We start from the raw sequence: 71,196 nt of genomic DNA on the forward strand, positions 1-71,196 counted from the left end.
TAAATATTAACTTTTTTCATTACAATACCATTTTTTAGCGTTGCCAACTAGATTTTATAGAGTCAATATGACAATAGCAATTTAGCAAACATGTTAAACTGTTTTCTAGCAAACTAGCAATTTTTAAAACATACGGAATAAGTTTTAATGTAGTTAATAACTACCATTATACTTCATATTCAGTTAAACAACTTTAAACCTATTATTTTTATCATACTTCTAGAAATTTTACTTCTTTTTTAATAATACAACAAATTTCTTAGAAATCTGACCTAAAGATTAAGAGTAACACATTCACAAACTTTGATTTTAAGCAATGTTGCCAAACTTTGTTTATAAAGCAAATTAATAATTAAACATAGTGGCAACTTTAGAAGCAATTTTTAGCTCCACCCCACTAGAAAAACAAACGGGCAAATGAAATCATTAAAGTACCATAAATGAACCCTTAACTAAACAAACATTAAAACGAAAAAGTTAAAACTCATTACAAAAGGGTGGAGTAAATTAATACTCCTTTTAAGAATACAAAAAAAAACTCACTTTATGCCAAGGAGATGATGGTAACCAAGAAACTTCTTTTTTCCAACAATATAACAAACAACAACAATAACATTTTAATAAATTTAATTACAATTAGCTATAATTAAAAGCCTAATTAGCTATAAAAACTGTTGCTACTTTGCAACACCCTCTAAAAAGACAAAAGAAAAAGTTTCGAAAAAAAAAATAAATTCAAGAAATAAAAATTCTTTTTACAATTTCTTTAACAAGAATTGTTAAGTAAATACGCGATAAAAGAAATAACAAAAAAAAAAAAACAAATGGCGTTATTAGGTTTAACCTTTGGTAAGCAGCAAATCTGAAAAGACTACAAGCTATAATATATATACAACCGAATGGCTTGTCTTATAAGAAGGAAATCGTGGTTCTCTAGGCAACCATTTAGAGATTGAAAAAAATTTCTTTTTTCATATTATAAGGAAAAAAAGATAAAAAAATAAACGCGAAACCTTATATATGTTCTACAAAGAAAATGTATATATATTAACTTAACCACCATTAGGAAACATAACCTCAAATTGAAAAAATACTTACAAAACGCAGATACGACATGTTATACAAAAGAAGAAAGAAATATTACGAAAGTAAAATAGTAGTAAGAGTATGAAAGTTAAATATAAATATGTTATAACAAGTAGTTTTATGGAAATTTTTTAATTTGAAAAACCGATGAAAGTGTTTTTGAAGCCATATTTATAAGGTTTTTGTTATAACAAGCTCAAATACTAGAAATATTTAGAAAAAAAAATAACATAATAATGCTTTGTTAATGTTTAAAGAAAAATTACGCAAAACTCTCTTAACAATAATAGTAAAAACTTATTAACGATATTTCTTAAAGAAAAAAAAAAACATCCACCTCAACATAATATAAATTTAAATATTAAAAAAAACAAATACACTTTAAAATCTCATAACCTAAACTAATTAAAAACTAATTGACAAACAACAAAATTGTATTGTTACTTTCACACTTCAACTGCGGACAGTGTTGCCTAATTATATCTAATTAAATGCGTGAAAGTAACAAGCCATATTATAAACAACATAACTTCTCTGTCAAAGCTCTTTAAGCAATTTTTTTCTTATTATTTCTTTTTAGTTTTATAAACAATTAGCTTTTTTTCTTTTTATTTCTTTAAACTTTAACTAATCAAGTTTGTTTTTTTTTCTTTTTATTTCTTGTTTTACTTTTAGGTTTGGTTTAAAAATCGTCGTGCCAAATGGCGTAAACAGAAACGTGAAGAACAGGAACGTTTACGTAAACTGCAAGAGGAACAATGTGGCGGCGGCAGCGGCGGTAGTGTAAATCCCAATAGTAATGTCAACAATAATACGGGTATAGTCAATCTTAAATGTACGCCCGAGGATTTTGTTACACAACTGCAAATTAAATCGGATCCCAATTATAGTGAGGGTGATGAATCTGATTTGGAAGTAGCATAAGATTATTTTGCTTAAAAAAAAACACAAATAAATTTTAGTTAAATTTCTTATATTTTAATTAAAAATTTTGTAAATATTTTTCAAATTGTAAATTTATTTAAAATTCCAACTGTCATTTTTAAGTCACCTAAAAAAATGTAATTATAAATTCTTAAAAAAAACACTTCCTCTGCCTAATCATAAGTTTTTTTTTTCTTTTTATACTAATAAGTATTTGTAAATATTTATTTTTGTTGTTTTTTTATATATAAAAATAATAATATATTAATTTAATTGTAATTTTTTGTTATATATTTGCCTAACTTATCTTAATTTAAAATTTATATTTAGTATTAGTAAATTACAATAAACATTTAACTTTCAATTTTAATAAATATTTTTTTCTTTAAATTTCTTTATTTTCCTTTTAAAATGGATAAAATCCTTTATAGTCCTTTTTTATCAAAAAAAAAAAAAACAATTTAAAATATTTATTTTTTATAATTGCAAGTTAAATGTTTGTTAAATTAAAAAACAAAGTCAGTGTGAGTTTTTAATGTAAGTTTAAATTAAATAATGAAAAAATAACAAAAAAAACAACAAATAAAAATTAAATAATTATAACAAATTAAAAAGAAAATGGTGTGAAAAATTTTACTGATCTAAATTTGATTTTGTATGTTTCGAAGTCAGTAGTTGAAATATCATAGAGCTCCTGGCCTCGTGCTCCTCCTTTAACCCTTTCACGCACAAAACTATACCGCTGAACTTTTTATGTATATCTCTTCGCCACACACTTTATTTTGACTTATAATGCTCACTTATACTATACGTATATCACATCCGAAAAAATACAACTAAGCCTGAACAGTCGGGAAATATAACATCACTCCTTAGATATTCGAATCAGATAAAGATAAAGTGTTCCTCCTCGCATGATCAATATTTGTCAGAAACCGCTAGTCCGGTAAACCTCCATGTCCTTGAACAATCATTCTAAACTCAGTTTCCTGGAAGTAGTTTCTTAGAATCTTTCTCAGAGCTGTAGTACAATATAAATTCTATATTATTCAAATCTACCCACGACCAAGTCCTCACTATGTCAGAGAAAGATATTCTAAAGAATGCGAAGTATATTCGTTAGAATCATTTGTGTCGAAATGAATACGACTGATGTACGAAGAGAGACGTACTTGAGGCACCAAGGTATACTTTTCTGATGAGATCTCCGATACAAGAAAATTCCATGTTAATTTGTCCTTACTCAAGGTACTTATTTCATCGATTCTTCTAAGGTTCCATTCTAACCCATTTTTTGGTAACATTTACAGAGGAACTTTGTAGAACCTCCATTCTACTATTCCAAGTAGTCGTGTTATTTGCTCTAGGTACATTGAACAGTTTTGACTTAGTCAAGTTCCATACTCTTGACTGCAAGTACATTTGCTCCTTCACAGACGATTATCCAATATGGGTATTTAAATGTCGGAAGAATCTGGTCTATTTTGAAATGAGTACGTAATATAGTATAGACCTTGTACGAGTCACTTTCGGTTTGACAAGATATTCACCGCTATTAACCGTCCATTCTCATGGTTTCTTTATAAGTTTTTCATCGTAAAAGACGTACATATGTACTTGAGGCACCAAGTATATTTCTCTTATCAGATTGTTAACTTATCTCTAAACAAATAAACCCAATCTTATGTAACCTGAGATCATTGTCCGCAGTTTCTTACAATGGCTGGCAACACTCTCGCATGACGGGTATGGCAAGCAAACATTACCAGTTTCTTTATATAACTCCCATTTTACTAAATTTAACTCTGTTTTTCTTTCATAATGCGTTACACTCGGGACCATAGCGTCGCTACCACACGTTCCATTTTCGTCAGGCTACTTTTATCGATATAGATTCTCCTAAGGTTTAAATTTAAACCCATTATTTTGAAGTAGGAATTTTCAGGTTGTGGGACGCCGGTATATGCTGGGGAATTGCCAGGTTAGTATTCAATGGTTGCCTGTCATCCCGTAGAGTGATCTTTATGATCATGGGAATAGAACTGATGCAAGAAATTGGTGAACGATCGCGAAAGTCTCCATATATTGGAGATTAGTACTGATTTAATATGCCTTTTTACGCTTCAGGGAAGTTCTTCGGTGCTGTTGCTATCTCAACCGGATATATTGATACATGCTACGCGACTATTTGTCGGGGCAATTATTGGAATTAAACCTTCGGTATAACCGGAAGATCGATTAAACCTGATGTTGGGACTTGTCACCCCCTTCTATTGACTTTAGACCAGTGATTGCTTTTTCCTTGTCAGGGTGTGCATTAGGCTTGAGCCTATGCAGCCTGTCAGTCCGCAACGGGGCTACTATGGCAAGAGATTAGATTGATAACTGGGTGTTATTTAAACTTTATATACATTTGTATCTAAATGTTGTCTATATGTTAAACAACGCATTGTATCAATTTCGATACTTTACTATCCTTTTTTCCCTCTATGTAGCGGTTCATTTTTCTCTTTACTCACGCGTATTATTAATAGTTGTAATTCCTTAATGCTATTTGCACACGATCATTTTAGCTGATGTAAAAATTGTCCTAATTGGACAGTTTGCCTATGTTAAAGCCTACTCACACAACAATTACTTGAATATTATTGATGCAAAAGACTGATTTAAAATATTTACTCCATCGCCTATTTAATTTTTTAGGTTGGTAAGTAGGCTACTGTATATATCTTTATGATGGAGTTTCATATTCTCTTTACTCAGGCGTCACATGTTATTTGCATAAGTTTTATCGGACTCATTCTTAGCTGATGTAGGAATTGTTCAGATTGGACCCTCAGGACTACTCACGCAAAAATCTTTCAAAAGATTGATGCGTCAATGTCTTGTATAACAATTACTGATACTATTATAATAGACCGTACCATTTAAAAGTTCATATCTTTAGATATTTGATAAAAATAACTAAAACTTTCGTAAACATTTAACAGTACTCAAACATTCTATTTTTAGTAACATTTCTTTATCCAGACAACTTGTCCATCTACTAAGGATAAAAGTAACATAATTGGATGCATTGAACACAATACAAATGACAATTACTTAGACAACTACTACAGCAATTGTACTATGTAAATCGATCCTATTGTTAGTTTTTAACAAGCATAAAATATTGATGATGTTGTTGTTTTTGTGGTCAAACCTTAAATTCAACATTCTACATATTTGTTGTTTGAGCTTTTTCTATGAAATTGTTTTGTATTATGAGGATTTTTTATTTTATTTACATGTTTTGGAATAAAAGATGAAAATGCAAACCAGACAGGGATGAGTACAAAAAAAAAAACAACTTTTTATATATTTGCCCTACACCAATATAGTGGGAAGGATATATAGCTTTTGTGCTGATGTTTATAAGACTTAAAATTGTTGGTCTAACATTTGTCCTATTCGTAAACTAAATGGCTCAGAATCACTTTTTGAGCCGATTAACATAGCTATGCCTGTCCGTACATCCTTCTGTGTGCGCATGTAAACCTTGTGCGTATGCTACAGGTCGAAATTTTCAGGATAATTGGATGAAATTTGGCACATACTCTTCGTTTGACCCAAAGAGGAAGACTGTTTAGCTGCTTATAAACATGTTAAATGAACATGAATTATCCAAATGTCGGCCTAAAAGATACTTCCAATTCTCGAAATGATCGGGATTCATTTGACCCTAGCCTCCACGTTGACCTGAAGGTCAAAATGTCCGGTATTAAACAATAACTTTTCATTTTGCTTAAAGTACCAAACACAACTGTCGCAACTGCATTACTTCGCATTCCTTGAACAAGCAGTTTCAGATTGTCCTTTTAACACTTTCTACTCCTTCTTGTTTATGTACATTTTTTGCCTGGAATTTTTATTTGATACCGTAGTATAGTGTAGCCATACCTACAATTGTAAGAGTGTGCGTATGTAAATGTCCAATTATTCCATTTATGCAATTTCCTTTGTAAGGCAGTTACATTTATTTTTCTATAGGATTCGATTATCGGGGAAAGTTTTTTTATAGTTTCATATTTGTAATAGAATTGATGAGGAAAAAAGTAACAAATTAGTTTTTTATATTGCGGGACATTTTTACTTTGTAGATTAATCGATAGATAGATTGATAGATAGAAAGATAGATAGATAGATAGATAGATAGATAGATAGATAGATAGATAGATAGATAGATAGATAGATAGATAGATAGATAGATAGATAGATAGATAGATAGATAGATAGATAGATAGATAGATAGATAGATAGATAGATAGATAGATAGATAGATAGATAGATAGATAGATAGATAGATAGATAGATAGATAGATAGATAGATAGATAGATAGATAGATAGATAGATAGATAGACATTCCCTACTGCACAAACACTACATATCATATTACCTAAAGATCCAAATAAACATATACAAACACACAAACGAGAACACGACAAATCGCTACCGTAAAAATTAAATCGAAATAAATTTATTTGTTTGTTTAAACTTCTCTGTTCCTGTTTGAACATACGAATTGTTTTATTTTTAATGACAAACTAGAATACTAGTACAAAAATTTTATGCTTGACAAATATTTGTAAATTTTTACACGAACTATTAACAACGATAAAATGCCACAATCACAAGATAAATATAGACTCAAAACATTGAAAGCCTCATTTCCTAGAGTACATGTGGCCCGTTCTCATTTTCGTTCTTATACATACATCGTTGGTTAAATAGTTATGGTGGTAGTAGTAATTTATGAAATTTAATATCTATGAATTTGCACTCATCCATCCATCCATCCATCCATCCAATGATTCCAACAACAAAAAACATTTCCAAAAACAAATATTTAAAATGCAAAACTCTGTTAGCAAACAAACAATTACTACAATGACAACAAATTTCGAATGAAAGAACAAACGGCTGACTGACTACTACAACAAGGGATGAGTACAAACAACTTTGGATTGGCTGCCAAATGAATGCTTGTTGTAGATTTAAATACCAAACCAACTTTGTTTGCAGCCTTTCCAGACAATTATCTATCTCCATTAAATTAGTAAATTTATTTTGTAAATAAAGTCTGTAGTTTTATGGCATTTAGGGCGAGTTATTTTATTTAAATTGTCATTTACAAAGAATGACTTACATTGCATTTATATCAATATTCCCTTAAAGACATTAAAGGAGAGATTCTTTTGAAAACAGGCTTGGACAATTTTCACCACAGTGGAATGAACTAATACAAAAATCTAAAAAAAATAGTGCGGAAAACTGTGTTATTATTAAAAATGCAATTCAACTTATGGAAGGGATTGCATTCGTTAACACCAAAAAACCATACAATATTTTTACTACATTTTATTTAATTTAAATACACTTCCTTTAGAAAAATCAATACCTATTTATATTTGACCCATTTAGATAAAATACATTAAACAAAATCTTTATAAATATTTTATATAATAAATATATGTTTGATATAGAAAAATGTGCTGCAATGATGTTTGTTTAAGTAAAGGTATATAACATATAAATATGTATGTATTAAAATATGTATCGATTATAAAATTAATTTAATTTTTTAATCTTAAACTCCAGGCTATTTTGATATTAATCTCTTGTAAAATCCACACGTACATACATACATACATACATACATACATACATACATACATACATATGTAGATTTATTATATAGCTGATGTGTAGATGAACAATTTATTTTAAAATGAATATTCTACAATTTCATTATTTTATTTTTATTATATTTTGTGTATATGTATGTATGCGGTTCATTATATTGATTATCTTTGCATTTTTGTGTATGAAAATCAATTTATAGTTACAAGAGAAATTGAACGTTCAGTCAACTTTTCAGTTCTAGTTCAATTCTAGTTCAGTTCTAGTTCAGTTCTAGTTCAGTTCTAGTTCAGTTCTAGTTCTAGTTCAGTTCTAGTTCAGTTCTAGTTCTAGTTCAGTTCTAGTTCAGTTCTAGTTCAGTTCTAGTTCAGTTCTAGTTCTAGTTCAGTTCTAGTTCAGTTCTAGTTCAGTTCTAGTTCAGTTCTAGTTCAGTTCTAGTTCAGTTCTAGTTCAGTTCTAGTTCAGTTCTAGTTCAGTTCTAGTTCAGTTCTAGTTCAGTTCTAGTTCAGTTCTAGTTCAGTTCTAGTTCAGTTCTAGTTCAGTTCTAGTTCAGTTCTTGTTCAGTTCTAGTTCAGTTCTAGTTCAGTTCTAGTTCAGTTCTAGTTCAGTTCTAGTTCAGTTCTAGTTCAGTTCTAGTTCAGTTCTAGTTCAGTTCAGTTCTAGTTCAGTTCTAGTTCAGTTCTAGTTCAGTTCTAGTTCAGTTCTGGTTCAGTTCTGGTTCAGTTCTGGTTCAGTTCTAGTTCAGTTCTAGTTCAGTTCTAGTTCAGTTCTAGTTCAGTTCTAGTTCAGTTCTAGTTCAGTTCTAGTTCAGTTCTAGTTCAGTTCTAGTTCAGTTCTAGTTCAGTTCTAGTTCAGTTCTAGTTCAGTTCTAGTTCAGTTCTAGTCCAGTTCTAGTTCAGTTCTAGTTCAGTTCTAGTTCAGTTCTAGTTCAGTTCTAGTTCAATTCAGTTCTAGTTCAGTTCTAGTTCAGTTCTGGTTCAGTTCTGGTTCAGTTCTAGTTCAGTTCTAGTTCAGTTCTACTTCAGTTCTAGTTCAGTTCTAGTTCAGTTCTAGTTCAGTTCTAGTTCAGTTCTAGTTCAGTTCTAGTTCAGGTCTAGTTCAGTTCTAGTTCAGTTCTAGTTCAGTTCTAGTTCAGTTCTAGTTCAGTTTTAGTTCAGTTCTAGTTCAGTTCTAGTTCTAGTTCAGATCTAATGCAGATATAGTTCGAATCAGCAACATTTTGGCAGAGGTATAGATTTCATTTTACAATTCGATACTTCTTTATCAAAGACCCAAAATTTTATTATTACGTTTGTTATTGATACCGCATTAAAAGAAGTTATGTCAAGGACGAATAAAACAATTTCGGATATATATTAAACAAGACAAATAATAATCGGACGAAGCAAACTTTGAACTTTTTAACAGGCCTTGCAACATATGACCAATAGTTGTATTAATTTTTTTGGGTTTACAAACTTGTTGTCAAATTTCTATATATAACTGTTTGAATGCCAAAAGAAATCTGTTTGAGTTTTTACAACATTTGCACATACATAATTTATTATGTATTCTTCAATTATAATGTTTCTATGTACACAAAACAGCATATATTTTATATATAGAATAAGTACATAACATATTCTCATACACATGTGTATGTGTGTCAGTAAATGTTTATGTAAGTATGTAGTTTTTTGTATACACAATCTTTATATTTTAATACAAAAATGCCTGAAGATTTTTATTGTAGCGACAGAAGTCCATAAAGTAATTGAAGGATTAAAAGCACCTTTCGTAATCTGTATTATAAATTGTGATTATAAAAGTGCAAAGAGATGATAATGAAGTATATTTTATTAAAATGACTTAAACTATGGGAATCAAAGAATAATGAAAGAGAAAGCAAGTAAAAGAATTGTTAGATTAACTATTAACTAGACTCCATTTTAAACAGATATTTAGAATAGAGTTTGTTAATGTAAAGTTTGGAGAATAATGTTTAGATATTAAAAGTTTCTTCTAAAATTTTTTTTTAATAAAATCTTGTATAAATGATTTAAACAAAATTTAATTTTTCCATATTTCTATGGTTTTCTTATGCCCCCAAAAAATAGTATGTAATTTCTGTTACATTTTTAATTTTCAATTAATACTTTCACACCTCAAACATATATTTCTTTTATATTCCGATTTTTTCTCTTGCATTTTTTTTTGTAAATTTACTTTAGTTAATGAAGCGAATTCGTAATGAATGTATTATTCGTATTTATATTTATATGATGAGTGTATGTATGATACATTTTTTCACTTATGGTAAAAATACCAAATTTCCTATAGTCTTACATTGTAAGGACTATAGAAACGGGAAAGACCGAAAAAATTGCATAAATAATATAAAATATACGAGTGTATATGAAAAGCCATTATTCCATTGTTGCATTGATATTTGCAATTGTAAAACAGAAGAAGTTGGGCTATTCTTAGGCTACTCGATTTTTTCGTGTTAATTTTAAACTCCGTTCTGCTTCTTTGAAGAGATTGGAAACTGTTAACAATAATATCTGTTTGTCCTTATTCACCTCCGCCGGAGCATGTTACCTTGGTGATGCCACTCCCGGGAAATAAATACCAATGACCAATATCTCTAGTCTGGCAGGGACTAATAAAATTGGTTACAATCTACTGGCATAGTCCTTGTATAAATTGAAAAGAGGTCAAACCAGAGCACCGCATAATCTGGTACTACGGGTGGCCAGTTGCCCCCAGGACTATATCCTGGCTGGTCAGTTGTTTGAGGTTCCTTCGGGATCCACGTAGTGGTTTAAACCCAAAATCGCTGGAAGAGTAAGTGGCAGTTAAAAGACTGATGTAAGGTAAAGTCAATATTTTGGGATAAGTTCGGTGCTGTTTCCAAAACAGATACCTCACAGAGGAGTGACTGTGGGACTATGCGTTGGAAATGAGCTGGTATTGAAAGGTATCATTTACAAATGATACCATTGAATTTTCTTTCTTTGTCCAGATATGTTCAGAGTATACTCTGTTCATATCAGAATTTCCACAGTGTGTCCCTTTGTGTAAGAACAAAGTCCGCGGCTTATTTGATGGATTCGTACTTCGGTCCACCGGTTAAGTCTCTAGGTGCTTTTACCGAATCAACAGAGGCCATCCAATGGTCAGAGATTAGAAGGCTCAAGTATTTCAGCGAAGTGCTCACGTAAAGCCTCGACATGTATGTCCACATTCACCTCCGCCCAGGCGCATGTAACCTTAGTGAAATCTCCATATTGGTGTTATTGCAATATCCCGGGGAAAAGATGTGCAAGAGGTTGGAGAATTTTTAGGTTGATACTTGGTACTTGGCTGATACTTATTTGCTTGTCATCCCGTAGATCGTTCTTAATGATCTGAGAAGGGAACTGATGTAAGTTAGTGAACAATCAGGTAAGTCTCTTCTGCCCGAAGGCACGAGACTATTACTGATGTAGTATACCTCTTACTTCAAGGAAGTTCTTTGGTGCTGTTGCCTTTGCCAACAGGATGTATAATTGTTTCATGCTACGCAACTTATGGTTGAGGCCCGTTTCCTCAACTTGAAGGGACAATATATGGGTTCGAATTAACTTTGGAATTCCCTACTACATCCTTTGGTGCATTATCTTACATACAAAAGGATTCTAAGTGATTAGCTTGGTTTTCGGACTACCAAATACGTCTCTAGTCGCTGTTGCCGAAACAATAGAGTCATCTAAGAAGTGTGGTTGCGCGGTCTTTAAGAGGTTAAGTAACCCACTAAAATGTGTCATTAGTTGATGTCTGTTGCTTTCTTAGGAATGGAATCTCTCATGGCATCAAACGGATGGTTATCGTTTGGTATATCCGGAAGGTCGATTTCACCTGATGTTTTTGTCGTCCACACTATTGCCTTTGTGGGGTATGAATTGTGAATGATCCTATGCTGACTGTTATCCTGCTACGGGACTACTATGACAAGAGATTTGATAGCTGGAGTAACTTAGCAAAGTGATTGTTCCTCATAGAAGGATTCAGGGGCACGTGGTAGACCGTTCTCAAGTCTACCCTGTTAATGAGAAAAGCCACCGTAAAATATGGCCGCCAAAACAAGTTTTGACTTTAAGCACTTATACATTCATTGTCCTTATTCACCACCTTTTCCCATAAAAGCCTAATACGTCTGATTGTACGGCATCTCTTCATTTGCAAACATCAGTTGTTGAAGTTGTAACAGTTCGACAGTGACTGATAGTTGTTTCCTGGTGAAATAAATTTTGGTTGATACAGCTGTTGCTGAACGATAATCGTTGACTGGGTAAGACACGAATACCGTACCGATGTCGCTCACACGACAATTTAAGAATATCAGTAGTGGTTGGTGTTAAACATCGGAAAAAACTTTAGTTATCGTTTAAATTTCACAACTTTGTCCATCTCTGAAAACGATTTATCGCGACTTCGAATCTTTCTCTTGTTTGAAGCTCAACATCGATCGGATATAGTAAAGTTATTGTTTAAAAGAATGGCCCAATCTTTTGTTTCTGCATTTTCAGTTCAAAACTTAAATTTGCGGGAGCATCTTTAAATGTATGAATGTCGACAGTTTTACCGTGAGCACCTGTCTTAACGGCCTCATCTCACGGTGGCATTTTTCATCCACTGGGTAGACTTGAGAACGGTCTACCATTGCCCTTTGTTCTTCAATGAAGAACTCAGGTGGCAATTTTTGTACATTGGCTTTGACCGGTCCATGCACAAGTACTTTCCTGGAGTACTCGAGCTATTTAACCATTGGATGGCCTCTATGGATTCGGCAACAGCACCGAACTTTTCCCGAAATATTGACTTTATCATACTCAGTCTTTTAACCGCCACTTACTCTCTCCACGAATTTGGATTTAAACCACAGCCACTACGTGGATCCCGAAGGAACCTCAACCAACTGACCAGGTAGGACATAGTCCTGCGGGCAACTAGCCACCCGTAGTACCAGATTTTACGGTGCTGTGGTTTGACCTCTGTCAATCTATGCAAGGACTAAGCCAAGCAGTAGACTTTAACCAATTTTTGCAGTCCCGGCCACCTCTTTAAACCCCGGGATTGCACTTAATAGCAACCCTCGAACTGAACCTACCAATTTGCCAACTTCCCAACTAGAACTATTAGAAGTTATGGATGGTATGATAACTAGAGAAACCACCGAAGTTGATTGATCAGAATAGCATGCTTCGTATAAAAACTAGCATGAATCGTATAACTGTTTAAGTCCTTAAAGTCATCTAAATGTGATTGAGAAACCCTCGACATTGGATATGATAAAGTCTTCTTTGAATCAGAGATCATATCGTTAAAATTCTTTAAACATCGAAGAAGGTGATTGATTGTCAGAACTAATAATGACCTCAAACCAAGGGAGGTTTGAGATTAATTTTCTCAACTTAGGTACTTAAGAAGCAGACCTATTTTTGATTCCCTATGGATCATAAAATGCTAAATAAATCTAGTCAATTCTAAAGTTTCAATTCTTATATAAAATCGTTTAAAGTCCCTAACAATAACACTCAACAGCTGATTACATATTTCAAATAAAACTGAATGATAAAGAGATAAGTTTTCGAAAACTGTGAATATTCATACTTTAGGAAGGCAATGCATAAATGTTTGTTATATTTTTTAACAATTATAATACAAAAAACACCTACCTTCATATTAATGGTTAAAAAAAAGGACTTCATAAATATTTCATATATGCGAACATTCACCATTCAGTCACATTTGTAGCGGCCTATAAAAGATTATTAAAAAAAAAAAAAATCATTTAGTATTTGCATGTGTGTATATATTTTATATTGTATTTAAGAGGTGTTCATGTGAAAAATGCAATTAACAAATTTTGTATTATATTTAAATTTTTAATAACACAAACTGCCCAATAACGTTATGTTGTTTTTTTTTTTTCTACATATATTTTTTTAATATTAAAAACAAATTAACATATTCAAGTATTTCAACAATATTTAAACTGGTATCATTGTTTAACATATACAATATGATTAATTGGTTTTTAAGTTTGTGTATATTCAGTTAAACTTATAGGCATATATGTCTATAGTATATCATTCAGTTTACATAAATATATTAATATTATGCTTACATTTTGTTATAATTATTAACTTTACATATTCATTTCCTTCGCTTGTATGGCTATTAATTAATTGTTGTTATTTACTTATAATTTTAAAGAGTTAAATGGTATTTTTTAGGTAAAATCTGAGTCGGTTTAATGTAATGGATTATTCTAAAATTTTGTAGTTTTCTCGTACTGATATACAGAGTTAAAACAGAAGGAAACTCTGTACTTATTTGAACCTGTGAGCATTTGTTTCTAATTTCTATAAAAACTGAGGATTTTGAATGATGATTATAAGAATTGCTAACATACAGTCCTATTCTCTGGACCCTATAGTAAATTAATCAGATTTACATCAATAAAGATGTTCCATAAATATTTTGTCAAAAACATAATTTGAAAAGAAGTAAGAGTCGAAAAGATGTTCAGAAATTTACATGTAAGCAAGAATTGCGGTATCTTAATGGAGAGATTTAGATTTCTGATAGGGAGGTGTGTTAGGGTAGGTTGATAGTTAAATATCACCTAAACCACTAGTGTGCCTGTTGTGCGCTACTTTTCATGAACAACTTTTAATATTTTTGATTGTTCAGAAACTCAGTTTCCCAAACGTAATTCCTAAAAATCAGTGTTAGTGAAAAATGTTATTTCCGGAATAACATCACTTCCACGAATGCCTGACAGTGGCAAAGAAAGTGCTCCGGAGTTTCACTGTCCTCTCCACATGCTCTATATTCATCTGAATCCTCACGCCAAATTTGTGTATAGATGTGTTTTTAATACTGAGTGCCCATTCAGAATACATACTATTATAGTAACCTCAGACTTTCACATTTTAAGAAGATTCCTTATCTTGCTTTCATCAGGGTTAAACCTTAGGACCATTGTGGTTCTACTCACCGTTTCATTATTTTAAGAGGCCTTATGCGATTCTCTCACTTATATTTTAAATTCAGCTTTAGTTACGTCGAATGATTTTGCATTCGCTAGGTTAAATACCTCCAGCTCACTTCCCCTTAAAGCTCCTATTTAATCATACTTTACTCAGCGATGTCTCTCCAATGATAGCTGTTATATTTTCTTCCTGGACTGAATTTGTGCCTAGCTTTTCTCTAAATATAAGAGAAACTCTCAGTGTCACATGATCATGACGGTCAAAATGTGAGATTAATTGCTTACCAAACTCCTACTCCCAGAAGATTTATGGTATCGTGAATTGGTCTAAACGATTATGAGTAGCTGAGAAACATTTATGTCCTATCCTGTTTTAAAGATTGTCATTTTTTATTATTGGGGTCAAATCATATGATATTGGAGGTCAGAATATGAGATTTATTGCTCACCAAACTCCTACTCCCAGAAGATTTTTGGTACCTTGAATTGATCTAAAAGATTATGAGTAGCTGAGAAACATTTTTGTCCTATCCTATCCTGTTTTAAAGATTCCCATTTTCCATTAGTTGGGTCAAATCACATGATATTGACGGTGGGATATTAAATGCTCACCAAACTCCTGCTCTAAGAAGATTCATGGTATCGCGAATTGGTCTAAATGATGATGAGTAGCTGAGAAACATTTATGTCCTTTAGAGCTATAAAGCTCTCCCTTAGAGCTAACAAGCCCTTCTACAATCTGATTAGTACCAATATTGCAACATTGTATAAAGAATTTACTCTATATAGTCTTAATGTACATAACGTAGGGGCAAAAAACATTGTCTAAACATCGACAAGATAAAAAAAAATTAAAAATTAAATGTGGTAATTATTTCTATGATTATTGAACACTTAGTATTTGTAAGGAACCCACGCTTCTTCTCAGCTTAATACGTAGCACAATTTCGTATTCTTTTTGTTCTTTCTTTCCTTTTTTTCTTTATTTTCTCAAATGAATCTACACTTTGTTGAAAGAAAACAATGAGCCAGCAAATAGAACATTTAAAAAATATCACTTTGATGTCCATACAACAGCACAAACATTGTTACAATTCTTTTACACATATCCCTTTTGGCATGAATTGGTTAGATGGGAGCACAAAAAGGCTACAACACAATCAAAAAGGCCTTTTGTTTTCTAAACAACTTAAATATGTTGTAAGTAACATATATTATTAAATTGGCAACATAAAGAGGCCAATTTGTATTCTCACCTTAGACTAAATGGAACGCCTCGACAGCAGATGATGAAGAAAATAATAGTAATAATACATGGTATTAACCCTAAAATCCTTAAAAAAAGGCGTACGTCTTTGATACAGGGATTTAACTTGTTTTTGTTGTCGTTATAATAGAAACTGACACTTGTAATCTGGTGCAGGTCTTAACGAGAGATTTATATTTAAGCTCTATATTAAGAAGCTAGGCTTAAAATGTGTTTCAACTTAAGCTACTGTCATTGCTTCTACTTCTTTTACTAGAAAATGCAAAAGGCTTGAAATGAGAAAAAGAGTTCAGGAAAAAAAGGAAGTAAGACAATGGAAGGGTAAATGTTTTGAGATCATTTTGTTACTAATTGAAATCTTGTTTGCTAGTTAATTAAATCCAGGGACAATAACTCAACTTGTTATTTAGTTGAAAATCCTTTAGGATTATTTAGTCCACACACCTACAATAGATATTGTGTGCATTTCGTGCTCTACTGAAGAAATGAACAATTTAAATTCTTAAAATGAGCAAACAATTGTTGTTTAAGGTAATGCCTTTGAAATGGTTTTTTAAATTTGTGGATGGAATTAGGACAGGGAAGCGTTTGAAATTAGTAAAGCTTTTTTGGTTTTCTTTCATAAGTTATTATAAAGTTATAGATGTTGAAATATCAAAAAGATGAATATAAATTTTCGGAATACCATTTTATCAATTCGAATCTGAGAATTGCGTTTTTATATTCGGCTTTCGGTTGGGCTTAACCAAGAAGTTCAACTATTACAGAAATCTAACTTTTCGCAACAAAGCCTAAGCAAATCTCCAGATTAGGTTGATGTAGTCCGGATATCTTTCCAATAAGATATAAGGAGGCACCCACATCCCAACGGCTCTAACCTCTAGGCGAAATGAAAAATGCCGGTTACTGGACACGTAATTAATATATACTGGACAAATTGGATGGTTATACACCAGCGTAAGGCATACGTATGCTTAAAAGAAAGAATACAATTGAGCTTCTTTGATAGGTCATTGCGATTTGCTGTTAGTCACAAACACCAGACGTGTCCGATCGCATACTATAAACATAAGTTGTCCATACCTAAGAAACATTGGTCTAAGATAAAAATCGTGGTCAAGCAGAACTTTACAGCAAATCCCTAGAAGGAACTTTACAGAGATGACATTAAACGCAGAAACTAAGTTTAATATTCTTAATAAAAACATTAGCTTTCAGACAGCACTTACAGCCGGACGGCTCTAATCTCTAGGCAAAATTACAAATTTGGGTTATTGGACATGTAATTAATGTATACTGGACAGATTGTGCTTGAAAGAAAGATCACAATTGAACTCCTTTGATAACTCATTAAAGAAAGAGTACAATTGAGCTTCTTTGATATCTCATTGCGATTCGCTGTTATACACAAACACCAGACATTTCCGATCGCATACCCGAAACATAAGTTGTCGGTACCTAAGAAACATTGGTCTAAGATAAAAAACGTGGTCTAGCGGAACTTTACAGCAAATCTCAGCAGGAAACTTTAAAGGGATGACATTAAATGCAGAAACTAAATTTAACTATTCTTAATCACAACATTAGCTTTCAGACAGCACTTACAGACGGACGGCTCGAATCTCTAGGCGAAATTACAAATGCGGGTTATTGGACATGTAATTAATGTATACATATTGGATGGTTATACACCAGCGTAAGGCATAAGTATGCTTGAAAGAAAGAGTACAATTGAACTTATTTGATAGCTCATGGCGTTTTGCTGTTATACTCAAACACCAGAAATTTCCGATCGCATACCCGAAACATAAGTTGTCGGTACCTAAGAAACATTGGATTAAGATCGTGGTCAAGCGAAACTTTACAACAAATACCTGCAGGAAACTTTACAGTTTCTTAAGAATAGTTTAACAATTCTTATTCACAACATTAGCATTCAGACGGTAGTCCTAGATCTTACGGAATGGAAGTCGAAGCGCTTTACGTTAGTACCTGGCACGTATGCCTTGTGAATTTTACACACAGTTCGCAATTTATGTACATGGATGGACCGGTCCATGTACAAGCACTTTGCTCAAGTACTTAAGCTATCTAATTGCTGCACCTTTGCTTTTCCGACATCACATTCGTTTACAACCACGCAGATGGGATGTCCTCTGTTGAGTCGGTAACAGCACCTAGAGACATATCCGTTAGACCGTAGTGCGAATCCTTCAAACAGGGACACAGTTCTTACTCACAGATACACCGTGTGGTAATTCTGGTATGAACAGAGTTTTCCCTGAACATACCTAGACAAAGAAGGAAAATTTTATGGTATCACTTTCCTATTTTATCCGACACTTTTATAAGAAAAAAACACACGACACATTAATTTAGCTATACGGGTAGAGTGAGGCCCGCATACCTCTACATCAATCCCGTATCATATACAATATACACCAATTCATTTGCAACGCTTAGTCCCACAGTCACTCCTTTGTTGTTCTCGGCAACAGCACCGAACTTATCCCGAGATTATGTGGTTCTCTGGCTAGACACCATATCAAATCATACCAAGGAGAAGCCGAAGTGACATCACCAGTTTTAGTCCCGGCAGGCTAGAATACTGGTAGTCTCTATACCCCAGGATGGCAATACACCAAGATCTATCATCAAGGAAACATGGGCATGAAATGTATACAATGGATTGAATTGGATATGATGCCAACTCATATATATAGCTCTTGACAGCGAGAAGTTAATTAGGGTAAAATCTGTTGATAAGGTTTAACCTAAGATCGTATAATACTCCGAAGGCAAACTCTGTATCATTTGTATAAAAGAGTATTTGCTTAAAGAAGTTAACCGCGATATTAACCCATACGTGTGAAAACCACAATGATATCAGGAGAAGTCCGCCCAAGTATAGTCAATACCTTTCATAGCTCTCTATAAAAAAGAGCACAGATCTTCCGAATTCTCGTAGACTTTGTACTGTTTAGATGATAATTTTGCACTGATATTTTAAGCCGATATCAAGAGCTTCCGAATACTGCACGACTTCGTTGTAGCCCTGATCAAGAGCTTCCGAGTTCTTCTTGTATTTGATGTTGTTTTGGTGGTTGTTTTGCCAAAACCATCCAAATACAAAAGCTACAAAAACGTTTCAGACTTGTTTTATCTCTTCACTCAAACATTAATCACAAAACCGTACAATTCAATCAACCATAATAAACGCTCTACCAACACTTTCCTAATACAATTTGTTTATGTTAAATGAGGCAATAGCACAAATCAATTGTGGTCAACTGATTACGTTATACACCGCCATTCAAACTATTCGCAATATTTGCGAATTTTTTAGTATAAAAGTCAATAAACTTAATGGAATTAAATCAGTAGTTGTTAGAAATGCGTTACTCTCTGAAAGTTTTTATGGTTTTTACACTACTCATCTCGAGTGTTGTGTTGGCCAAAAAACATAAAGAAGAATCTTCCGAAGAAAAGGAAGAAGAGGGAAAAAAGCACAACGAAGAAGAACACAAAGAAAAGAAACACAAAAACGAAAAAGGTCACAAAGAACACGATGAATGGGATGAAGATGAGAAAAAACATCATGAAGAGGAGGATCATAAACATTATCATGAAAGTGAAGGTGGTAAAAAGAAGAAGGACGAAGATGAAGAAGAAAAATATGGTGAAGAACACAAACATGGCAAACATTTAAAAGGTGGTAAAGATCATCACAAAAAGAAATATAAGAAGGGACACAAGGAATTGGAACATCATAAGAAATTCCATAAAGATGAATATAAAAAAGAAAAAAAATTCTACGATGACGAGGATAAAGGTGGACATCATAAGAAATATGGCAAAGAGCATAAACATCATGACAAAGAAGAGGGAGAACATAAAAAGAAAGAAGAACATGAAGCGGGTAAAAAGAAAAAACACAAAAAGCATGAGGGTCACTACAAAAAGGGTCACCATGATGAGGATCATAAGAAATATAAAAAAGAACATGGACACAAGGAAAAAGAAGAGGAACACAAGAAATGGGGCAATGAGGAAAAGAAGAAAAGTAATAAGAAGAAGAGCCACAAAAAGGAAAGTGAAAAGAAGGATTAGTTAATTAGATAATTGTTTTATTAAACTCACATAAATCTTAATCAATAAAATTTGTTACAATCGGTTACTTGTTTACTCTTCATGTTTTACTTTTTCATAAATGTGAGAATTTCGTTTGTTTTGTAAGGTTTCATAACACAATTACATATTGCAATGTGTGTATTTAGAGTTATGGTTTACCAAGTAGCAACAGTTTGCTGATTCCATGTCATTCATATTTACTATTAGGATTAGCAAATATAATTCAATTAAAACATTTTAACCCTTTTCTCTTACCTAGAGTCGAAGAATATAGTGATTGTTATATGTGTCTTCGGTAGGTTAGTAGTTAATGTTAGGGTTTGTTAGACCGGCGTTGGATTCCTTCAATGTAAAAACCTATCTATCTATCTATCTATCTATCTATCTATCTATCTATCTATCTATCTATCTATCTATATCTATCTATCTATCTATCTATCTATCTATCTATCTATCTATCTATCTATCTATCTATCTATCTATCTATCTATCTATCTATCTATCTATCTATCTATCTATCAATCTATATATCTTTCTTACTAACTACCATTATAGGACTATAGACCTCCTTACAAAGTGGCTTAAAAAAACTCTTTTCCTATAAAAAAACTTCTATCAAACCAATCCAAATATCAAAACAAAAAGTAATTCACTAAAAATGTACCAAATAAATCATTACCAACTATTTAAATACAAATGTATGATTACGCAATATATCAACAGCCAACCACAATCGCCCACCAGGTGGTATCGCAGCAGGAGTTTAACCGATGTCAAACCTACTGCCTAAACAATGCCATCTTTAGATTTCAAACATACACACACACATTTAACATAGACATTAAATGCATATAATTGCAAACAAAAATGTATCATCTCCTTCATACATAATGGAGTTTAATTTTACGCTTCGTTTTACATAAAGGGATGTTTTTTTCGAGGATAGTATGTTAATAGAATGTTATATAAAGATATTTTCAACACTGGAAAATGACCAAATAATGTTTGAATTGAAAAAAAAAAACAGTTTTATTAAGAAAAATTCTACTAATCATAATACATCACTAATAATACCAATCGATTGAAAGAGCAAAACTATTGTAAGTTATGCATGTAATGTACACAAAATCCTTGAAAGTTTGGTTTTGTATTTACATACATGCATACATATGTATGTATGTAGGTAATTGAGATGAAACATTGAAAAGATTTTTCAATCATTAATATTTTGCGGCTTTTTAATGATTCCAAGTTGGAATTCCCTACTAAACTTTTAGAGTAAAAAAAACACAAACTCCGAATAAAGAAAATACAAACCGGATGCCTAACTAAAGACATTTTTCGATGCAACTTGCAGATAGACTCTTGGCCAATGCAATTGTCCAAAAGTAGAAAAAAGTACAAAAAACTTACCTTTAGTAATATTGGCTGTTCGTATGGCTAGGCAATAACTTTATGTAGTTATAAACACTATATATAATACGCTAAAACAATTTATTAAATAACTTATTGGTTTTTTAATTATATTTAAAATTACAGACATAATTCTAATTAGAAACAATTTTAACGCGCACTTTTAACTAATTCACCACTTTTGTTTTCATTAAAAATGTGCTGCCAGATTGTACTAATGTTGCACTTTTTGCGGGTTAAAAAACTTATGGTAAAACATCTAAATTTAAAGAGGAAAATTTTTAGGAGAAACTACCAAATAACCTTCCGACAGAAAGCGTATTAATAAAAAAAGTGTTTTTTGAAGACAAGTTTTAATGTTTTCTATTACGAAAATTAAACTTTTCATTAATTTACAAAACAAAATGTTTTTGTTAAAAATGATATCAAAATTTTATCGAGCAGATCATTAGTTTAGATTTTAGACGTTTAATGATATGATGAAGTTCTTAGCACATTATATGTAAAAAAAATGTTTATTTATTTTCACTAAAAACTTTTTTCCGTTTATTACTAGAGATTTTGCAATAAAAATTGTTATTTTTTAAATTAAATTTAATTAAAAAATTTTTTATGTAACTTGAGGAAAACCTCAAGTTACATAAAAAATTTATTATAGCGATTTTTTATATTCAGCATATTGGCAACACCCTCAATTGTCTTTCTCTTCGCAAACGTCACTTTGTGGTATTGTTTTGCGACAAATATTTTTTCAACAAATTTAACTTTGTTTTCGTGTGAAAAATTTTTGGAAAACATTAAATTCTTGCAAAATGCCTCATATGGTAACAATGGAAAATGGCCAAAGCCAAACTATACAGGAAATGTTGGGCTGCATTGAAAGGTATGAGCTAGAAAATACACAAAAACCAGCACACGCTTACTGGCCAAACACACTAAACATAACCTAAAAAAATATGTTGCGAATTACAATAAATAAGAGATGTATTTTCTTTGCCTTTTTCAGATACAATCCCGATCATTTGAAAATTTTAGAAGCCTATGTTGAAGATCAGGCCAAGAATAACACTTATGATTTGGAAGCTAATTTGGCAGTATTAAAATTGTATCAATTCAATCCTCATATGTTGAATTTTGACATCACCTATACCATCCTATTGAAATCACTGACTAATTTGCCACATACCGATTTTGTAATGGCCAAGTGCTTGCTGTTGCCTCAACAGATGAAGAACGAAACCGTACAGACTATAATCGATTTGGCTGATATTTTGGAACGTACAGATTTCACTTTGTTCTGGCAGAGGGCTGAAGTTAATAAAAGCATTTTCCGTCACATTCAGGGTTTCCATGATTCGATACGCAAATTTGTTTGTCATGTTGTGAATATTACTTTCCAAACTATTAAGAAGGATTTGTTGAAGGAAATGTTGGGCGGCATTGAGGGTGAGTTGAAGGGAAATAGAGGAATAGTGTATAGAATAGTTAACCATAGAAAAGGTTTTCATTCAATGATTATCTTTTCTAAAAATTATGATCTATTTTTGAAAGCTTTTCGAGAAATAGGCCTTTTCTGCGACCATATTTCTAATGAAGCTTTCTAGGGACATTTCATTTGTATATTTACAACTTTAAAAAAAATTCCCATGGAAGACGTTTTCATTAAACACCCTCCTCAATAGAATCTTTCCAACAAACAGCAAACTTGTAAAAATCTAGCTCTTTTTAATGTTATTATTTTTTATTTTTCCAGATGCCACTTTAGACAAATGGATGAAACAATATGGCTGGAAACGTGATGGCAATTTGGTGATTGTTGCTTCACAAGATGAAAAGATCAAGACCAAGAATATTACAGAAAAAATTGAGTTCGATAATGTCGGTGGTTTAATGGCCCAATGTTTGTAAGAGATGAATGGCTAAAGCATAACCATAATTTAAACAAATTAATATTAAGCTAACAATATATCTCTGTTCCAATACCCAGACTTTTTTTATTCTCCTTTGCATACAAGAGTGTAATAATTGAAAAATTAAACCCCCAAGATAAAACAAAGTAAAATAAAAAATGCAAAGTGTTTTATACAAAAAAAGAACAAAATTGAAATCTTGTTTTTATTGTTATTCTAATAAACTTATATTCAAAACGTCTTACAATTTAAGAGGGGATAGCAGGCATTTTGACAAAATGTTAAGACTATACAACTAGTTTTTATACCAAAAAACAAAGCTTAAACTACTTAAAAATAAATTGAAAATTAGAAAAGAAAAAAAATACAAAAAAACTATTTAAAGATAAATAATAAAGTTATTAAGCTGTCTTTATTATTTGCTACAAGAATAATTTGTAACAACTGAAGTAGTTTGTAAAATGTTAAGATTGTTTTTTGAATTTTTTCAAAATAGGAAATATTTTATCAAATGCCTCATAAATTTCACCACGTACTTTAGCTCCCGTTAGCACAACTTTACCAGAAACGAATATCAATAGGACAATACGTGGACGCACCATACGATAGATGAGACCGGGAAATAATTCCGGTTCGTATGAAGAGAAATTACAATGGGTGAGTACCAGACCCTCCAAACGTATGGGAAATTTAACATCACAAGAACCGACCATATTTTGAATTTTAAAATCGAGAAATTTAGCCTGAAAAGTTTGAAAAGTAAATTTGTTTTTACTATACAAGGAACATAAGCAGTATTTAATAGATTACTTACCGGAAATCCTAATTTCTGTATAATTCTGGCATATTTACGAGCGGCCAAACGTGAATCATCTTCACTTTTAGCTCCGGTACAAACCATTTTGCCCGACGAGAATATCAATGCTGTGGTACGAGGTTCACGTATACGCATAATAACAGCAGCAAAACGTTTTGGATTGTATTCGGCATTACGGGCATGTAAAGCAATCTTTTTCAAATCTAGTTTACAACATAAATTAACAGTGGAAACAATATTTCTAAAAAAAATCAAAAATATCATATTAACAATGTACACATAACATGACATATTCTTCAACTTACTGTAGTTGTGGCACAATACCGGGATCTGCTGAACCCGGAGTCATGGGTGTCATAGGCGTCGCCGGGCCCATGGTTTGGTGTATATTGCTTAAATTATCAGTTCTATCACTCATCGGTACCATGGGTGACATAAGACTTTGTGGTGTCTGTGGTTGCATTAATGACTGCGGTGCTGCTGACGCACTACCGATACTCTGTGCTCCCATATTAGATGACATTGAACTTTGATATGAGGGTTGATATGATTGCATTTGCTTATGTGGTACTGGCAGTGTGGGAGCATGTTGTCCCATATTTGGTGTATTCGAGCCTGGTGCTGGTGAATTACCACCCATAATGTGACTTAAATCATGACCATACATATTATTAGCCGATACGTTAGGATTATGCGCGCCATTAGTGTTAATATCATGCTGATTATGTTGATTCATAGCCGAGGGATGGTACACAGGATTGGCGGCCACAATCTGTTGATCGGCCTCCATTTGATGAAGTGGCGTGCCAATACTGGGTATTGAAAAACCTGGACTCAACATTTGATCCATGTTTGTGTTGTTTTATTGTATATGCCTCTAAAAAGGTTTTACAAATTTCCTAAAGCAAATGTCCTTCACAATATGTCCGCAAATGACAAAAACTATGTTTGGCGGCAGCTTCTATAAAGCGCAGCAGACGCAATTCAATTGCTTAACCAAAACAAAATATAAAAAACTCACTAGTATTTTTTACAAAGTAATCACAAATTATTTTATATATTTTTTATTTTCCTAACATATTTTATTTTTAGTTATTTAATTAATAGTAGACTTTTTCTTAAATTTCAATGTTTTAATGGAAAATTCCTGTATTGATTTCCGAAATCAACAATTTCTTAAATGTTTTTACCAAAAACTATAACGGTAGTTGCCATATTGTTGTAAAAAAGAAAAAAAAAACTTTTTTTGATGTTGCCATGTCACATGAAAATGATTAAAAATATAGTGGTGAATTGAGGCGTAAGTGTAAGTGGCTGAATCAAGGTATATTTAGACCTGGTTCACACTGGGAAACTTTTGATTTTGTGTGTGAGAGAAAAAGATGGTTGAAATTTTTTTCTCTTTCTCTCACACACAAAATATATATAAGATAGTGTCATCGGCGAATTCAGAATACCAAGCGAATTCGTTATATTTTACTATGTAGTTTAACATTCTGTCTGCACTTGAAGGCGAATTGGTTGTCAGGGAAAAATTTCAAAGACATTTGACAAATAAATCAATCGACTTTTTTGTCGAAAAAAGTCGAAGTCGACTATTTTGTTCCAAAAAAGTCGATAACTCTACTATCGTCTATGAAAAAAGTCGAAAAGTCGACTTTGTAAATAAAAGTCAAAATAAGTCGAAAAGTCGGAAATATGAAAAAAGTCGAAAAAAATCGAAGAGTCGGAAAAAGTCGGAAAAAGTCGAAAAAAGTCGGAAAAAGTCGGAAAAGTCGACTATTTATAAAATATTAGAAGTCGAAAAGTCGAAAAATCGACTTTTAATTAAATGAAAAAAGTCGAAAAATCGACTAAATGCAAAAAGTCGAAAAGTCGACTTTTCATGAAATGCAAAAGTCGAAAGGTCGACTTTTCATAAAATGCAAAAAGTCGAAAAGCCGACTTTTCATTAAATGCAAATGGTCGAAAAGTCGACTTTTCGTTTCAACTATAGTACCCTATAACATAGTAGCAAAAAACGATCAGCTGTTCTGATAACACTATACCTTATAGTTAATATATCTTGTGGCTGAATATGATAATAATAGTCAAGGCGAATTCATAAGGTTAATTTTGTTGAGTTTTATTATTAATATAATATTTTTACATATTTTATGTTATGCTTATCATTCCGTTATAATGTTATTTCTAAAATATAATTTTCCGATCCTATAGAGTATATGTACATATATATTCCAAATCGTTTTTGCCGACATTTATATTGAAAGCTATTTTGAGAAGACCAAAGATAATTCAATTATCTTAGGTCTAATAGGCTTGCTTTGCAGAAAATCGTTATTAAAAAGTAACAAAATCATTAGAAATTATATTATTAATAAATTACAAAAAAATATTACCCACTATAAAAAAAGTCTTTTAATGACAGTTTGACGTACGCTGAAATTAGAAAAACAGTCATAGTCTATTGTGAATGAATGACAAATAAGTGAGAAAAAACACACACATATACTGACAACAGCAAAGAAAATAACATTATTTTACCAATTGGTTGTTAATTTTCCTAAAATAAAAACTTTTTGATAAATTATTTAAAATTACAAACAAAAAAAATATACAAAACTTTACAACAACATGTGAATATGTCCATTATTTAAAGACAACTGATGAAATCAAAATATATTTTAAATAAACAATAAAACAAAGGAATCCAAAGAAAAAAAAACACCAAATTTGGTGTGAGGAGTGGAAACTGTGAAAAAATTGAGTAATAAAGATTGTGGAGTAACTATAATATCGACAAGGTTAAAGCAATTGGAGCAGTAATTAAAATTAATAAAAAAAGGTAATAATTTTCCCGAAAATTTTTTTTATTACAAGATATTTAAAGATATTTCGAATTTGAATTTGTAATGTTATTGATTTTTAACACTTTTTTTGTCATTAGCCTACGTTTATTATTATTAATAAGTCTTTGCCTTGGTTACACTTAATTGTTGTTGTGGGCCTTTAGGTATGAGTGCTAAAACACGCCAACGACCTGCTACGGCTAATAGCCAAACGCTAAATGAATGTGTACAGGTGGTGGTAAGATGTCGACCCATGAGCAATAAAGAACGTTCTGAGGGCTATGATGAAGTCATTGGAGTTTATCCAAATCGTGGTGTTATAGAGATTTCCAACTATTCGGATTCACAAAAGGAACAACGTAAAGTCTTTACCTATGATGCGGTCTACGATGCTGGCTCATCTCAGACTACGGTCTACAACGAGATTGTTTTTCCCCTGGTAAGCTCGGTTTTGGAAGGTTATAATGGTTGCATTTTTGCCTATGGTCAAACGGGTACGGGCAAAACCTTTACGATGGAAGGTATACGCGGCAATGATGAATTGGTGGGTATTATTCCCCGTACCTTTGAACAAATCTGGCTACACATCAATCGTACCGAAAACTTTCAATTTTTGGTTGATGTTTCTTATTTGGAAATCTATATGGAAGAATTGAGAGATCTTTTAAAACCGAATTCAAAACATTTGGAGGTGCGCGAAAGCTCATCGGGTGTTTATGTACCAAATCTACATTCCATTACATGCAAGAGTGTCGATGATATGATGAATGTCATGAAGGTGGGAAATAAAAATCGTACCATTGGTTTCACCAACATGAACGAGCACAGTTCAAGGTAACACATAGTTTAAGATAAAGTTTTTAAAAAATCCTTTTGAACTTTTCTTTTTTTACAGATCTCATGCCATATTTATGATAAAAATCGAAATGTGTGACATTGAGACAAACACCATAAAAGTGGGCAAATTAAATCTCATCGATTTGGCCGGCAGTGAGCGTCAAAGTAAAACGGGTGCTTCAGCTGAACGTCTTAAGGAGGCTAGCAAAATTAATTTGGCTCTCTCGTCATTGGGTAATGTTATTTCAGCCTTAGCTGAAAGTTCACCACACGTACCCTATCGCGATTCGAAGCTAACACGTCTCTTACAAGATTCTTTGGGTGGTAACTCGAAAACCATTATGATTGCTAATATAGGTCCATCGGCCTATAATTACAATGAAACTTTAACGACCTTGCGTTATGCATCCCGAGCTAAAGCCATACAAAATCAACCTATTAAGAATGAAGATCCTCAGGATGCTAAACTTAAGGAATATCAGGAAGAAATTGAACGTCTTAAACGTTTAATCGGTTCCAAACAGCAGCAGCAGCAACAGCATGTTAAAGTCGAGAAGCCACCCAAGAAGATTGTTAAGAAACCCAAAAGTGAAAAGAAAGAAAAATTGCAGCTTAAGGAAATGGATGAGAGTTTGGCGCAAACCAACTCGGAAATAAATGATGTGGATGAGGAGAAAGATGAACCGGAATCGGATAAAGAAAATGAGGTGGAAGAGGAGGTGGCCAAGACCAATGAACAGTTGGAATCTGAGCGTTTGGAAACTGCCAAACTGGCAGCAAAACTATCCGAACTTGAGTCTCAGCTGGTAAGGGGAGGTAAAAATTTACTCGATACCTATAGCGAACGACAAATTGAATTGGAAAAGAAATTGGTGGAGATCGCAGAGCGTAAAAAACGTGAAATTGAAATGCAACAGAAATTGGAATTACAGGAGGAAACTACTTTGGAAATAAAAGAAACCGTTACGTCCCTAGAACAGGAAGTGGAATTGAAGAAACGCAAATTGTCTAAATGTTATGCAAAATATTTGGCACTACAGCAAGAGCTAAACGATTGTAAATTCGAGCATAATCAGGATCTAAGAGAATTGGAAATGGCACAAAATGAATTGGTTAAGGAACTGAAAAGGCAGCTATTAATTATCGACAACTTTGTGCCGGTGGAGGTGAAACAACGTCTCTACACACAAGCCAAATACGATGAAGAACAGGAGGAATGGAAATTCTCCGCTTTACCCATTTACAACGATGGCAGCTATAATAATAAACGTCCCGTTTCCCATCCCCAACGACGCAGACCCATTTCCGAATATGCCTTGTTAGAAGCTAAAAACAATACCTCAGATGCCGCTTTACGTTTCAAAAGCGAAAACATTGTCAACTATGAACTGGAAATGCCCTGTCGCACTACTCAAGAATACAAAATACCCAAAGTGTCAGCTTCTCTGCAGGCCGTATTAGCTCAGGCCATGCAAACCGGCGATGATATCGATATAGTAGATAATCATACAAATTCCATACGCAGTCGCTTGGAAAGCATTATAAATGCCAGTGCTAATGCAGCTGCGGCTGCTGCCGCTTCAGCAGCAAATATGAATGGTCATGGTCCGAATGCCAATACAATCGGTGGCGGCGTGCCCATTTCCAATGGGGTGCGTAGTATTAAGTCTAGTCGTGCTACGGGTATACCTCCAGCTTCAGCTATCGATTCGAATAGACGTCCACCCACTGGACGTACCCAAGCAAAAAAACCAGGCTCGGCTTATCCCAAGGCCCGAGGTCTAGTCACTAAATGAATTTAAGTTTAATATGTTCTCGTCTACTCTAAACATGTATATCTCAAATATTACGTATTTTTTTAATGCATTTTATTCTGTTTACGTTTTTTTTTTACCACATTCGTAACTCTTTCTTAAGACTATTAGTGCAATACGTTTTTGTTTTTTAAGCTTTTTTTGTTTTGCTTATTTTAACTTAATTTGTAGTTTTTTTTTACGCCACTGTATTTTATTTTTAATAAAATTGCATTTCTTTTTATTTATAGAAATTTAAATTTATATATTTTTGCAAAATTTCTTAAAGAATCTAGACGGTTTTACTATAGTTTTGACTGAAACAAGTTTTACAACCAATTTTTTAGTTAAACAATTAGCATTTATGTTTAAATTAATCTTGAAAAGTAGTTTTTGATTATATTAGTTTATTATGCTAGTAGTTTAAATAATGGAGTTTAAATCACTATTTACTTCGTTTCATTTTCTCTAGATTTCATGTGGAAATGGATTAACACAAACTAATAAACTGAAATCATTTAGTTAGACCCAAATAAGGGAATGATTTTGTTCTAGTTTATCAAGATTTTCATGTTTCCAAGGAGAATAATTAATTTTGTTTCAAAATCTTTATTGAAAATTTAGTTTTTTCGCCACTTTGCTTTTATATTAATTTATTTATTATTTATTGTAGCACAAAATAAAAAAAATACAAGAAAGCCCAACCAAAATGTTGTTTTATTCTTTCGAAATTAAAGTCAGTGAAACTTCACACAAAGACTGCTCAAGGACATCCAATTGATTTTCTGCTACAATCCCAAAATAGCCAAATGACTTCTTCCTATTTCATCTCACTGCTTAAACTCACAAGAAATTTTTCAAATAAATAAAAAGATCTTTATTATGGAATCATAGTTAAACTTAAAAAAACAAAGTAAATATTTTAATATTTAATGCCTTATCCTTTTCTGTATTACGGCAGCTCTCCTGCCATCTTCTAAGCCATAAACTTTAAATAAATTCCACTAATTTTTCTAAATTATTAATACCCGTCTTTTCCACCAAATCTAATAAGGCCTGCAACTTATTATCAAACAGCTCACAGCGTATGGGCATTTCCAAAGAATAAAAAGGATTTTTTAAAGCATAATCCGAATAAAGTTCGTAGATTTTACGCAAAACTATATCCATGCCATTCAAACCCGTCTCGCTGATAACAATAAACTTAACACCCGTCAACGTTTGAAAACAATGTAACGTAAATGTATCCGCCTCCAATACTTCAATACCCGAAGACTTCGGTTCAGGGCTCAATTGACTGGCAATGGCAAATAGAGGATAAAACATACTGGCCAAAAAGATTTTCTCATTTGTTGTCATTTTGGGACGGCTAAATTTTAAATTTATAGGATAATTTTCAGCAGATTCTAATACTGTTTTGACATCACGACCATCTTCCAAAGTAGCACCGTTTACGGGGCCGCCATTAACAGCCACCAAGACATGGCCAACTAAAGTAAATTAATAAAGCTTTATTATTTCAATTTTTTTTATAGTTTTCTGTTTTATTACCATTAATACCATCTTTGCGATTGAATGCAACTGTCACCTTTTTAGGATTGTAATCCAACATTAAATCCAAAGGGTAAGTAAAGGTTTTTTCATGTTCTATACGCGGCACATTATTGTCCAGGTTGAATATAAGACCACCCGATTTACTAACTATATATACACCGTATATAATCATTGTAGTTTTGTTAATATTATTAATTTAATGTTTAATTGAAAAGTTGAAAAGGAATATTGTAGTAAAACAACAACAACAATCATTCGATTTTTTGCACAGCTGGCTTTTGTTTATTCTTTTTTTTTGCGGTTGCCACATTTTTGTTGTCATAAATACCCTGCAAAGTTACCATTCCTATACATTTATAGCAATTATAAGAAATTATTCTTGTTTATTTTTCAAGTATCGTTTATAATCACTACAAAAATCAATGATAATTGAAAGCAATAATAATGTGGGACACGACATGTTATTATAAATAGCAAAAATTCATAAATTTTGGCGATACAAAAAGTATTTTATAATTCTTTTTCCCTTAGTCTGGTACTCTAAGACATTATAACAAAAGTATGGCATTTTTATTGGTTGATATTTTTTGCACAGCTGACTTTGACTGGAGTTCTAGACCTGACAAAAATTAACAATGACGGCAATTTTCACTAAACTTTTCACAACATATTAAAAAGAAAAACAAAAATTTTGAAAAATGAATTATTTTTATAGATAATAATGATCATTTAATAAAGTATCAAGAAAATATTTTTATTTTTTGGCTTTGTATTGTGATAATGAATGAATAAATAAATATTTTCAAGCTGACTGTTATTTAGCGATTTTAAATTTCAAAACTAAACGGCGGCTAAACACAGCCGTCTATTTGTCCAACGGCGCGGGTGTCTTGTCTAGTGTATATTTTTATATCCAGCTGCATTAGCAACCATAGCAAAACACAAGAAGGAAAAAAAAAGAAAACCAATATTTTTAATAATAAATTCTGTTAAAAGAAACTAATAATATATTTATTCAAAATTACGGAGAAACTGGAAAAAATGGGCTCTGATGATGCTAGCACAGTTTCTAGCGATAGTGGCGAACGGGGTGAACGCATACAGAGAGGTTTCCAGATAAACTATATGATTTTACGTGATGCTGATACAGGTAAGGTCATCTGGCAAGAAAATAAAGATTTTTCATCACCCGATGCCGAACATGAGGCCCGTGTACCCGTCAAAATATTGGATTTAAGAGCCGTATCAAGAGAAATAAATTTTAGCACTATAGAGGCCATGGAAAACTTTCGTCTCGATCAAAAGGTTTTATTTAAAGGGCGCATAATGGAGGAATGGTTCTTCGAAATGGGCTGGGTAGGAGCGAATACAACCAACACCTGGCAATCGACCATTGAGGCAGCACCTGAATCACAAATGATGCCTGCTAAAGTCTTAAATGGTAATGTCACCATTCAAACAAGTTTCTATGACAACGATACACTCATCACTAAATCCGTGGTACGACTTTATTATATTTAAGTTATAATTACAACATTATAAAGATTGATGGAGGAGAGAAATGCAGGCATTAGTTTAAGAAGCTGAAATATATTCGTTTAAATACAGTAATAAGATTAAATCAAAAAAAAATATAAAAAACGACCTCAAAAATTGAACACCCACACATTTTACACACAACACCAAATTCCAAAAACAACGAATTTTGTGTTGCTGTTGTCATCATAAATAAATCATCAATGAAGACAGCGCTTTTAAGGTATTAAATCAATTGTGAAAAAATGAATAGGAAGCCTTCAAAACTCTGTAATGTTTGTGAAAAATTTTCTAGACTGAAAAATGTAAAGGAACTTTTGTACTTCATTCTTTATGTTCTCTCTGAATTAATACTCTTAAAGCTCTGCTTTTAACCAAACTATAAACATTTGATCTCGTACAAATCATAAACATAAATATGTTTTTAATATCAAACAATTTAAATTGTTTTAGTAGAGTCGTTGAAGCTTTTATATAAAATGTGTTTTGTTTATAAATATGTTTATGTTTCTCAAAATATGAGATCTTTCAAGCATTTCTTTATTTAATTAACAATAATTTTCTAAAATGTTTTTATAAAAATCAATATATTGCATTTTCTGTTTTTAAGGCCATATAAACTTAAAATTTTAACTTCTTTCCAAGATTTATTTTAATAAAAGTTTCTTTATTTCGTTGAAAATTTCTAGATTTTATTTTTTTTACTTCTATTTAATTCTTAAAGATCTGTAAAATATCGAAACAGTTTTTGTTATTAACGCCAACTTTTTCGTTTTTATTATTATCTATTATAAGCAATTAATAATAAACTAGTTATAAAATCTAAATTAATATTAAACATAATTATTTATTAATATATGAATAATGTTTCCTTATACAAACTAAAAAATATGTAAAATGATTATCAAAAAATAATAATAAAATGTTAACCCAAAATAAAAAAATTTTTATATAGATTTTAAAATAAATTATATATTCCATTAAGGGCGAGTTTTTCTGAAAAATATAATCTTCATTCTTTGGTTAAACCTGGTTTAATATATGTTTCGTGTTTTTCAGTTATCAGTAAAGATACATTTTATCTTAGTTTAACTGAGTGTAATTGGCCCATTTAACTCAAGTTATAAGTGAGAAAACACAATTAACAAAAACAGTAAAACAATGATTTCGGAAGAAAAAAACTTAATATTTTAAGTAAATTGCAATTTTATGATTTGTTTTGTTTTATTTATTATTGTTTTTAATGTTTATTTAACATTTTTCAAAAATTTTCAATTTTACAAAAGTATTGTTTGCAAAAAACAGCTGTTCATTGTTTATGTTTTTAAGTGAAAAGTTGGCAATACTAACAAAGTTAACTGAGCTTAAATCCATAACTGAAAAACACAATCATCGGTTAAAGTCCGCCTAAATTTGTTCCGAGTTTAATCTAACAGCAAATTAAGCCTAGTTTAACTGAGGAGTCTGAGTTGGGGAACAACTCTCGCGTCATCGTTTTTATTTCGTTCGACAGAATTACTCCTCACCCCGCACTAATTTAATGCACTACTTCGTATAACTGTTCTAAGTTATGCAATGTCTTCATTAAACGCGTGCTTTCGTTTTACCTGAGAGTGAGGTTATGTTTTTAACTGGTGGAGACCATAAAATACTCACAATATAACCTGGTGAAGACCATTTAAACTCAAATATATACTGGTGGAGACCATTAAAACTCTAAAACTTTTATCTGGTGGAGACCATTAATACTTTTGATGAAGTTAAGTCCGGATGCTCAAAACTTTCTATATGAAGGTATAAGTCGTTTGGTGGGATTTTCTCTGGACAAACGTGTGATAACCAGGCAATATGCTTGCTTAATGCACCGCCATTCTAACGAAAACAAAAAAAAAATAACTGAAAATCAAAATTATTAGTTAAAGTCCGTCTAACAGCAAGTTAAACCTATTTTAACTGAGCCGTAAGAAACCTGCCCTATGAAGTCTAAATAGGATCTGGGAAGACCCTCTAGATAGCAAAATATTTTTAAGTAATATTAGATATGCTTCGAAAATTTTGTTATTTGAATGGACAGATGGATGGATAGATGGTTAGATTGTTCCGAGGTAGATAGATAGATTGTACCTTTGTATGATGCTTTACCTGTGTCTGTGTCTGGAATCGAAACCAAATAAGCAAACTCAAATGATTAAAAACATCTTAAACCTATTTTAATATTTATTCCATTCTTCTACATTCTTACTAGGGTTCTATAGTTGAAACGCAAAGTCGACTTTTCGACTTTTTGCATATTTTGAAAAGTAGACTTTTCAAATTTTCGACATTTTGCATTTTATGAAAAGTCGACTTTTTGCATTAAGTTAAAAGTCGATTTTTCAACTTTTTTCATTTAATTAAAAATCGATTTTTCGACTTTTAATATTTTATAAATAGTCGACTTTTTCCGACTTTTCGACTCTTTCCGACTTTTCGACTCTTTCCGACTTTTCGACTAATATTTACGAAGTCGACTTTTCGACTTTTTTCATAGACGATAGTCGAGTTATCGACTTTTTTGGAACAAAATAGTCGATTTCGACTTTTCGATAAAAAATTGATTGTTCGATTATTCGAAAGTCGTTTTATAGAACCCTACTCCTTACGGTTACGTTAAATTTCCCCTAAATTTATTTTATTAAACAACAGAAATTACCAACATTGTCACAAGAAAAATATTTTATTGGCAACTCTTTCTACTTTCATTCAATCTAAGGAAAATTCATAAAAGATGGTTTCATAATATTTCATATACATGAAGTTTGACATTAACAGTTAAAAGAAATTAGTTTTTATACCTAACATTTGACAGTTTCAGTAGATATGTCCATGTACAAAAAAACAGCAATCAACTGTTGCAGTAGAGCCATCTTGTATGAATTCGCCTTAATTTTGTTTTTCGCACTTGTAAACAAAACAAATTAGTATAATTTTTTTTAATAATAAACAAAAATAAATAATAACAATAACAAAACTGTAAAATTAGTGAAAACAAGTGGTAAATATTAAAATGCAAAAACTACAAGAAATTTTAAAGATATATTTCCAAAAAAAATGATTCTTAAGAAATAAATTGACGACGTAGGTACAAATAAGAGAAAAAAGAAAAAGTTACCAATGAGAAAAAAACAAGTACGCAAAAAAAAAAACATTAAAAAATTTGTTGTAAATAAAATTAATTGAATATTAAAGAATGTTTATATTTTTATTTAAATTCGTTTAAAAGAATTTAATTAAAAGTAAAATTAATACTTCACTTTCTTAATTGTTTAATGTTCTTTTTTTTTGCTCGTCTTTTTTTATAATAACTCGATTTGTGAGTTCAATAAATTCGATTTTTTTTGCCGAGTTGTTATTTTAGTAATCACTAACAGTGATGGTGAATAATTTACAAACATTGAATATATTTTAAGAATATTTATAACCTACATCAAAAAAAGTTGTGTGCAGTTGTTTGTAACCTATAGAAATATTAATCATACGCCTGTGAGTTCATTTAAATCATGGTATATTTTTGTGTATACATTAATGTAGTAGGAACATATGCGTTTATGCTAATGTTTGTAACACCCAAAAAGATCTGGAGGGCCCTTCAAAAATCACTTGAAAGTTAATAACTGATATTGGTTTTGATAACGCCGCTAAAAATGCTACTTCTATTGGTGCTGATTTGTTGTTGTTGTTGTAACGGTTCGACTGTGGTCGATAGTTCTTTCCTGAAATTAGAATAAGAGATACTTAATTATTTGAATTTGGGTCTGTGGGTGGAAGGGGGAGCTGGAGAAACTGCGCCACCTCAGTCGATCTTAACCATAGGTATATAGGGCGCAAATTTGTAGACCTAGCAGGACAATTGAATAAATGCACCGTGTCATGAGGACTTTGATGGCAGGCTGGGCAACGATTTAAAGTGCCTGATTTGTAGTTGATCTTACTGCTGCTAAGAAAATTCGTTGTATACTTGACAATCTATATAAGGTTTGAAATTCAAAATATGTGGAGCTTTCTCGTGAGAAACCAGGGGCTTGAACCTAATGGTGTTAATATTCTTAATAGACTTATCACTAAACATACTTTTGGTAAAATGTGTTTAAACAAAATTTGTGACGTTCGCCCTTTGTAATGTTTGCAATGTCAATCGGCTTTGAAGAATCTTATATTCCCATCATCAGCCTGTGTTTGTTTTGGATTACATCGCTGTTCTCGTATTTTTAATTCGGTCTGAGATTAACTTATTTCGGTATATTGATATTGTCATTCCATTTGTAACACATTGAAATATTGTCCTTATAAATTTTTTAAATGAACTAGCCATGTTGAAAATACAATAGAGTACGGATCTAGAGAGTTGAAAATTTTCACAAATATTTTCTATAGATAAGGTTTGTTTTGTATTGAAAATGGTCAATTTAGATCCGCGTTTTCGCATAGACCCCATACAATCGACTGTTTTAAAAATGCAAGTATAGCGATGCAATTCGACATAAAAAAGTTCTCTCTACCAAATTTTATAAGGATCGGTACATATTTTATCATATTTGGCTAAAATAAGAGTCTATCGCATAAGTAAGGAAAAATGTTAAATAAACATTTAAAACAATAATAAGTGTAACAAAACAAATCAGAAAAATGCAATTTACTTGAAATATTAAGTTTTTGTTCTTCCGAAATCATTGCTTTATTGTTTTTATTAATAGTGTTTTTCACTTATAACTTGAGTTTAAATGGTCAATTACACTCAGTTAAACTAAGATAATAAGTAACTTTACTGATAACTGAAAAACACGAATCATATATAAAATCAAAGAATGAAGATTATCTTTATCAGAAAAACTCGCCCTAAGGGCGGGTTTCTTACTACTCAGTTAAACTAGGCTTAACTTGCTGTTAGATTAAACTTGGAACAAATTTAGGCGGACTTTAACCAATGATTGTGTTTTTCATTATTGGATATAAGTTCAGTTATCTTTGTTAGTATTGCCAAGTTTTCACTCAAAAACATAAACAATAAACAGCTGTTTTTGCAAACAATACTTTTGTAAAATGGAAAATTTTGGAAAAATATTAAAAAAACATTTAAAACAATAATTAATGAAACAAAACAAATCAAAAAATTGCAATTTACTTAAAATATTAAATTTTTATTCTTCCGAAATTATTGTTTTATTGTTTTTGTTAATTATGTTTTCTCACTTATAACTTGAGTTTAATTGGCCAATTACACTTAGTTAAACTAAGATAATAAGTAACTTTACTGATAACTGAAAAACACGAAACATATATTAAACCTGGTTTAACCAAAGAATGATGATTATCTTTATCAGAAAAACTCGCCCTAAGTGTACCCTGATTAAAGTACATAGTAATATAAACAAGTAGGAAATTATAATCGGTCGTGGCCGACCATATAATACCCTACGCCTTTTACAAAAATAAAATGTGATTTATAAGTCATAATAAAGCATTTAAGTTGAATTGTAACTTTCCTCAGACATACTTAAGCCGTTTATTGTTGAATACAATTTTGGACATTTAAGTGAAATTTTGATGGGGTCTTTTCATATGGTCTAGGTTTTTATGAGGACCTATAATTATACAATTGGCGAGGGACATCAAGTCTAGTATAGAACTTTGAAGCTTATTTTAGAGTTACGAGTATATTAAACATAATTATGAACTTAAAAGCCCTATTCGTCAGGTTCAGTTGTATAGGGGTTAGGTGAAATAACGGACCGATGTTAAACATTTTCAATAGGCTATGGTGCTATAGAAGGTCATGTGCCAAATTTCATTGAATTATCTTCAAAATTGCCACCTGTAGTTTGATTACAAGTATAATATCCCAGAACACTGCAATATCATGGAAAATATATATGTCCGACTAAGTGTTGTTCTCCCTCATAGTGTTTTGATTCGAAATGATTTGTCAAAGTTTAAACTTCTGTGTGATAAAACAATACTCATTGAATCTAATCACCTTCTTAGCTACAACTTTCCATGAAGAAATGGTATAGTATCATTAGGATTCTTGATGAGCTGCGGACTTTAGAAAGAAGGGTAATGTTTTCCTTTTATTTTACAGTATTGTACATGTTGTACCTTATCGGTTTGTTGAAAAAGTTTTTACACACTTAGTCTTGGGTACCACCATAGTTGTTGGATTTTATAGGTCGTAAATCCAGATCTTATTTATCTTCTACTATAAAAAAATGTGAAAAACGGTCTAATTAGTTCTTTAAGGGCGGGTTTCTTACTCCTCAGTAAAACTAGGCCTAACTTGCTGTTAGAATAAACTCGCAACAAATTTAGACGAACTTTAACCGATGATTGTGTTTTTTAGTTTTGGATTTAAGTTCAGTTAACTTTGTTAGTATTGCCAACTTTTTACTCAGAAGCATAAACAAAGAACAGCTGTTTTTTGCAAATAATACTTTTGTAAAATGAAAAATGTTAAATAAACATTTAAAACAATAATAAATAAAACAAAACAAATCAGAAAATTGCAATTTACTTAAAATATTAAGTTTTTGTTCTTCCGAAATCATTGTTTTATTGTTTTTGTTAATTGTGTTTTCTCACTTATAACTTAAGTTTAATTGGCCAATAACACTCATTTAAACTAAGATAATAAGTAACGTTACAAACACAAAGCATATGTTAAACTAGGTTTAAACAAAGAATGTAGATTATCTTTATCTGAAAAACCCGTCCTTAAGATTTTTATTTAATGTTACATTTACCTTCAATATTATAATGATTGAAAAAAACATTTAAAAGATATAATAACTCAGGTTAGATTGTAAACATATGGGCCTGTTTGAAAATACATCCCTGCGCTGCATTTGTGACTAGTCAACGATAGCGATGCAAATCAGCTGAGGAGTATTTTATGTAAACAAACAAATTTGCGTTTCTTTGTATTTTTGAACGGAATATCATGCAAAATGGATAAGTTGTATATAATGTATTCAATTAGACCTCTTATCTTGTTTGTAATAGAGTATGAATGAAATATTTGTACAATAGTACGTATCACATTTGGGCGATAATCATTTTCGCCGATGATGATAATATGATAGTTTAAAACTGTTGGAAAAAAATAATACTTTTACTGCTTTAATGACCAAAGTACAGTGACTTTCTTTCAAGTTTAAAGACAGGATTAACATAACTTACCATTAGGACCATATGCTTATGAGTGGTCTGTTCTGGATTTACGATTTTTGGCCTTTTATTTGAATAGTGCGTTTTTCTAGAATATATTCAATATTGTTGGAACCTTTTAAACATTTGGCATCATCTTATAACATAGTTATTATTAATACATAAGAGTTCGGGGATCCGCATCTGTAAGATACACCAGTCTCCCGTAAAAGTAGTCATATATTAGCAGTAATTTTACTCTCAGGTTCATTGCGATCAAACGCATTAATCAATTAGGTTAGGCTGAATGAAGTATACTTTAACTCGATCTGCAAAATTTAAGAAATGTCCTCTTTGCTTTACATGAAAAAGATTGGTTTAAAAACATATTGTATTCATCTATAAAAGGAATAACCTTTGTATGGGATAATATTTTTTGTATAACATTATATTCATTAGTCAAAATCCGTAATCTTCAGAGTCTAGTCAGAATTCGTATCATGTTAACAAACTTGGCCGACCATATAATACCCTACACCATGAGTATATTTTTAAATTTTTTATTTTTTATAAAGAAACTTTTACATTGAATATTACCATAATTCCAAAATATTTAAACAATTTATTGATAAAAAAAATTTTCTAAATGAGGCTTTATATAGGTCAAATATGGTCCGATCCTCGGTAAATTTGCGAAGAGGATATATTTTTAAATAACAGTTAGTTTTGTTGAGTTTCATTGCGATACAAATGGTTACAAGTCAATTTTAGACGTTTAAGACATTTTTGAAGGGGGGTTTGTATGGGGGTTATGGCATAAAAAGTTCAAATCGGGAGGTACGGCTGTATGGGGGCTAAGTGAAATAATGGACCGATTTCAACCATTCGTCACTGTGCCAAAAAAACATGCTTGGTCCAAATTTCATCAAATTATCTTGAAAATTGCGGCCTGTACCTTGCGCACAATGTTTACATGGACAGATGGACGGACGGACGTACGGACGACTTAAAAAATGATTCTGAATCGATCGGTATACTTTAAGGTGGGTATTGGACCAATATTTTTGTATGTTACAAACATCAGCACAAACGTATAATACCCTTCCCACTATAGTGGTGTAGGGTATAATAAGACTTTCTTGCCCATGTTATTAACTCTCTTCTCGATGGATTTAATAGTTTAACTATCCACCATTCCATTATTACAAATAAGACCTTCTTGTCCTTGTTTATAGCTCTGCTCTTGTTGCATCTAATAGATTAACTTTCTCAAGTTCGATTTTTTTATTGAAGCACATTCGTTCTTTTATAATCTTCCACGAGTAGTAGTTACCATTATCCAAAGTGGATGTGTGTATGAGTATTTAGTTATTACTATCTTACAGTTAAATATGGTCTTGTACTACTTAACCTTATCATCTGTTACGTCCTAATTTCCTTCGGGCTATAGAAAAATATGTTAACACCTATTGGCACCAAATTCAATATACAGTTAATCAACTAAGTTTTTTGCCTACCTTTTTTAAGAGAATTTTGTTTTTTTGTTCATAAATAAAATTCGAAAAAAACAGGTAAAAATTAATATAAGTTTTCCAATTAAAAATAGAGATTGTGTAAAATGGGAAAAATTAGAAAAAAATACTAAAATACAAATTTTGGTGCATTTGTTGTTGCATGTTATTATTTTTCATCAGAATTTGCATGTCAATAAAGTATTTTGCATATTAAGAATTCCGGTTAATTTTATTGGGTTTTTCAAATTATTTTTTAATTATTTTTGGAATTTATTGTTTTATTGTTAAAAGGAAGAGTGTTAAGTATTTTTCAATTGCAATTTGTAAAAATCATATCCTCATTGGGTGAAAATGAGATGTTATTTGCCTTAAAAATGTTTAAAGGATAATAATGAGGCATTTTCGATATAAAAAATTAGTTTAGATTTTTAAAACAAGTGTAAATCAATAAAATATAATTATGAAATGTTTAATCAATATCATTAAAAAATATAAAATAGAATAATAGATGAAATGATCCAAAGAATTATTAGAAAAAACGCATTGAGTGCTCTTTCAAAATCTTTAACTGACAAAGGGAGGCGACTTGTATTGGACTCCTAATTTATCTTTTTCAAAATCTATATACAAACTTGGAGGAACACTATGTTTAAATTTAGACCTCTAAACAGACCTTAGATTGCTTAGAACCAATGTAAAGTGAAGTGTCGTGTAGTACAGGAAAAATACCTATTTTAGATATTTTAAAATATAGGTGGTTATCATACCCTAAGGTCAACAAAAGCAAACATTTTCAGCTAATACATACATACATACATACATACATACATACATACATACATACATACATACACTTATAAATATTTAGAATCCAAATCAAGAATAACTATCCAGATCCAAATACGCCTACTGTATCTTATTCATAAAATAAAGAATTTAAAATATGAGGTTGAAAATCAAGATTTTAGCATTTAATAGTTCTATAGTGGTATATGGTGATGTCCCTATACTTAGAGTGGCTAGGATGGTACTTAGTGTTAGATTTATTGAATAAGAATCAGTATTATACAATTCTAAATAAAACTTACAAAATGCTCCCCAAATAGATGGAGTTTCCGTAATGTAGTTTTTATTTATCAATACAAAATGACCAAAAACCAGGATTATTTTTGTTTTAATATATAGATTTATACCTCACAAAACATTTGTTCTAGCTCCAAATCCATTGATTATCTAATATGTCATGTATCCAATACAAAATTACTTATTATTTTCGAAATTTAATGAAAGAAACGATAGATTTCATGTTAAGTCAAATATTGATAAATTCTGATAGGTATATAGGATAATAAATCGGTTAAGAAATGTTCAAATTTAGTCGTTCCACTACTAAAATATTTTAGATATTTTAGTAGTGGAAATGTTATTCTAATATATAGGAGTAATAAAAATATAAAATATTATAAAATAATGCAGCAATATTAAAAAAATGAACAAAAAACCTAAAAAAGCAAAATACTTTATTGACCCAAAAAATTAACAATACGTTCACATTTTATCAAAGATCTCGTTAATTAATATAACGATTTTACTTTTTATGGTATAAAATTAAAATATAAGATATTCTTTAAAAAATACAACAAACAAATTACTTTATTTTGCTAAAAATAATTGTTCACATAAAGTTTTTTCTCAAAATTTATAAAATTTTACATAGGCAAATTACTTAATTGATTTACTGTACATTAATAAACATGCATTAATAGTCAATAAGCCCGAAGATGAGAGCTTACTACGCAAGGGCAATTCTATGTTACGCTTGTATAAAGCCAATGTGACACAGTGGAACTAAGGCCCAGTTTCGTGGTTGTTTTTTGTTTAAATCTCAATGCCTTCTTGGTAATATTCTCTATGTGTTGTCTTCAGGATAAAGGGTAAAATTTGAAGCCAAGAAATCTACATTTCTCCATCACTAGGTTTGATTAAAAAAGAAAATTATATTTGATAAATATCTTAATAACAACTTAAATTAGATTTTCCCCTCAACCCGGCTAGATGCTATTAAAAATTTCACAACTGTTAAATCCATAAATTTTACTAAATATTTTTGTTTTGTTGAAAATTTTCGCGTTTCTTGTTGTTGCCTAAAGAAAACTCAAAACACGCAATATGACGTCGTCGTCGTCGTCGTTGAACTCGTCGTCGTGCATGCTCGTTCACAGAAAAAATAAATATATATTTATAAAAAACAGCAGAAAATAAAATTTCTTCTTTCATGGCTTAAATCCAAGTAATGGATTCATTGTATGATGATGGGGCTTTTACGAGTAGGTTTGCGTGTGTCAGTGTGTAAAAGTATGCGTGTTTTGGACGTGCTGATGTGAATGTGTGTGTATGTGTGTAATGTATGACTAACTGGTAGATTTTGTTCGATTTTTTTTTGGCCTAAAGTGAATGGTTATGGCTTAAAACACGGCAATGTAACAACATCAGGGCACGTCTAAAAAATTACAGTGGGTTTTCAATCTACGTGGTTAGTTCGAAAATGTTGTTCATAGTTTTTGAGTAATGGAGTGAATTTATAGTGGATTTGTTTTGAATAGATGAGTTTAGCAGTATAATAATTGTGCAATTCACAATCGGTGTGGTATCGTTGTATGTCATAAAGAAATTTTAAACTATTTTTCTTTTAACAACAACAAATCAATATTTTTGAAACACATCCATCGGAAACACATTGCTCCACTCCAAAATTGGTGTTGTATCGTAGTATGTTGTAATATACTGTAATGCTTAGTTCCATGTAAACCTTTTAATCAAAACTACAGGTCGCAATTTTCTAGATAATTTGATGAAACAAACTTTTCTTTTGGCACAAGGACGAAGCTTATTGAAAATGGTTAAAATAGGTTTTTGAGTCCATAATTATGTTAAATGTTCTAGTAACTGTATCGGACTTCATTAGCCCCCATACAAAGTCCCCTTTAGAAAATGTTTTAAAAATCACTAAATGCAAATAGGAATTAGGGAGAAAAACAATTTAAAGGCATTATAGATTCTTACTTGTTATTGAATTGTTTTCGGTTCCATACAACACTGATAGTGATTTGGGCAACTAATAAACTGATTTAGAACTGATTAGAAAAATTATTTTTTTATACAGTTTGGTAGATGAATACTTAGAATATACATCAATTTCTCTTAGTTAGAGGCTAGAAGGTCGTATTTTTAACTAATTTATCCATGATAGACTAATAATTATCATACTTTAGCGGCTAGTTGTACTTTGTTAGAAATTGATCATTCAGATTCTTGGCTTGTGATTAGGGATATCCTTTTAAGGACGGGTTTCTTACTCCTCAGTTAAACTAGGCTTAACTTGCTGTTAGAATAAACTCGCAACAAATTTAGGCGGACTTTAACCGATGATTGTGTTTTTCAGTTTTAGATTTAAGCTCAGTTAACTTTGTTAGTATTGCCAACTTTTCACTCAAAAACATAAACAATGAACAGCTGTTTTTTTTTTTTTTTTGCAAACAATACTTTTTTAAAATGGAAAATTTTTGAAAAATTTTAAATAAACATTTAAAACAACAATAAATAAAACAAAACAAATCAAAAAATTGCAATTTACTTAAAATATTAAGTTTTTGTTCTTCCGAAATTATTGTTTTATTGTTTTTTGTTAATTTGTTAATTCCTCACTTATAACTTGAGTTTAATTGACCAATTACACTCAGTTAAACTTAGATAATAAGTAACTTTACTGGTAACTGAAAAACACGAAACATATATTAAACCAGGTTTAACCAAAGAATGAAGATTATCTTTATCAGAAAAACACTATCATTTAAAAAGTAGACCGTACATTTGAAAATTGTATTAATAAGACATAAATCACAGCCAATACAGATGATTTATGGATGTAAGGTACAAACATTTTCGACCCTGCAAGGCAATGAAATTATACAAGTTATAAAAAGACATACATTAAACATCTGCTATCAGCGGTTATAATAAGAATCATTCACCTTAAGTTGATGTTCACATCTACGAAAGGCAGTTTTTGGAACAGATTTTTTAAAGAAGTTTAGGATCTAAATCATTTCAGTTAAAAGTAATATTTTAGAGAACACAGTCTGTACTACTTAGGTTACGTTGATAGGAGGATGTATACTACATCAAATCCGAAGAAATACACCTAGGCCACTTTCGGTCCTGTTGTGCGCTCCAATTAAAGAAAAAAATTTTTTCACTGAATGTATTATTTTTCCATGTTCAGAAACTCAGTTTCCTGGACGTAATTCCTAAGAATCTTCCAATCAGTTTTGGTTAAGAATGTTATTTCCGGAATAACATCACTTCCAAGATAGTTGGATCTAACTTCGACGAATGCCTGACAATGGCAAAGAAAGTGCTCCAGAGTTTCACTGTCCTCTCCACATTCTCTACATTCGTCTGAATCCGCACGTCCAATTTTGTATAGATGTGCTCGTAATCCTGTGTGTCCACTGAGAATACGTAACATCATACTAACCTCAGACTTGCTCATTTTGAGAAGATTTCTCGTCTTGCTGTCATCAGGGTCACCCCATAGAATCTTTGTGGTTCTACCCACCGTTTCATTATTCCAAGAGGCCTTATGGGATTCTCTCATCCATATTTTTCATTTAGCTTTTGTTGCGTCGAATGGTTTTGCATTTGTCAGGTTAACTACATCGAGCTCCCTTCCCTTTAAAGCTATTACATTCGCCCTTTCGTTGCCGATTACTCCCGAGTGGCCTGGTACCCATATGATGTGAAACCTTACCTCTGGGAGAGTATTCAGTTAAAGCTTTCTTACAATCCAATACGGTCTTAGATTTAATTCTATCACCTGATATCGCACAAATTGCCTTCTGGCTGTCGGTAAATATATTAAGCCCTGGGGGATCCATATTTATTCTAATCCAATTTACACATTCCGTTATTGCTCGTACTTCTGCCTGGAAGCTTGTGTTATGATTAGGTAAACGGTGGTATATTTCTGTTTCTGGGTCTTCAATATAGAACCCCAGGCCCACTTTGTCTGTACTACTTAATATGTATTAAAATTTTGAATATTATTTCATTTCTCAACTAAAGTTTTAATTTAAAGATTTGTAATTTAAAATGCCAAGCAATTTACTTTTCACTTTGACCTCGTATGCTTGGATACTCTACTCGTTCCAATAAAATGTTGGTGTTTTTGTTTTGCCATTTTCTTATAGCCATTGTTGACGATAACGAAGGTGCTTGCTTGTGATGATGATGATATTACCATTGCTGTTGCCTTTAGCTCGTCTCTGTGTCGTTTCTGCATGTTTTTTTGTCGATTATTCTTTAATTTTATTTTTTGTTAATTTAAGTCTTGCTTGGGTGATTTAATTATTTTCAGAGTCTCGTCTAAAACTAAAACGGCAAAATACATTTTTTTAAAATATGTTTCTGCTCAATAGCTTGAAAATCGTGAAACTCTGCTGTTCGTGTCCGTGGTCTATTGCAAAATGTTGGCGGCAGTTGTTGTAGTTACCGTGTTGTTTTAGGGGTACCTCTCCTGCTGCCCACTCTGCCATAACACGATATCAGTGCTCTAACTTGTTTTATTTGCCGTCTTCCTGCACAATATTTTTTCTTCTTCTTCTTTTGCTGTGTGTTTTTGCGTTTTTATTATCAACTTTACTCGTGCAAGTACAATTGACTGACTGCCTGGCTGTTATATTGTTGTTGTTGTTTTTGCTGTTGTGTGTGATTCCAGTTTAGAGTGATCACGAACACTCTAAACACAACAATAATAACAACAACAATGTATGAGAAACAAAAGAAAAACAATAAAAACACAACTAAAGTCCGTTGCCGTTGCCGAGCAAATGTTTTTTAAAGTGTATGAGTACAATGTAATATTGTTGTTGTAGTTGCCTTTGCAGTGTCGAGTGTTTAGCCGAGTAAAACAAGTGTGTTTGCATGATTGTTGTTATTTGTTTTTGCTGATTTTTTTCTTTTTGTTATTGTTGTTGCTGCCATATGTGTGTATGTATAATTTTTTCTTCTTATTAGTATATTTTTCCAATTATTTTCTGTTTGAAGCGTTTCTTTTTTTTTTGTTTTTGGATTTTTTTGTTGTATTGTGTACATCATCTCCCATGTTTATTAGTTAGCAAACGTTGTTGTGGTGACGCAGTGAAATCCAGTTGGATTTAGAGAGTTTGTTGGAAAACAACATCCAAGAAAAATCGCAAATAATTTGTTTTCCGAAATTAATGTTTTCTGGTGTCTTTTTTGGTTTTTGCAACTGTTTTTATTCGTTAAAATAATAATAATCAAATTGGAAACATATTTTCGAGCAGCTCATTGATTGTCTTATTCGAAATTTAATTTCGTGCTTAAACTGTGTGTGAGTGTATATTTTTTTGTGATATATTTTGGTTTCTTATTATTTTTCTTGTTTTGTTGTTGATTAAATAAAAAAAATAAGTTCAAATGTTCAATTCTTGTTCGGCTTATCACAATGAATAGATAATAAATTATTAAAATGAAGAGAATTCTTTTATTTTAGTACTCATTAAAAAGTTTTAAAATGCGCTCAAATCATTTGACTTAAGTCTTCGTCATCCTCGTATAATTGTGTTCGTAAGAGCTTCGTTTAATTGTGTTCGTACTTCGTCGCATTTAAGTTGTGTTCGTAAATACATTTCTTTTAATGGCGAAAATCTCTGCTTTTACTGCGATAGAAAGGAGTTAAAACAATATTTAGGATATTCACGTTAATGTGTAAAAATGTAAATATAAAAAAGTATAAGTATAAACTTTTTTTTTTGGCAAAAAAAGAGATTTTTTTAAGAGGGCTCAAAGGGGAGTAGGGCAAAATATGGCCCTATCCTTAAAAATGTTGGTAGGGGGAGTTAAGTCTTCTTCAATATTATTTATGTAGAATTTAAAAGTGTTATTAGTGTTTGTAAGTGAATTTTGACCTTTAAGTCATTTTCTGAAGGGGAGTTTGTATGGGGGATAGGGTCAAATGAAGCCCGATCATTACAAAAATCGGTAGTGTCATTTAAAGTTCATTTAAAGTGTGTGCTAAATTTCATCCAGTTATCTGGAAAATTGCGGTCTGTACCTTGCGCACAAGTTTACATGGACAGCCAGCCAGACGAACGGACATAGCTTAATCGACTCAGAAAATGATTCTAAGCCGATTGGTATACTTTAAGGTGGGTATAGGACGAATATTTTTGTATGTTACAAACATCAGCACAAACCCAATAGGTAGGGTGTAGGGTATAAAAACATACATGATTTTCTCGTCTCATTAAACATTACTTTAGATATATCATACTTATTATCACATGAACATTCTCGCGTGATACTAAGCTATTATGATCGATATTCAACGTCTATAGATTCATTCTTCAAAACTTATTGGTTAAAATACAAAAAATTCATACATACATATGTATGTAAGTAGTTATATCCACACTGACATAAACTAACAGTATGGCATAGATGTAAATAATTGCGCTAATGACTTCATATCTTGAATATTTTCGATTCTATACTAGACCTTCTAAACAGTGTGAACAACACAAAGCCATGTAGGGCTCCATATTTAAGTCTTGACCGTAAAGTCATTCTGTATAAGGTTCTAAGAACAATATCTTAAATACCATAGAATATAAAAATGATAACAATTTAGAAAATCAATTGAAGAATATTTGTCAAAATTACATGCCCATTTTGGTGTTGTCGTTGTAACAGTTCGACTGTGGCCGATATTTCTTTCCTGGGGGAAAAACTTTCCGTTGATACAACTGTCGCTAGGTCGATGATCGTTGTTACGAAGCGAAGATCCAATTGTCGTAATGAAGATTCGTCCCGTATTCACATACCAAATTAAACAGTTTAATGATTATTTTTATAAAAAAATTTTATTACTTTTTTCATCAGCTGTTTACACTTTGAATTTCTGGCTCAAGTTTATACCACCTCCATTGGGCGACGAAGCAAGAAAACAAAATTATCTAATTGAGTACAGCTTTAGAGGATTCATTTTAATTTAGCCTCTAATTATTCAACTAAAGATTAGCCCTTATTGTCTTAATTTAACTGAGAGCTATTGGTCAAATAAACCTAAGTTATAAGTGAGAAATACCAGTAAGCATTTGAGGTTTGATGGTCTCCACCAGGTTTTAAATAGTTAAGTTTTAATGGAATCCACCAGGGCATAAACAAACATAAGCCTGAACGCGTTTAAGAAATTATCGCGATGACGCGAGAGTTGTTCCCCAATTCAGACCTGAATTACGACTGAAAAGGAATATTTGCAAAAAACAGCTGTTCATTGTTTATGTTTTTGGCTGAAAAGTTAACAATACTAACAGAGTTAACAGAACTTAAATCCAAATTAGAAAAACACAATCATTGGTTAAAGTCCACCTAAATTTGTTCCGAGTTTAAACTAACAGCAAGTTAAGCCTACTTTAACTGAGGAGTAAGAAACCTACCCTAAGGGCGGGTTTTACATATAAAGATTCTTTGTTTAAACCTTGTTTAATATATGTTTCGTGTTTTTCAATTATCAGTAAAGTTACTTATTATCTTAGTTTACCTGAGTGTAATTGACCAATTAAACTCAAGTTATAAGTGAGAAAACACAATTAACAAAAAAAAATGATTTCGGAAGAACAAAAACTTAATATTTTAAGTAAATTGCAATTTTCTGATTTGTTTTGTTTTATTTATTGCTGTTTTAAATGTTTATTTTATATATATATATATATATATATATATATATATATATATATATATATATATATATATATAATATATATATTAATATATATATATATATATATATATATATATATATATATATATATATATATATATATATATAATATATATATTATATATATATATTATATATATTATATATATATATATATATTTCTTTTTTTTTTTTCAAAATTTTCCATTTTACAAAAGTATTGTTTGCAAAAAACAGCTGTTCATTGTTTATGTTATTGAGTGAAAAGTTGGCAATACTAACAAAGTTAACTGATCTTAAATCTAAAACGTTTTTCAATTGGCCCTTTTTGAATTTTCAATAATATTGAAGCTAGAAACTTGAAATCAAACTTTCCCTCAAAACATATATGAAGGATTTGAGGGAATAAAGTCATAAAACTTATTGATCTTCCTAAAATTCAACTAAAATACTTATTCCCCTATATCCTTAATTTTTATATACATATGAATGTAATTTAACATTTTTAAAACAAATCCTTTCTTTTAGTAAATGGAAATTATTATGAAAGTAAAATGTTCACCAAGTCCGGGAGCTGGCTCCTCACCACATTCTACACTGAAAATAGTTGATCATCACCATCAACTGCAACAGCATACCTACACAAATGCTGGCTACAAATCAAGTCCTCCACCACCATCACCACATAATGTAATGCCACCGCGAACTTACACGCCCAACACACCACATCCAGGCAATAAATATGCCATTAGCGGTGCAAATAGTGGCAGCTCGTGTAATGATTGTTCATTGGGCTATTGTTGTAATGTGTCACCATGTTGTGCCACAACTCCCTCACCCTCTCATTATTCACAAACTCCACCTTTAGCCTTACAAAGGGCATCACCATCCTCCGCTACAACACCAGTGCAGTATACCTCAACAGAATCATATACGAGTAATGCTCCATGTCAAGCTGCAGATGAACCTGAATTTGTCTCCATAGACGATGAAAAGGTAAAACAGTATTTAATACGCTTGGGCCAGCAGCAATTACAAAAACAACGACAACAGCAACAACAACAACAGCAGCAGCAAAGTCGTCCACAAAAAGAACCCAAAATAACGCATGTTTTTTCCGCTCCAACTAATGCAAATGCCGTGAAACCGGTAGTCTATGAAATTATTGAGTTAGACGATGAGGATGAAAGGGAAAAACTCAAACAAATCAAACAACAAGCCGAACAAAGTCTTGCAAATAGAAAATTACCGCCCAATCTCACTATAAACTTAGCCAATCGTAATACGAAATCATTGGACATAAGTCTTATACCTAAAACTTCCGACAACAAAATCACTACACAAAACAGCCAAGAATTGCCTTTAATTAGCAGTCAAACATCCAGTTCGCGATCGTCAATTAATAAAAATTCAGCAAATCATAAAATTATAGCTGAAATTGATTTGCTGGAAAGCGATGATGAAGATGATGCATATGTGCATGATGATAACAACGATGAGGATGATGATGATGACGATGACACATTACCTTTAGTAGCGGTTAGTTGTGAACTACAGTGTGATGACGAAGATGAGGAGGATATTGTACAGGTTAATACAGCTGGATGCAATGTGCCCTACAACAGCGAGTATTTAAATGTTCAGCAGAATAGATCTACAGTAAAATATTCTAAACCATTAGTTGATGATGTCGTTATAGTCGGTTCGCATGCAGATAAAAATAATGATGATAATATGTTGGTTCGTTGGGAGGAATATGAGGGTCAACGAGAACGTGTCTTTTTCGAATGTTTTTTATGTGGTAAAAAAGTACAATCTAGCTATAATCTAAGACGGCATATGATGATTCATACAGGTGAGTTAAACCAAACTAAAGATAGATAGATAGATAGATAGATAGATAGATAGATAGATAGATAGATAGATAGATAGATAGATAGAAAAATATATAGATAGATAGATAGATAGATAGATAGATAGATAGATAGATAGATAGATAGATAGATAGATAGATAAATAGATAGATAGATAAATAGATAGATAGATAGATAGATAGATAGATAGATAGATAGATAGATAGATAGATAGATAGATAGATAGATAGATAGATAGATAGATAGATAGATACACAAAATAGACAAAATTTTATTTAAAAAAACAATTTTTATACATTTCTCGTCCTATTTCAGGTGAACGTCCTTTTGGTTGCGATTTATGTGATCGGCGATTTCGCGAATTTAGCGATATGAAAAAACATCGACGTCGTCATGCCAACGAGCCAAGCTATCTCTGCATGGTTTGTCATGAACGACCACCTGTAGATAATGATCCAACACGATGCATCAATTGTTGTACACAATCAAAAAATGCTGTTATTATGGCTGCCATGAAACCGGCCACAGATGCTGATAATGCAGCCGAACAGAATACACGTCTTAAGTCGGCAACTGTAACAGAAACATTACAATCCTCTAAGCCATCCCTTTCATCATCATCATCCGTTACCCATTCAGTGCCACAGAAGCAACTACATACTCTACCAACCATCACCTCCGTAACAAGTTATAATATTGCGGCAATAAGAACAAAATCTCCCAATAACAGCAGTGCTACTGCAGCAGCAAACACTAGTAGTGGCAATACAAAATCAACCGAAGATACACAACGTCTTTTGGATAATATACCAGCCGTACATCGTCCTGGTTACAATGAATTGGGCATGATTACGCGTAAAGAGTTTCCCTGTCCGTTGTGCAATCGTGCCTTTGGCACTCGTCACAATCTTAAGCGTCACTACATGATACATACGGGTGAGAAACCATTTAGCTGCAGCAAGTGCCGTAAACCCTTTAGGGAATATTCAACGCTTAAGAAACATATGGTCACTCACATACGTGAACGTTGGTACAAGTGTATGCGCTGTCCCATGAAATTCCGTGATTTCCTTAAGTACACAGAACATAAGGAAACTCATCGCAATGACAGTGATAGTGATGAGCAGCAGCATTTGGCAACGAGTTCTTCAAAATCGACAAAATATTCTTCCGCAATGCAAGTTGATGGTTATATGGATTCAAATGATGATGATTCAGGTGCTGAAGATTGGCTGGAGTGTTGTGAGTGTAATCAACGTTTTAATGAAATCGATGCCTATAATGAACACTTAAAGGAACACGATGTCAATACCCAAATCTTTCAGTGTTACATTTGCAAAGAGCAATTAAAGACACGAGCTGAATTAGATCAGCATATAGCCCGGCAGCATAAATTGGATACAACGGATTCCATGGATGAGGATAATGGTGAAGCCTGAGTATACGTGTTTAGTAATAATTTTATTTGTTTAAGTATATATTTATGTTCCCCTAATATCAATTGGGTTTTGGTTACTTTCACCTTTATCCCAAAATATGAACACATTCCCCTGTTTGCCATTATCATATATGAGCAGTGATAAATTAAGTAATAAATTATAAATTTTTTTAATATTAATTTTAATGAGATTATTTTTTGTTTAACTTTAAAAACTTATACTTATTATTTTAAGTTTCAAATGCTCCTCTCCTTTTTTGTTGAAAGGCTCAGCAAGTTTAATTATAGTGCAATTGTAAAATATCGATAAAAATTTATATTTTTTATACAAAATATATAGTTTATATTTAAATGTGAATCTCTTAGAATAAAAAGAGATATCCAAATGTTTATATGTGTGCGTGTCTATGCTATATGAAAATTGTTATTTTATCATAAATTATTGTGCTTAAGTTTTAATTTTCATTCCTTCTAACTGTAACAAGATATTAACTTTACATTCCAAATAAAGTATATATTCTTCATTTATATTTTACAAATGTTTAGTCTTTTATTCCATAGAATAGACTAATGTTTTGTCTATAGAATAGAATAACGTTTAGTCCATAGAAACGACTACACTAACATTTGGTCTATAGCATAGACTAATGTTTTGTCTACAGAATAGAATAACGTTTAGCCTATAAAATAGACTAACGTTTAGTCTATAGAATAAACTAACGTTTAGTCTGTAGAATAGACTAACGTTTAATCTATAGAATAGACTAACGATTAGTCTGTAGAATAGACTAACGTTTAGTCTATAGAATAGACTAACGTTTAGTCTATAGAATAGACTAACGTTTAGTCTATAGAATAGACTAACGTTTAGTCTATAGAATAGACTAACGTTTAGTCTATAGAATAGACTAACGTCTAGTCTATAGAATAAACTAACGTTTAGTCTATAGAATAGACTAACGTTTAGTCTATAGAATATAGAATAGAATAATAGACTAACGTTGAGTCTAAATAATAGACTAACGTTTAGTCTATAGAATAGACTAACGTTTAGTCTATAGAATAGGCTAACGTTTAGTCTACAGAATAGACTAACGTTTAGTCTACAGAATAGACTAACGTTTAGTCTATAGAATAGACTAACGTTTAGTCTATAGAATAGACTAACGTTTAGTCTATAGAATAGACTAACGTTTAGTCTACAGAATAGACTAATGTTTAGTCTACAGAATAGACTAACGTTTAGTCTATAGAATAGACTAACGTTTAGTCTACAGAATAGACTAACGTTTAGTCTATAGAATAGACTAACGTATAGTCTATAGAATAGAATAACGTTTAGTCTATAGAATAGACTAACGTTTAGTCTATAGAATAGACTAACGTTTAGTCTATAGAATAGACTAACGTTTAGTCTATAGAATAGACTAACGTTTAGTCTATAAAATAGATTAACGTTTAGTCTATAGAATAGATTAACGTTTAGTCTATAGAATAGATTAACGTTTAGTCTATAGAATAGACTAACGTTTAGTCTATAGAATAGACTAACGTTTAGTCTATAGAATAGACTAACGTTCAGTCTATAGAATAGTCTAACATTTTGTCTATAGAATAGACTAACATTTAGTCTATAGAATATACTAACGTTTAGTCTATAAAATAGACTAACGTTTATTCTATAGCATAGACTAATGTTTAGTCTATATAATAGACCAATGTTTAGTCTATAAAATAGACTAGAATAGACTAATTTTTAGTCTATAAAATAGACTTTAGTCTACTCTATATCTATACTAATCTTAAGATTATTTTATTATAAACGTCTAATAAATTGTTATGAATATAATCCAACATAGTTTACGTTTAAATTTTTTTAAATTAAATCGTTTTCATAATTAAGAGTGGCAACGCTGTGATTCATTCTTCATTTGTAAACAACTCTGTTTTTATATTCTGTTTTCTTTTCATGTTTTTAAATTGCGTTAAAACAGCTGATTGATGTAAACAAATAAAAGCAACTACACGTGCAGATTCAAAAAAATAAATTGTTTACATTTTTTAGCTGAAAGTAATTAGTTGAATATTATTTAAATAAAACAAAATGGAAGAAACTAAAGGATTTTACGATATGTGTATACCATTTAATAAGGATGAAAAGATTATGAGAGAAATGTGCAAAGAATTAATTGAATGTATGTGATAACGATAAAAAATTCGAAATACAAGTGTTTATTAAATAATTAACTGTTTATTTGCAGTGGGTTATAAAACTATAGCCATAGAGCAACAATTTGATCATAGCAAAAAGGAAAATGTTAAAAGATCCTCGGATATATTTCCCGAACCTGTGAATATCAAATGGCTGCAGGAGGAGTTTAAGAATAAATTGAAGATCTTGCAACGTTTAACTATAATCTATGTGGATGTGGCTGTGGCACATGCCATGGTAAGACTTTTTATTCAAAACTAAAATGATAATTAACAAATTCCGATTTTAGGGTAATTCTTTAAATTTAAAGAAATTTAATTTAATAGCCGGCCAGCCTAAAACAGATGCTGCTTTGACGGTAATATATTTATATTACAAAGTGGATACACAAATTTTTTAAATTCTTAATAATTGCAGCATTGTTGCACTACCTTTAATGGTGATATTGTTACCTTTGACACTAATGCTGGTATACGCCTGAATGTTAACCGCAAAGCCTATCAAGTGGCTGTTAAGCGGGGTGTCTTTTTTGAAATCAAATATTCTCCCTTGATAGCTGATTCCTCCTGCCGCAAGGATATGATTAAGGTGGCTCATAATTATTTTGTTAAGGGTAAATCAAGAAGTATTATTATCTCCAGTGGAGCTACAAATGTTTTTGAGTTAAGAGGACCTTATGATGTGGCTAACTTGTAAGTTTAAGCTACAGCTGTATGTGTTATATAAATGTTTTTTATTCCTCTTTTTAACCTTATAGATCTTTTATTTTTGGCCTATCGGAAGACCAGGGCAAATGTGCTATAGATCGTTTTTGTCGTCAATTGTTTTTGAGAGCCGGTAGGTGGATTTGTGTTTCTTAAAATATTATTTTAAATCTAAAATTATCTTCCTTTTAGAATCTCGGCGCGTTGGTAAAACAGTTATGTTTGTTAAGGCTTCGGGTCCAGTGGTATTTTCGGATTCCTCCTCCGACAGTGATATCGATGAGGAAGAAGTTGCAATAGATGATCAGTCAAATAAAATGGAAACTGATGATCTTATTAAGTTTTCAAAGGATTCAGAAAGCGATGCGAATTCAGATGTCAATGAAAATATAAAAGAACAACCTAATAAAAAGAAAAAAATGTTTTAAATATTTTTTTGGTGTTTTTAATAAAAGCTTTATTATTTTTTCCTTTTTTTACAATTTTTAAAATGTCGTCCAAAGAAAAGTTTTAGATTTTTGAATTTTTTAATGTCGCACAGTGGTAGAGTGTAAAAAAAGGGAAATTTTGATTATACTATTTTTTAAAAGTTTGGATCTTATGAGTTTAGTATTGCGCTATCATAGTACCAAAAATAGAGTTCTTAAACTAGTCCAAAGACTTAAGGTACTTAAAAACTATAGATTAGTCATTAAACAAGTCAAAATTTTTCAACCATTTAGTCAATATACTGATCAAAAGATAGTCTATTGTCTCACTAACTCATAAGGAAAAAGTAGTCTATAATCTAGACAAAATACTAGTCTGTAGATTATTGCTTAGTCTGAAGAATAGCCCATATATTACTCCAAAAACTAGACAAGCGATCGGATAAAATTAAAACTAAAAAGTACTCTCTTTAGTATAATCTATTTCAGTTTTCATTGCAATATCTTTTTAAAAATTTGATCGAAGTCGGTAATTTCTGGTTATAATCTATTTCAGGTTTCATTACAATATCTTTTTCCGAAGTGTTTTAAAAATTTGATCGAAGTCGGTAGTTCTTTAAACTTTATGTTAACAATATAATTTTTCAATAATAATTTCATATTTTAAAATTGTACAAAAGGTGTACTAGGGTTCTATAGTTGAAACGAAAAGTCGACTTTTCGACTTTTTGAATTTTATGAAAAGTCGACTTTTCGACTTTTTGCATTTTATGAAAAGTCGACTTTCGATTTTTTGCATTTAGTTAAAAGTTGATTTTTTGACTTTTTTCATTTAATTAAAAGTCGATTTTTCGACTTTTAATATTTTATAAATAGTCGACTTTTCGACTTTTCGACTTTTTTCGACCTTTTTCGACTTTTTTACTTTTTTCGACTATTTTATAAATAGTCGACTTTTCGACTTTCTGACTTTTTTCGACCTTTTTCGACTATTCGACTATTTTATAAATAGTCGACTTTTTCCGACTTTTCGACTTTTTTCGACCTTTTTCGACTTTTTTCGACTTTCCGACTTTTCGACTTTTTTCGACGTTTCGACTTTTTTCGACTATTTTTTAAATAGTCTACTTTTCGACTTTTTCCGACTTTTCGACTTTCCGACTTTTTTTGACTTTTCGACTTTTTTCGACCTTTTTCGACTTTTCGACTATTTTATAAATAGTCGACTTTTAGACTTTTTCCGACTTTTCGAGTTTCCGACTTTTCGACTTTTTTCGACCTTTTTCGACTTTTCGACTTTTTTCGACTATATTCGACTTTTTCGACTTTTTCCGACTTTTCGACTTTTTTCGACTTTCCGACTTTTACTTAAAAAGTCGACTTTTCGACTTTTTTCATAGATGATAGTCGAGTTATCGACTTTTTTGGAACAAAATAGTCGACTTCGACTTTTTGACTTTTTTCGACAAAAAGTGGATTGTTCGATTATTTGAAAGTTGATTTATAGAACCTTAAGGTATACCATTGTACATTTGAAGATCAAGTTATACCAAAAACAGTACAATTGTACAACCCTGATACTTGATATTTTAATAATTTGGTAACACTCTTGTGCAAATTAATTTTGATCAGGCAACATTTACTTTTGTGTTAAAGAAAATAGCAAAACAATCACAAACATTTTACTCATTTAAATTATTGAAAATATTGAAATAACGTTTCAATATAATGGAAGCCATTAATCCAGATGATGAATTTAAGGATAAAAATGATGGAATGCATCTGATAGTGGAAACTTCCTATAGCTTATCAAATTTACAACAATACATGAGCCAAACTTGTTTGGCAGATAAATGTCAATTTTTGCAGCATTCCGAGGATATAGAAGAGGTAAAAGCAAAACAGTTTTGTTTAAAAAATAAATTAAAACTATTTATTTATATTTAATAGATATGCAAACAATTCTTTGATCTTTTAAAAAACAATGAATTAAATCTCGATGAAATTACGAATCTTTTTGTGGCAGCTTCTATGGTTTATTTTATAAATGCCACACCGGAAAATTTTGAATGGCGCTATCATCTTCTGCAGAAGACATTCCAATATGTTGACACTTTGAGTCCAATACATGTAAGAGAATAAAGATATTTCTTGTTAATTATATGCATAATTTTTAATATTTATAGTTACATGTGGCTACGAAACGTCTTTGGGAAGCCTTTAAAATGGAAACAATTGAATTTGTTTTCAACATATTAACAATAAGTCATCATATATCGTTGGCCAGTGAAACTGGTCGCGCTATAGCCATATGTTTAGTTTGGACCCTAATTTGTGAGATCATGGAAACAGAAATACAAATGTATACGTTTCATGAGTTCAGTGAATTGATAAAGATGTTAAAAGAACTAGATGATGAAGTTTTGCAGGAGGAGGAACATATACGTATTGTTTATGCGATGGTACAGTGCCTCGGTTTTATAATTAATGCTGTGGTATATGGAAAAAATGATGATTTAAAAAAGGCCGGCTACCGCAACTACTTTTCCTACAGCCAAAGAGAGTTGGAAAAGTTGAAAAAATACGCTGAACGTTTAACAAGTTTACTAAAGATCAATATTTCGGGAGATAATAATTTCGAGTTGAGAATGACTGTAAGTTAATGTTGTGTATGAGAAAAAGTTAGCATTATTTATTGTATAAATTTTTATTTACAGATCACGGAATATATAAATATTAATATTATTGGTATTTTACAAGAGAAGATTTCTGAAATGCAAAGTGTTTAATAAATTCGAGATATCATGTCCTTAAACTTAAAAAAAAATTGCTTCATTGGCCGCGACTTGAACAATTATGTATATAATGGTGTATCATAATTATGTATATAATGATGGATTTTCTGTAAGACTGTTATATTGGCGGACCGATCCTTATAATTTTATTTTTCATAAATATAGGTTTCGGTTCCTAAAAAAGTTTTTTTCGTCGAATTCCATTATTCGATATTTGAAAGCCATTTATGTGCGTTTAAGGACGGGTTTCCTAGTACTCAGTAAAACTAGGCTTAATTTGCTGTTAAACTAAACTCGGAACAAATTTAGGGCGAGTTTTTCTGATAAAGATAATCTTAATTCTTTGGTTAAACCTGGTTTAATGTATGTTTCGTGTTTTCAGTTATCAGTAAAGTTACTTAGGGCGGGTTTCTTACTCCTCAGTTAAACTAGGCTTAACTTGCTGTTAAATTAAACTCGGAACAAATTTAGGCGGACTTTAACCGATAATTGTGTTTTTCAGTTTAAGATTTAAGCTCAGTTAACTTTGTTAGTAATGCCAAGTTTTCACTCAAAAACATAAACAATGAACAGCTGTTTTTCGCAAACAATACTTTTGTAAAATGAAAAAAATTTGGAAAAATGTTAAATAAACATTTAAAACAATAATAAATAAAACAAAACAATTCAGAAAAATGCAATTAACTTAAAATATTAAGTTTTTGTTCTTCCGAAATCATTGTTTTATTGTTTTTGTTAATTGTGTTTTCTCACTTATAACTTGAGTTTAATTGGCCAATTACACTCAGTTAAACTAAGATAATAAGTAACTTTACTGATAACTGAAAAACACGAAACATATATTAATCCGGGTTTAACCAAAGAATGAAGATTATCTTTATCAGAAAAACTCGCCCTTATTATCTTAGTTTAACTGAGTGTAATTGGCCAATTAAACTCAAGTTATAAGTGAGAAAACACAATTAACAAAAACAATAAAACAATGATTTCGGAAGAACAAACACATAATATTTTAAGTAAATTGAAATTTTCTGATTTGTTTTGTTTCATTAATTATTATTTTAAATGTTTATTTAACATTTTTCCAAAATTTTCCATTTTACAAAAGTATTGTTTGCAAAAAACAGCTGTTCATTGTTTATGTTTTTGAGTGAAAAGTTGGCAATACTAACAAAGTTAACTGAGCTTTAATCTAAAACTGAAAAACACAATTTTCGGTTAAAGTCCGCCTAAATTTGTTCCGAGTTTAATCTAACAGCAAGTTAAGCCTAGTTTAACTGATGTGTAAGAAACCCGCTCTTAAGCGGACTTTAACCGATGATAGTGTTTAATTAGGTATAATTGGGCGAGGAGCCACGCCCTTATTAGGGAAATATAAAATCCGTATATTTGAGATTAAATAATAGTTGGAGCCCTAAAATTTTGTCGGAGCCAATTTAGTGTCAATATGATTATTTAGGATAAAAAGTAGGCGGACTAGCATTAGGGGGCGTGTCACCTCCCATATAAATGAAATACAAAAATTCATTAATCTTGGAAACTATTAAAGTTAGAATCTTAAAAGTTTGCACGAGTAACTTTAACATCCATATAAACATATTAAGAATTGAATTGGCGGATTCCCATGAGGAGAGCTGCATCACCCATATTAATATAATACAAAAATTGGTTTAACTTTGAAACTAATTAAACTAAATTTTTCGAATTTTAGACCAAGAACTTCAATATTCATTAAAGGGGTCTTAGGCTTAGTTGGCTTAAGCCGAATCTACGTTAGTTCCTAGGTGCGAATCGAAAAAAGTCGAACGGACAACTTTTCATAAAAGCAAAAAGTCGATTATTTGTTTCAACCATTGCTTCCTCATGAGATTTTTCTTTTTAGTTAACTACTCACCGCTATTGTGAAAAATGGCGCTACCGTTTTAAAAGTATTGTCAGATTGTTTAAAACCTATTTTAGTTTTAGACTTTTAATAAAATATAAATATATAACTGAGGAACACAATTAAAACTAACCATTAGATCGTTAAAATTATAAAATCCTATTCTACGTATTTAAGTGCAACGGTCTAGCCCTTTGTATGCTTTTTCTCCAGTATATAGAAATTGAACCTAACGATCTCTGGTCTTACCCACTTCCACATTTAAATTAATAATTTTTCAAATTAATTATAAAAATTTTCTTTGGAAGAATTTAAAATTCCCAGCTAAGAAACGTTCATTTAGAATAAAACTTAGCTGGCAACATTAAACTAGCGTTTTTTGTTTAGTCTTTACTCATCATCTGGCATCTTTTTAAAACAAATGATATTTTTACTTAGTGTTTACTATAGACATTTCTTTCTCTCATTAGTGTTGTACATAAACACTAACATCAACTGTTTATCTAGTCATACTTGTCATTGAATTTTTCTACATTTTATTTTCCACTAAATGCAACTCTGTTTTAGGTAGCTTTTGCGCTCTCTCTTTCTCAACGTTTTTTTTTCTTCAACAAAATTTTTGGCTAGTCGGCAAAAAGAATAAAAATTCTTAAAACAAAATGGTGGTCTTTGATGTGGTGCGTACATTATTTGTCTTGAGTGATGAGTAGAAAAATTGCAAAAACGGTAAATTAAAGTGAAAATTAATTAAAAAAATTATAAAATTCATAAAATATAAAGGCAAAGTAAACAAATGCTATAAAAATTTCAAGAATTACATAAATTGTTAATGATAAAAAAGCATTTGAAAAATTTTGGTTAATTGAAGCAAAAAAAAAAAAGATGAAAGGAAAAAATGTGTGTGTGCAAGATGGAAGAAAAAAGAAAAGATGAGAGCAAGAAATATATAAATTTTTTGCACTAAAAAATTGCAGACAAAATTTTTAAAGAAATATTAATTGAAATACTAAACTTAACAGTGGAAAATATTTAATAAAAGTTGGAATTGAAAAAAAGTTATATGTAAGCGAAAAGAAAAAAATTGTCTGTACTTCAAAAGAAACCCTTCCTCATCGTTTCAAAAAAAATTAAGAAAAAACTTGAAGAAAAAAATTAACAGCAACAACAACAGCAGTGGAAAGAAGAAAAAAACGGACAATAACGACAACGTCGTCGACAATGTTAACGAACGCCGCTAACGACAATTATTTACCCACGAATATAATAAAAAAATCATCATACATATACGATACTTTTTTGTTTCTCATATAATTAAGCTTAGGAGAAAAAAATAATTACTAAAGCGTCTGGCTGTTAAAGGCAAAATTGAAAAAAAGAAAAATTCAAAGTTATAAATTAAAAGTTTTCCTAAATTTTGCTGTAAATTTTCTTAAAACAACGTGTAATATACAAAAAAATTATACTGAAATCAAATATAAACAAACAAAAGCCGCTTGTGTTAAAATAAAACAATTTCCTTAAAACCTTAACTCAATAAGTGTTTAATTAAATAAAACTTAAAATTTATTGAAAAAAGTATTGAAAATTTTGCATAATTGTAAAAAGAAAATGAAACAAAAAAAAAAGAAGGAATTGAATTGGTGTGGTGTGTCTTTTTGTGTAGTTGTTTGTGCTTTAGCCAAGTGTAGAGAAAATTAAAATTTTGTTGTTGTTTTATACTTGACGCCGCTGTTTCACTCTCCTCTTTCTCTTGTTACCTACAAAAAGAAATTGTATTGCTGTAGGTTTTCTACATACAAAAACATTGTGGTTCTTGTTTTTTTTTTCTTCAGTAGAGGTAAGTTTTGTTTTTGTTAATTAATATTTGTATGTATGTTTTTAATTTTTTAATATGTATAATTTTATTTATTAGTTTTTTTTTATTTTAAGTTATTTGTTAAACTATTTTTTCTTAAGCAGTGTTGCAAATTTTAGTACTTTTTCGCTGTGGTGATTTAAAATATAATGAGCATTTATTTGCTATAATTTGTTGTTGTTATTGTTTCTTTTTTTTCATGTGGTTCATCAAGATTTTTGCTCTTGTTTGGTAGGTACTTGTTGTTTTTGCTGCATTTTTCTTCGTTGCACCTGTAAATTGTTGCAGTTTTTTTTAATTTTTAGGTTTAGTTTTTGTTACTTTCAATATTTTTATAAAAATATTTTAATTTTTAATTTACGTTTTTTTTAAGTTAAATAGAATTTTATATTAAATTTATTCCATTTTACTTATTCATAACATTTTTTTAATTTATATAAATAAAACTTTAGTTTAACTTAATTTTTTTTCGTGTGCTTTTGTTTTTGTTATACATAATTATAAAATTTATCTGATTTGTTGTTTTTTTAAAACTTCATCATGTGGTTTTATATATTTATCTTCGTTTATTGCTTTTTTATGTCAATCGTCGTTGGCAGCCATTGTAATTTTTGCATGAAAAGACGCGTTGCTCTCTTTTTCTCTTTCTCAGCCTAAATTGAAAGAAATCAAATCACACATTTTCTTTTATAATTTTTATTTTGTGAAAAATTATTTTTATTGTCATTTATTGGATTTATAATTATTTAAAGTTTGTTACTCCTAATCGACTCTTTTTAGGATGATAATCTGTAACCTAATACTTATGATGCTCTAGGTATTGTAACCTAGTTCTTAGGTCACTGATTTTGCATTCGAATAATAACCTAGAAAACTGATGACTTTTGTTACCTTTGTTTATGAAAAGTATTTCGTATTGTTTTAGTAAGTTACAGGACAAATTAAGTTCAAATATTATTAAACTTTAAAGAAGTATTAAATTTCAATTACGAGCAATAGGTATATCCTTGTTGTAATTAGAAAAATTAGGTTCAATATAAGATACTATAGGAAAGTGGACAGAATTTAGCATTGTCATAGTAACAGTCAACTTGAGAAGTATCGTGCAAAGAGTGAATGTACTTGCCATAAAGGGAAAGGTAAACTTAAAGTATAAATATTCATTGTATTGATCTAAGAGCGATGTTAGTCTGATATTAAGTTCTAATTCGACGGGATGTTTGCAGAACATGCGAAATTCTAAGAAACTTTCCGCTAAGCATTGAGCACTACATAATGATCATTTGCCTATTATTGCCGTAGAGTTAAACACATGTTGCAATAGTGTGTTTGATGTCCTATTCTTTAACTACTTCTTCCTATCTAATCTATCTATGCTTCCCGTTGATAAACTATGCGATATAATGGTTTTATTGAAGAAATAATCAATTTCTTCACGTGGACTTAATTTGGAAATATCACCAGAGAAGTCTTCACTAACACTTTAACACCTGGGCAAATAAGGTAAAGGTAAATTTAAGCATCACTCATTCATGATTTAAAACGAAACACAGGACCCCTGAAATTAAATTCTAGAGTTTAAGCTATTAGAACAATCTATTGGGGCTCAAACATACTCGATTACGATTATGTGCATAGGTGAAGAACACTGGGGTAGATATTGCTCAAACATGTCGACTTTGTTCAGATAAAATATCTGAACTGTCCAGACCAAACTATGTCATTTAGCGTATAGTTAGACTTCCCATGATAACCATTATATATTTAACTGTATAGATCGTGCATTATCTCTCTTCTGAAGGGATTTTTTCATGTTTTAAAATGCAACAAACGACCACGTTTTTAAATACTAATGATTAAACTTTTGCAACAGCTTAATCTTTAGAATTACTTAATTACGATTAAGTACATGTGAAGAACACAATACTAATGAAAGGTACTTACTTAAACATGATTAAATATCTGAACTGTCCAGCCCAAACTATGACAATTAGGCCAATGGATTTTTGGACTAATTTAGTAGAATTGTCCCAATTTTATGACTTACTCAACTCAACACAGAACCCTCGGACGCAAGACGTCTTTATTCAGATACAAAATCTGAACTATCTAAGGGCGAGTTTTTCTGATAAAGATAATCTTCATTCTTTGGTTAAACTTGGATTAATATATGTTTCGTGTTTTTCAGTTATCAGTAAAGTTACTTATTATCTTATTTTAACTGAGTGTAATTGGCCAATTTAACTCAAGTTATAAGTGAGAAAACACAATTAACAAAAACAATAAAACAATGATTTCGAAAGAACAAAAACTTAATATTTTAAGTAAATTGCATTTTTCTAAATTGTTTTGTATTATTATTTATTGTTTTAAATGTTTATTTAACATTTTTCCAAAATTTTTCATATTACAAAATTATTGTTTGCAAAAAACAGCTGTTCATTGTTTATGTTTTTGAGTGAAAACTTGGCATTACTAACAAAGTTAACTGAGCTTAAATCTAAAACTGAAAAACACAAATATCGGTTAAAGTCCGCCTAAATTTGTTCCGAGTTTAATCTAACAGCAAGTTAAGCCTAGTTTAACTGAGGAGTAACAAACCCGCTCTAAGAGTATTTTGTTTTTAATCCTTGTAAAATAGTTCTTTTGAAAAGTTTATTTAGTATTTGTTAAAAATTTAAATAACTAGTAAACCTTGTACGTATTGCAAATAAAATATGATACAACTTCCCTCTATGTACATATCTCAATTAGTTATTAATTTTTTCGCTATTCCATTTTTCGTTATTAATTAATAATACTTTAGTCATTCTTGTTATAAATTTCTATATTTGATTATAAATAAACATTTATATGTGTTAATAGTTATTAATTAATTTTAGCATTCTGTACATTTGTGTATGATAAATTTACTCAGAATTCACCAGTCGTCATTTAGACAAAAAAGAGCAGCGAGAACTGAAAAATATTATGATATATAATATATACATAAATAATTTATATATTTATTATTAACTTATTATACATATTTGGTAGGTAATTATAAAAATTTAGTAGTAGCTGCTGCAGCAGCTGCAATAAAAGCAATAACAAATCATATAGAAAATGAAAAATATTCAACAAATTGTAATAACTTAAAAGAACAGTTGAGTAAAGGAGTGAAGACTTCGATTGTAACATTGTGAATTTTATTTTAAAAGAATTTGTAAAAGAAGATAAGCAAATTCTAAATGAAAAATTATTGCTGGCTGCCAAAAAATTTAAATATCAAATCCATCTTTTATATAGAAATAAAAAATGGCCTTTGCGCAGGAAAATTCTTCATCATTTACAATCTTATACACCAATTAAGTTCTTCAGCATGGATGTCCATTGATCCTTAGAAGACATTGTGTGGTCCACTATCTTATTGTTGGTCTCTTTCATTTGCTTCATATAAATATTCCAGATACTCCTTGTATAGAGGTTGATTTGGTACTCATGCTCGCCTTCACAATAGCTTTAAAGGACTTTGTCTCCATCACTCGAAGAATTGTTACTAAAGATTCTATTTTTTACTTAGTCATATCTGTCATACGTCCTCCTGGAATGGTGTTAAATGAGTGTTTTTATCCCGCTTTTTCTTCAATCTATTACTACACATCTAACGAGCAGTTATCAAATCTTTCACAAACGTCCCTATACGGACGTCTAGTAGATTTTAAGCGAAGTCTTTAGACTTCTTTTCCACCGATATGAATCTTAGGATCAACACTTACAATCCGACCATTCACATAAGTTAAACTTCATTTTAACATGTACATGTCCCTAGCCAATGCATCCAAAAAGGATGGACATTTCCACTTACGTCTAACAACTGCATGACTATAATTTGAGGCCAAACTGTTGTCAATTTAGTGTCTATTTTGCAAACGATATTCAGTGCCTTGTATTGTCCTCTATGGACTAGCTATCTGACTGTCTATTTTTAAACTATGAAGTCACAAATGACTTCCTTCTATTAAAAGCTATAAACCCTTTCACGCACAAACCAAAGCCGCTGGATTTTTTATGAATATGACTTCACCACACACTTTTTTTGACGTTTTCGAAGGATATCGCAGGATACATCACAAAACCAACCGAATCCGCTGGATTTTTTATGGATATGACTTCACCACACACTTTATTTTGACGTTTTTGAAGGATATCGCAGTATACATCACAAAACCAACCGAATCCGCTGGATTTTTTATGGATAAGACTTCATCACACACTTTATTTTGACGTTTTCGAAGGATATCGCAGGATACATCAAATTCTTAAAAATAACGCAATTTTCTTTGGAAATAACCATGAATTCAAAATAAAGAAATTTAGAAAAATGTAAGAAGAATTGGAACAGCTGTGTCCCTTATATGCAAAGGAGTTAAATTGGATTGTCGAGTGGTTAGATAAAATACTAATAGCTAGATTAAAAAGCTATTTCTAGACTAACCCGCTGAACTGCTGGAAATTTCATGTCATTATAAATTGTATGATCTTTAAAATCGTTTAGATATCAAACTTTAAAATACTTTTATAGATATTATATCTAGTCTTAGATTCCAACAAAAACTAAGATTCTTTAAAAACAGTTTTTATTCGTGAAAGTAATTTTAAATTTCAATTTATTCTTTTATATATCTGTTTACATACAACTCTGATTGTATACAGATAATATAATTTGCAAAAGTACATTTTTGTTGTTGTTGTTCATTATTATTGTTGTTGCTGCTGCTCATTTTACAGTTGTGTTTTTATATTATTGTTGTTGTTTTGTTGGTGGTTTGTCGCTGTTGTTGTTTTAAACATTCAGCTATTGTATTACTTCTGCTGTTGCTGCTAATTCTCAAGTTATTGTTGTTGTTGTTGTTGTCGTACATAACCATTCATATAAAATTTGTTTTAGGTGTTGCTTGATTTTGTTTTATATTTCTCCGTGTGTCGACCCGACCATACAAACGATGCCTTTTGTCTACCAACAAATATATAATTTTTTTATTATTTTCCAATTTTTTTCGCTCATAGTTCAACATCGTCGTGTATGTATACTAATGTTTTTTTTTCTTCTTTTCGTTTAAATATTTTTTGTTGTTTCTATTGTTGTAAGAAGAAAAATTCACAAAAAAAAAAAAACACAATTTATGCGTGTATTGCAAATATCATTCACTAAAATATGCCAGTTTTATAGGAGATAAGGAGGTGTTGGTGGGGCACCGTAGAGTGGTTGGGGTTTGTTTTCAAATTGATTATTGCTTAAAAGAAAAACATATTATGTTTTTGTTAGAAACTTATTTTGCAAATATCAAACGTTTAATGTGAGTTATTAGTTTGGAATTTATTGCAATTATTTCACAGAGTTTGTTTTTCAGTTATAGAATGTCAACTATTTTGATTTAATTTGTTTCGATAGCGCCTTCGTAAAAATTTAATATGTAGTAAGTTTGTCAATCGTTTTAATTTCGCGAACTCATCAGAAAGTCTAAAATAAGTCCAACACAATATTTTGTTCATCACACCTCTGTATAATTTGTTTCGATATTAGAGATAAGATTCAAGACTCTAATTGGTAATTTTCTGTATTTTGTGGGCCCAAAATTGAACTATGTATTATGAGGGTACCAGTATCGATAGGTAGATAGATAGATAGATAGATAGATAGATAGATAGATAGATTGATAGATAGATAGATAGATAGATAGATAGATAGATAGATAGATAGATAGATAGATAGATAGATAGATAGATAGATAGATAGATAGATAGATAGATAGATAGATAGATAGATAGATAGATAGATAGATGTGGATAGATTATTTATTTAGTTAGTTAGTTGGTTAGTTAGTTAGTTAGTTAGTTAGTTAGTTAGTTAGTTAGTTAGTCAGTTTGTTTGTTAGTTAGTTAGTTAGTTATTTAGTTAGTCAGTAAGTTAGTTAGTCAGTAAGTTAGTTAGTTAGTTAGTTAGTTAGTTAGTTAGTTTGTTAGTTAGTTAGTTAGTTAGTTAGTTAGTTAGTTAGCTAGTTAGTTAGTTAGTTAGTTATTTAGTTATTTAGTTAGTCAGTAAGTTAGTTAGTTAGTCAGTAAGTTAGTTAGTTAGTTAGTTAGTTAGTTAGTTAGTTAGTTAGTTAGTTAGTTAGTTAGTTAGTTAGTTAGTTTGTTAGTTAGTTAGTTAGTTAGCTAGTTAGTTAGTTAGTTAGTTAGTTAGTTAGTTAGTTAGTTAGTTAGTTAGTTAGCCAGTCAGTCAGTCAGTCAGTCAATGAAACAAAATAAAGCTAAAATTATTTAAAAAAAAACTATTTCTAAAATTTATAGTTATAACTTATATACTGTTTTTGTAACATTCACACAATTACATAGGTATATTCTAATCAAATTTTTCTGTTTCTTTTCAGGCATTTTCTTCAGACAAAAGGCGTTTCTTTGCTAATATCTTTATATTCCTTTTATAGGTTAAGCTAAGTTAGTTATTTCTTTTTTGAAATATAAATTTAGAATTTTTGCGTTTTTAGATAAAATAAGTATCTAAGGGATAAGACACAATTAATATTCTGAAAATTAGGATGGAACTTTTAAATATTTAACTAAAAGACAATTTTTAAGGTTATAGAAGACTAAAAACACAAGTGGCTTTGTTTTTACTATTAAACATATAAAAAGACAATATACCTATAGTGTTAAATGGACAATATTTCCAATATAGGAACCAAATGTCGGCATTCGAATTGGAAACTTTTCGAAATAAATGGTAAGCGAAAACTATTTTTTTTTTTTTTAAATAATTCTAAACTTTTTATTTGAATTTAAACTTACTCGTATTTAAAAAATTGTATGGTACGATTTGCTTATCATTTTTTTTAAATATTAAACGAAATATCTATGTTTAATTCTTTAACAATTAAATACCTAATAAATTATTGCTTACGTAAAATTAATATAAACTACAACAACTTATGTATAATTTCACAATTTATTTAGTGAAACTTCGAGAAATTTACAATAAAATTCAGGCAAAAACTGCCTTTTAGAAATACGTACGTAATTATGTATCTTCAAATAATAATAATAATAATAATGAAAAAAAAAACTGTCTATATATTGTATATATACGATTAAAATGGATGTATGTTTGTATGTATGTAGATTTGTTAAGCCTTTGTGCAAGAGAATACATTGATTATAACAACAAAATGCACAGTTTATATTAAAAAACAAAAACAACAACTAAAATAACAGCTAAAAACACCACTCAAAATAACGATGAGAAGTACGACGACTTTAGACACGACGAGATGTGTAGTATATACACATAAACATGTATAAACATAGAGGTATATTTTCTTATTGTTGCTTTATTTTGTTGTTTAATATGAATGAGAGTGTTGCCAATAGTTATAGGAAAATAAGTTTAATGTTTTAATAATTTCAAAAATATAAAAAATATTAATGCTAAAGATGCCGAAAAGAGAGCCGTCATCTGTAGCATACATGTTCATACATAAATATTAATACTTTTGGGAAATTTTTGATCTTCAAAATTCCATATGACGACCTACAATCTGAATGAGGCTATTGTTGCGATGGCAAATGTAATATGTTGACTTGTTGACCTATAATATAATAATATTGATGTTGTTGCATTGTACTTTTCCATATAGTAACCGACCTAAGTCTAGGCCTAGGGTCTCATTGCTTAG

The 71,196-nt window shown here is 30.8% G+C and overlaps 9 protein-coding genes across 13 annotated transcripts; 7 read left to right on the forward strand and 2 right to left on the reverse strand.

The window, feature by feature from the left end:
• Positions 1-19,371: 19,371 nt before the first annotated feature.
• Positions 19,372-20,088, forward strand: LOC111687719 (glutamic acid-rich protein). Its single transcript, XM_023450190.2, has one exon. The coding sequence runs from the start codon at positions 19,372-19,374 to the stop codon at positions 20,086-20,088; it is 717 nt and encodes a 238-aa protein (XP_023305958.2).
• Positions 20,089-22,208: 2,120 nt separating this feature from the next.
• On the forward strand, positions 22,209-23,623 carry LOC111686323 (eukaryotic translation initiation factor 3 subunit K). The gene is made up of 3 exons (XM_023448682.2): positions 22,209-22,405; positions 22,529-22,968; positions 23,276-23,623. The coding sequence occupies exons 1-3, from the start codon at positions 22,335-22,337 to the stop codon at positions 23,428-23,430; spliced, it is 666 nt and encodes a 221-aa protein (XP_023304450.2). The 5' UTR covers positions 22,209-22,334; the 3' UTR covers positions 23,431-23,623.
• Positions 23,599-25,449, reverse strand: LOC111686322 (TATA-box-binding protein). The gene is made up of 3 exons (XM_023448680.2): positions 24,555-25,449; positions 24,247-24,490; positions 23,599-24,175 (listed from the first exon to the last, which is right to left on the reverse strand). Exons 1-3 carry the CDS (start codon positions 25,097-25,099, stop codon positions 23,897-23,899), a joined length of 1,068 nt encoding a protein of 355 aa, XP_023304448.2. The 5' UTR covers positions 25,100-25,449; the 3' UTR covers positions 23,599-23,896.
• A 1,318-nt stretch (positions 25,450-26,767) lies between these two features.
• On the forward strand, positions 26,768-29,982 carry LOC111686315 (kinesin-like protein Klp68D). Of its 2 annotated transcripts, none has more exons than XM_023448673.2 (3): positions 26,768-27,094; positions 27,197-27,932; positions 27,994-29,982. In XM_023448673.2, exons 2-3 carry the CDS (start codon positions 27,265-27,267, stop codon positions 29,729-29,731), a joined length of 2,406 nt encoding a protein of 801 aa, XP_023304441.2. In that variant the 5' UTR covers positions 26,768-27,094; positions 27,197-27,264; the 3' UTR covers positions 29,732-29,982. The 2 variants fall into 2 exon arrangements, with proteins under 2 accessions (XP_023304441.2, XP_046802225.1); XM_046946269.1 differs by having other exon boundaries at positions 27,263-27,932.
• Positions 29,983-30,581: 599 nt separating this feature from the next.
• Positions 30,582-31,544, reverse strand: LOC111686317 (trafficking protein particle complex subunit 4). Its single transcript, XM_023448674.2, has 2 exons — positions 31,280-31,544; positions 30,582-31,218 (listed from the first exon to the last, which is right to left on the reverse strand). The coding sequence occupies exons 1-2, from the start codon at positions 31,452-31,454 to the stop codon at positions 30,719-30,721; spliced, it is 675 nt and encodes a 224-aa protein (XP_023304442.1). The 5' UTR covers positions 31,455-31,544; the 3' UTR covers positions 30,582-30,718.
• A 567-nt stretch (positions 31,545-32,111) lies between these two features.
• Positions 32,112-33,053, forward strand: LOC111686318 (probable cGMP 3',5'-cyclic phosphodiesterase subunit delta). Its single transcript, XM_023448675.2, has one exon. It carries the CDS (start codon positions 32,324-32,326, stop codon positions 32,801-32,803), a length of 480 nt encoding a protein of 159 aa, XP_023304443.1. The 5' UTR covers positions 32,112-32,323; the 3' UTR covers positions 32,804-33,053.
• A 2,656-nt stretch (positions 33,054-35,709) lies between these two features.
• LOC111686319 (zinc finger protein 12) lies at positions 35,710-54,135 on the forward strand. Of its 4 annotated transcripts, none has more exons than XM_046951273.1 (3): positions 35,710-35,852; positions 50,822-52,148; positions 52,483-54,135. In XM_046951273.1, exons 2-3 carry the CDS (start codon positions 50,825-50,827, stop codon positions 53,604-53,606), a joined length of 2,448 nt encoding a protein of 815 aa, XP_046807229.1. In that variant the 5' UTR covers positions 35,710-35,852; positions 50,822-50,824; the 3' UTR covers positions 53,607-54,135. The 4 variants fall into 4 exon arrangements, with proteins under 4 accessions (XP_046807229.1, XP_046807237.1, XP_046807235.1 ...); XM_046951281.1 differs by lacking the exon at positions 35,710-35,852 and adding an exon at positions 35,968-35,986; XM_046951279.1 differs by lacking the exon at positions 35,710-35,852 and adding an exon at positions 47,441-47,559.
• A 1,500-nt stretch (positions 54,136-55,635) lies between these two features.
• LOC111686320 (ribonuclease P protein subunit p30) lies at positions 55,636-56,952 on the forward strand. The gene is made up of 6 exons (XM_023448678.2): positions 55,636-55,800; positions 55,867-56,054; positions 56,107-56,175; positions 56,235-56,509; positions 56,575-56,654; positions 56,714-56,952. The coding sequence occupies exons 1-6, from the start codon at positions 55,710-55,712 to the stop codon at positions 56,947-56,949; spliced, it is 939 nt and encodes a 312-aa protein (XP_023304446.2). The 5' UTR covers positions 55,636-55,709; the 3' UTR covers positions 56,950-56,952.
• A 1,633-nt stretch (positions 56,953-58,585) lies between these two features.
• Positions 58,586-60,061, forward strand: LOC111686321. Its single transcript, XM_023448679.2, has 4 exons — positions 58,586-58,839; positions 58,900-59,079; positions 59,136-59,603; positions 59,667-60,061. The coding sequence occupies exons 1-4, from the start codon at positions 58,678-58,680 to the stop codon at positions 59,736-59,738; spliced, it is 882 nt and encodes a 293-aa protein (XP_023304447.2). The 5' UTR covers positions 58,586-58,677; the 3' UTR covers positions 59,739-60,061.
• Positions 60,062-71,196: the final 11,135 nt, after the last annotated feature.

Source organism: Lucilia cuprina, chromosome 2, assembly GCF_022045245.1.
Source record: "Lucilia cuprina isolate Lc7/37 chromosome 2, ASM2204524v1, whole genome shotgun sequence".
Taxonomy (NCBI): domain Eukaryota; kingdom Metazoa; phylum Arthropoda; class Insecta; order Diptera; family Calliphoridae; genus Lucilia; species Lucilia cuprina.

Coding starts and splice junctions, on each gene's coding strand:
- LOC111686319 (XM_046951273.1), top strand. CDS start 50,825: ATGGAAATTATTATGAAAGTAAAATGTTCACCAAGTCCGGGAGCTGGC. Junction 52,149..52,482: donor GCATATGATGATTCATACAG/GTGAGTTAAACC, acceptor GTCCTATTTCAG/GTGAACGTCCTTTTGGTTGC.
- LOC111686315 (XM_023448673.2), top strand. CDS start 27,265: ATGAGTGCTAAAACACGCCAACGACCTGCTACGGCTAATAGCCAAACG. Junction 27,933..27,993: donor ATGAACGAGCACAGTTCAAG/GTAACACATAGT, acceptor CTTTTTTTACAG/ATCTCATGCCATATTTATGA.
- LOC111686317 (XM_023448674.2), bottom strand. CDS start 31,454: ATGATTATATACGGTGTATATATAGTTAGTAAATCGGGTGGTCTTATA. Junction 31,219..31,279: donor TCGCAAAGATGGTATTAATG/GTAATAAAACAG, acceptor AATTTACTTTAG/TTGGCCATGTCTTGGTGGCT.
- LOC111686320 (XM_023448678.2), top strand. CDS start 55,710: ATGGAAGAAACTAAAGGATTTTACGATATGTGTATACCATTTAATAAG. Junction 56,055..56,106: donor TGGCTGTGGCACATGCCATG/GTAAGACTTTTT, acceptor TTCCGATTTTAG/GGTAATTCTTTAAATTTAAA. Junction 56,655..56,713: donor TCAATTGTTTTTGAGAGCCG/GTAGGTGGATTT, acceptor TCTTCCTTTTAG/AATCTCGGCGCGTTGGTAAA.
- LOC111686323 (XM_023448682.2), top strand. CDS start 22,335: ATGCCTCATATGGTAACAATGGAAAATGGCCAAAGCCAAACTATACAG. Junction 22,406..22,528: donor ATGTTGGGCTGCATTGAAAG/GTATGAGCTAGA, acceptor TGCCTTTTTCAG/ATACAATCCCGATCATTTGA. Junction 22,969..23,275: donor AATGTTGGGCGGCATTGAGG/GTGAGTTGAAGG, acceptor TTATTTTTCCAG/ATGCCACTTTAGACAAATGG.
- LOC111686322 (XM_023448680.2), bottom strand. CDS start 25,099: ATGGATCAAATGTTGAGTCCAGGTTTTTCAATACCCAGTATTGGCACG. Junction 24,491..24,554: donor GGTATTGTGCCACAACTACA/GTAAGTTGAAGA, acceptor GATTTTTTTTAG/AAATATTGTTTCCACTGTTA. Junction 24,176..24,246: donor TACAGAAATTAGGATTTCCG/GTAAGTAATCTA, acceptor CAAACTTTTCAG/GCTAAATTTCTCGATTTTAA.
- LOC111686318 (XM_023448675.2), top strand. CDS start 32,324: ATGGGCTCTGATGATGCTAGCACAGTTTCTAGCGATAGTGGCGAACGG.
- LOC111686321 (XM_023448679.2), top strand. CDS start 58,678: ATGGAAGCCATTAATCCAGATGATGAATTTAAGGATAAAAATGATGGA. Junction 58,840..58,899: donor ATTCCGAGGATATAGAAGAG/GTAAAAGCAAAA, acceptor TATATTTAATAG/ATATGCAAACAATTCTTTGA. Junction 59,604..59,666: donor ATTTCGAGTTGAGAATGACT/GTAAGTTAATGT, acceptor TTTTATTTACAG/ATCACGGAATATATAAATAT.
- LOC111687719 (XM_023450190.2), top strand. CDS start 19,372: ATGCGTTACTCTCTGAAAGTTTTTATGGTTTTTACACTACTCATCTCG.